General features: G+C 39.0%; 1 protein-coding gene and 2 long non-coding RNA genes across 5 annotated transcripts; 1 reads left to right on the top strand and 2 right to left on the bottom strand.

Annotated features, from left to right (window-relative positions):
• Positions 1-19,892: 19,892 nt before the first annotated feature.
• Positions 19,893-47,181, bottom strand: LOC138061409 (uncharacterized). The gene is made up of 4 exons (XR_011135136.1): positions 46,952-47,181; positions 46,765-46,852; positions 22,719-22,796; positions 19,893-20,024 (listed from the first exon to the last, which is right to left on the bottom strand). It is a non-coding gene; the product is annotated as an uncharacterized lncRNA (long non-coding RNA).
• Positions 35,281-43,260, top strand: LOC138061410 (uncharacterized). The gene is made up of 2 exons (XR_011135137.1): positions 35,281-35,692; positions 40,345-43,260. It is a non-coding gene; the product is annotated as an uncharacterized lncRNA (long non-coding RNA).
• A 3,070-nt stretch (positions 47,182-50,251) lies between the features above and the next one.
• Positions 50,252-60,500, bottom strand: MRPL39 (mitochondrial ribosomal protein L39). 3 transcript variants are annotated; one of them, XM_068911353.1, is made up of 10 exons: positions 60,374-60,500; positions 59,591-59,797; positions 59,116-59,255; positions 58,538-58,637; positions 56,745-56,812; positions 55,331-55,443; positions 54,032-54,097; positions 52,605-52,758; positions 51,647-51,694; positions 50,252-50,387 (listed from the first exon to the last, which is right to left on the bottom strand). In XM_068911353.1, the coding sequence occupies exons 1-10, from the start codon at positions 60,423-60,425 to the stop codon at positions 50,304-50,306; spliced, it is 1,032 nt and encodes a 343-aa protein (XP_068767454.1). In that variant the 5' UTR covers positions 60,426-60,500; the 3' UTR covers positions 50,252-50,303. The 3 variants fall into 3 exon arrangements, with proteins under 3 accessions (XP_068767454.1, XP_009669287.2, XP_068767463.1); XM_009670992.2 differs by lacking the exon at positions 60,374-60,500 and adding an exon at positions 60,068-60,371; XM_068911362.1 differs by lacking the exon at positions 60,374-60,500 and adding an exon at positions 59,909-60,044.
• Positions 60,501-67,629: the final 7,129 nt, after the last annotated feature.

Here is a 67,629-nt window from a genome sequence, read left to right on the forward strand (position 1 = left end):
TGGAAAAACGCAAGTGCTGATGCCTGCAGCAACCACGTTGTGCTATATTGTATAAATAGCTCTGGGAGTTCAACAAAGAGCCAAACGGTGCAACAAGTTTCACAAACAGAACGTTCATTTCATAAAGGTGAAAAGGCCAATCCCCCAGTTTCCAAAATGTTTATGCTTTTGAAAGGCTAGGAGAGGGTTGGGGATAGAGAGGGAGAGAGATGGGAGGAGGTCAATTTTTTCCTTTTCTTTTGCAGTTATCTATGTACTGGCTGTAAAATGTGTTATATTATACAAATTATAGATGACTACATGCAATATGCACAGTAAATAATATGTAATTATAATAGACAGTGGGTATAAAATGAATTTGAACGAAACACCAAATATATCGTTTCAGTAAAGTCCAGTACCATACAGTGAAAAGACTCTGAAATCAAAAATCCTTTGATAGCATGATGTTGTTTGAACAGCTAAAATGGATTATGAGTCCACTGTGTAGGTGTGTACTTTAGCATCCCACGCTGTATTAAAGAAGATAAAAATTCGGGAAGCAACTGCCATCAAGAAAAAACCTTCAAATAGATTTTCTCTGCTGGTAAAATTGCCACTTACATTTTCCACTTTTCAAAGAAACATAAAGCTTTGGGTTTGTATAAGAATAGAATTTATTCATGCCAAGAGATAGCTAGATAGCTAGATAAATAGATAGATCTTAGTATACAAACACACAAATATTCTGTGTGTACGTGTCCCCATGCATTTGAGACATAAGAAAAAAAATGAAAGAAACTTAAAAGATTGTGGCGTGAAGCATCCAAAAGTTCAGAAACGTCAAAGCTAAGGTTTTCTCTTAAACTGGCATCCTTTATTTTTCACCGTGGCAAGCAGTGCTGTCTGGAGGTGTATGCTGATGGACCCAGTGCTTTAAAATCTCTCAGATGCTTGTTTGAGGAAGATCCATCTTCCTCAGATGCTTCAAGCTAAACCAGTCATCCAGTTTGCTTCCTTAGTCTGGAAGGACTGGTCTGAGCTAGTTCGTGGCTTCTCAGAAATATAATCAAACCAAATTTTGCTCAACCTCAAAAAAAAAAAAAAAAGAAACAGGAAGGAGAGTGATAAAGAGACAGACAGAGAGGTGATGGAGAAAAAGAGAAGGAAATAGAAGTTTTAGAGTCAAGACTTACAGATCCTTAAGGAAATTCCTTGAGGAATAGTTGTAGAAAGGAGATGCCCTTCCCAGCCATCAGCAGAAACTACCAACCTATATAATCACTGGACAGAAACAGCTGTAGCCAGGCTTGCTTACCAAGTCTTTCCATGCACATGGGGCCCAGTATGTGTGCAGTGAGATTTTTTTTTTTTCAGTTATGCATAGCTTCATTAATTTGGGGCTTATTTTTACTTGCAAAAGGCAATGCCCTAATTTAAAAACAAGTCTCTCACCAGAGTTTTGCTTCCAGGCATGGAAGTGCTGGTTCCTCTTAGTGAAACATTTATAAGATCTTTTAAAATAGGCAAATGTACTTTCCCCCTATTTACATTCTAGGAAATGAGCTAACCATGTTAGCTGTATGTCTTACAGAAAGAAAAATTGACACCACGCGTGGGCATTTTCACCCAGCACATTTTAAGCTTTGAAATCTTCGAAGAAACCGAAAACAGGATCCTCAACAGGCCTTAAACGCAGACCGTGTCAATGCAGGACATGGTGGGGGGATCACCTGTGGTTCATCTTGCTGCTCAATGCCTGAGCAAAAATTTTGTTCGAGAGGCTACCGCACAGGGGCTACCTGAAGAGCGCCGGCGTCTCGCACACGCTGTACAACGCCACGGTGCAGCAGGGGAGAGATACCAGGTCCCACGGTATGTGTCTTCTGTTCACGGCCTGAATGGGATGTCGTATGTATGTGTCTACACATGTAGGAAAAATCTGTGAAGTGGTTAGGGCATGTTCAGGCAAGAAGACTCTTAAATAACTAAACTGTCAAACTCTAACAGGGTTCTGCTAAGCACTTGTTACTTGATTGTCTTCAAGACTTATCCTATGGTCAAATTTGAGCCCATTTCCTAAGGACAGCAAAAACTGTTAGCCCCAGGAGATCCTTCTTCCCAATTTCATCCTTCCTTCAAAGCCCAGATGTGCTAGATATAGTATCTGCAAATACCTTTTTTGTATTTTTAAATGTGTTCTTTTCTAGACTCATTTTGTTAGCTGAAACATTCCAAAATTATTCACGTTTGCCAAGTTACATGCAGCCTTCTGTAGCTGTACTGCCTCTAAGTGCGAACAAGGTGCACTTGGCATACATTCATTCAGTAGCACATGAATTATGGTGCTCTCTCATTAACTTTGTTAAGGGGCTGTTTAAGTTTTTTATTCAGAATTCTAATGCAAAGAATAGATTGGGAGGGTTTTACCAATCTATTAGTACTTTTTAACATCATGACCTTTATCAAAGAAGAAAAAAATCATTCCCTAAACAGTTGAAAATGCAATGGAAATGTAATTTGTTTTCTAAATATGAAAATGATTATGGAATTGGATGTTAAAAGCGGTTCGTTCTTCCACTAGTACAACACTCTAGTTTTTAATGTTGCTATTGCATTTACTTTGGATTCTGGCATGCATAATAAGGGACCTAAAACCTTTAAAGTGACTTGCTGTTGAACTGAATTGGCTTTTAAAACCAGCAAAACTATTTAAATAGCAATGCAATACAAGGAAAGTAGGAAAACAAGAATGGGAATGCTGTGAAAAGAAACTGGGATGTGGTGCTCCTGCCATCTTGTGGTTCTTTTGCATACAATCACATGAAGATTAACTCACTCATTTATACGCTTAAACTAAGTTCTCACACAAGCATCAATTCTCCTAGTGCCTACCTGTGACATAGCCTTGCGAATAACTGTCACAAACACAGATGAACTGTTCAGACCAAGTCTGTGTTGAAATAAAAGCAGTATGTACCGGGACAAAACATCCGGAAAGAGAAAGACTTCTTCTAGTTTATGAACATCTTTTATTCTCCTGTGAGCTCCAGCCATGTTTTCCCAGAGAAAAAATATATTTCAATACATGTATGTGTAAATATTTGCATAATAAATATATGCCTGTATGAATATGTGAATATATTTAATACATTTTTATCCTAAGAATGCATATATATATGTACACACACACACACACACACACACACACACACACACACACACACACACACACACACACACGAACACACACATAAAAACACAGATACCATTTTAAATATATGCATTTAAATATCTGTCATTCCAAATTAGACCTAAAGGTGTCAGCAGACAAAGTATATGGTCAGCCTTACTTATTTCACTTTCACCTCTTCCCAAGAAAATCGAGTCATAGGATTTCCTCCCTGAAACTGCAGCTTCCAGGAGGTACAGCATCAGCTCAGTCAGTCTGACCTGAATTTAAACCAATTCAACAAACCATCATATTTCTCTTCAGGTAGATTCAATCTGAAATGAAATATTGAGCTACGATTTTCCCAACTGGAAAGCAAAACATTTGCGGCAGAATTTAAACTTAGGCACTGAAAATTTCAGTTCTGCAGACTCTGTTTTGTTATGTTTATTGTGGCCAAAAAATGGTTTGCAGTAGAAAATTCTTAATAAGCTAATCAAAAGCCACTAGCTGATCAGTGACTATGAACAGAAACTGCTGGCTTCTTTCAGTTCACCTTTGGGTCCAGCCACAAATATTAGCAATGTTTCTGTCACGACCCAACTTCAAGCCTGACACCATAAGATCTATGCTTATGATGATCATCTGCCACGAGTTCCATAGTGATAATTCCTCTTCTGAAAATAAAAAGAAATTTTAAAAAAGCAATGTATTATTAGGTTCTCAGGGCCTTGAATTGTCTTCTTGAACGCAGGCTATGGTCTGGTATTTTAACAGACTGTACTCTGCAAGGAAGGCAAATGCAATTCCTACTGCAGAGGAGCAGCAAAATGTTTTCCATTCCATCATGGATGTTGTATGACAATATATTAAATGTGCTTAGTTTTATGGGGAGGGACTTACACATTAGACCATTGTCAGCATCACTCAGCTGTACTCCTTTCTCCGTCTTTCTGATGCATTAGGAAAACTAGGTGTCACATACAACATATTTGGAGAGAAAAGGCTGAATGAGCATCTTCAGGAGAGAATAACTGTTAATACCAGCCAAGAATTTTTACCATGCTAAAGAAATTTCAGCTGTTCTCTGACAGAAAGTTGCTCCCGATTCCTTGAAAATCATTGGGTACAAACTGGCACAAGTTATTAGCAATTGTGGTACATTTTCATACATATCTGGGATGAAAGGCTAAAATGGAAGTCGAGGAACGAGTTTAATTCCTTGAGTGTCCATAGGAGCACTCCACCATCAGTCAAAGCAGTCCCAGCTCTGGGACTGTACTGACTTATATTATTGGAAAACAGGGAACAGAGAATCCCACTCCACCGTCAGTGTCACAAAACAGCTGCCTGGGACTGGAGAACTTTTTTCATTTTTAAAGAGCACTGTAAAGAGAGAACTGTAAATCACAGGTGTGCTAACCCAGGAAGAAAAGTAACTATGCCACACGGTATCAGTAGTCTTTCTTGTACTAGGAAGCATTCAGTGTCTGAATGCTTCTCACTGGTCACCTGATGCTTTGTCACGGACTAACAAACAAGCCTGTTTACATCATTTGTAACTCTCACTACCTGCATATGGTCACCACTGGACATAAGTCAAAAGCCATTGGTAAGCCTTAATGTAAAATCTATGTCTTTCCCAGGAAAAGACGGGGGGGGGGTTTCAGATTTATATAATTATATACCTTGGAAGAGACCTCTGGAGGTCATCCGGCCCAACCTTCTACTCAAAGCCAAGCAAACTTAGAGCAGGTTGTTCAGCTGACTTATCTCCAGGAATGGAGATTTCGCAACCTCTCTGAGCAACCTATTGCAACATTTGAACACCTCTACTGTGAAAAAAATCTTAATATCTAACTGGAATTTCCCGTGTTGCAGTTTGTGTCCTTTATTTCTCATCCTTTCATTGTGCAACTGCAAGAAGAGTCTGACTCCACCCTCTCTATACTTTCCCATTAAGTAGTTGAAGACAGCAGTAGAAATTCACACCCCAGCCTTCCCTTTTCAACATGGAACAAACCCATCTCTGCCAGCCTCACCATGTGCTCCAGGCCTTTCATCATCTCAGTGGCTCTCCCCTGGCCTTCCTCCTGTAGGTCCATGTCTTTCTTGTGCTGAGGAAGCCCAAAATTGGACACAGTACTGCAAATTTGGATCGACAAATGCTGAAGAGCGGGAAGTAGTCACTTCCCTTGACCTACAAGCTATACTCTTGCTAATACAGGCCGGGATGTCATTGATCTTTTTCACCGCAGGTACACACTGCTGGCTCGTGTTCAGCTTGTGTCCATCTGGATTCTCCAGACTCCTTTCTTGGAGAGCTGTTTCCTAGCCATTCATGCCCCAGCCTATTCCCCTGCATAGGGCTGTTCTGTCCCTTGTCTCCACGTTTGTCTTTGTTGAACTTTAGAAGGCCCCAGCCAGGGAGGTTCCCTGGCAGAGAGACCCCTCCAGCCTGCCAGGGTCACTTCTGGAGAGCAGCCCTGCCCTCCGGCATATTGAATGCTTCTCCAAATTTGGTATCGCCCGTGAAATTGCTGTGGGTCCTGTTTGTCCCATCCTCCAGGTGGATCCTGGATCCTGGTGGATCCAGGTAGATCTCCAATAATGACATTAAATAGCATTGGCCTCAGCATCAACTCAATATCAACTCCACCACTACCAGCTGGCCACCAGTTCGACTTACTACTGCCGATCACAACGCTTTGACCCTGGAGGGTCAGCCAGTTTTCCACTCATCTTATAGTATACCTATCCAACCCATACTTTACCAGTTCGGCTATAAGGATACTATGGGTATATATATTAGTATAGGTATATATATCAGATACTATTTGTTGCCTAATGATCCTGAAGTTGGGGAATCTGAGTGCAAACATTTTTTGTTTAGCCCTTTCTGCCTATGGAATATTAGTTCAGATAGAAACTATACTTTGAATCCTGATATTAGTACAATTAAACTGTTCATTGCACATGCTGAAGAAAAACAACTTTGATAATTTTCAGAAGCAGGGTGCAGTTTTAAAGAAGTTAGTCATTGTTCAAAAACATTCATACAGTTAATAGCAGATATCTTCAGGTATCTAAAGAGTAACTCACCTAAAATATTTTATATTGAGTAAGAAGGTCAACTGAAGGTGAGAGTTCGCAGATGCTTTGAGAAACAGAGTGATACTGATTTTCCTACTTTAAAGTCTGTTTTTAGTCAGTCTTTCTGAAAAGTTTTTTTTTCTAACTGAAATCTTCTCTGTCTCTTCTTGGCCTATTCATAAATTGTTGCAGAAAATTTGAACAATTTCTAGTGAGAGATTGGTAAAATTAAATTAACTTCTTCAGTTATAACAAAATAATATTTTTTAACATTTATAAACCAGTCTAGCATTAGAAATACTGGAGAAAAAAAGATTAATCCCTGAGTAAATATATCTGGCAGATGAGCTGGAGTTGGATGAACTATGACCATTGAGAACTGAATGTATAATGCATTTTTAACAGTGCTAGATCTCAGGCTCTAACATCAAATTTAATTGCAACATACTTTATTGATAGAAGGCCAGGCATAATTATCTGAATGAAGTGTGGATATATGTGTTTACCAGTGCTGCAGCAGCATGTGGGAACCCATGTTATAACAGAATACCATGTGGCTACACACACAAGACAGAAAGGTGGTCCCCACCTCAAAGAACTAGCAGCCTAAGAACAAGACAAAAGTAGACAAAAATAAGTTGAAACAAAATTCCTAACACTGGTGAAGTGAAAAATCCAGAGAGAATAATGTGTATTAAAACAGAACAATGATCCCTGTCAGAGAATCAAAATTTCCAGGACTGAGTTTCTCTGGTATTAGGGAATTTGTGTGAAAACCACTGGCCAAATAAAAATGTAATTCCACTTCAGTGGCAGTCCACACAGAGAATGAGTATCTTTCCTTACTACCAGCTCCTTTGAGCTCAAATGCCAGAAGCATGAGTTGTTGATTTAAGGCTAGCAATCCTGCTGATACTTATATGTTGCTACAGGGCCTAATTTCCTTTTTCTTTTCCCTCTTTGAACTGTGCTTTAAGACCTCGGAAATTATGCATAAATGCATATTTTTAAAGTGACTACTGTAAAATTAATCACTCCAAAGTTAAGAAATGTGACAATTAAAGTAGTATCTGTCACCTTAACTCCACATCCCTGCTTAAGTGCATTGCAATAGTCTTCATTATATGACCACATGCTATAGAGATTACTACCTCTGTCTGTATATACTATGAATTGTCTCTGGGAATGAGTCAGTTATTTGCAATGAAAGAGGCAGCTGTCCGTAACACCTTTATTTCCTTTGTCACTCACACTGGGAGGTGCAAACTGAAAGACATAGGAGACAAGATGGTCCTCTGAGTAAGATAGGTGAAATCTGTCCTGCCAAATTACATTTTGTCTCGGCCTCTGTCATAGGGTTTTCTCATCGGCTAAGCAGAAAAAATTCTAAAATATTTTCTCAGGTGGCTACTAATTATGAGTTTCTTGTTAAAGAAACATCTCTTGACTTGAGATGGTGCTCTGGAATCAAAGCTGAACAACTACAGGGAAAACTGAAGTCAGTAAAAGCTATGTCTCCAACATGAAAATTGCAAAAAATACTAAGCTCCAGACATCTTGAAGTAAGCATCCAAGACTGGTATATATTTTTACACCTAAATCAATCTGTACCTCGGTTTCCCCTCTGTAAAAATAAGTCAATATCTCTCTCACCTCTAGAGTTACAGTGTTAAGTAGGTAAATTAATCACTATTGAAGGAATAATGAATATCATAGGAGTTAATATGCTGTCTTCAGCCAAGGACAATTAGAGTAAATATAACATTGAACCACAGACTGAGATTAATAAAATATTTTAAATAGCTTCTCATTGAGCAAGCATCATCTGGGAGCCATGAGAAACAAACAAGATACCTCAAAAAACATGCATATTCAACCTGCTCAGCAGTAAGCTTGCACATATACAGAAAAACTCAATTGTGACATCCCTTAACTTTGGGGGACTGGATTTTGCAGCAGGAATGTCCCCTTTTTTTTTACAACAAGATAGATTAAATTTTTGATATTTAAATTTTAGGTGATCCTACTCAGTGTAGTTACTGAGTGAATCAGGAACACAGAAGAATTTCTACAGCTTTTCAACAGTCAACCTATTTATGCAATCATATTGCCCTCAAACTGGAATCTCTTTTCTTTCTTCAGCTTTAGAATGGGGCAAACTGACAATCATACCTTATCAGTAACATTTGGTAACCATAAAAGTTCCAAATAAATCACTTCATTTCATTTATTATTTTTTGCCTCACAAGATTGCTACTTTTCATATCTCTTATCTGTGAGTTAGATTACAGACTTCAATGAACCAATAATCAAAGTGTATAGTTTTCTTTTCACAGAAGACCTTGCAATTGTATCGTCTATCTGAGCAGACAAAAACAATCCCTATGAGATCCAGAGATAAGTAAGTGCACTAGAAAAGCCCAGAGCACAAATTTGTATTGATACGTCTGCACCTATGTTGAGTAACAAGAAAGCCTGCAGCTTTGTGGTGAAGGGAACTTCTGTGCTTTAATAACAATAGAAATTGATTTTTCAGAGTTTGAATTTACAATAGCTTATGAAAAAGGCAAAAGACTCTCAAGTTCAAAAATAGTCTTTCATATACCTAAAATATTTGTGGTGTGCTTGTCTTTGGCAGATCAGTTGGTTTCAAACCAGTTTGCCAAGCTGCCTTTCAGTGATACTTTACTTATGATTAAACCCTTACTCACTTGTTGTACAGACTGTTTAACATTTAAAATGAAATTTTAATAGAGGTTGCTTCTGTGGTTCAGACACCTTTTTCTTTTTCAAATTACTAATTACTGGAGGGGAAATCCTTCCTACACTGATAACCAAACATTAAAGAGGACAGTTGGAAACTAACCAGAAATAGTCATCTCCAAAATTAATCTAGCCCTATAATCCAAATGAAAACTTTCAGACCTAAGTATCATAGGTTAAGCTGCTATGTATCGTGCTTGAATACAACTGAACCACCCTCACAACCACTTATTACCAAAAACAATAATAAAAAACATATTGAGGAAAATGCCTGACTTGCAAAATTTCAGTACTGATTATAGACTGGCAAAATTATAACAAACTAAAAAAGAATTTCCAGTGAAAACTGTGAGGCTTTTTAAGTAGTAAGTGATGACTTACCCATACTGAACAAAAAAGTAGCAACATATATGGAGGCAGTACATTCAGCTTCCTCGTAATTGTCTTCAAATGAAAAGGGCTTTCTCAGTTGCACTATAATATTGCACAGTACTCTTTTTTAATTTATGCCCGTTATGTTGGTCTCTGTAAGGAATTTTGTACTATTTAAAGTTCCAAGGCCTTCCTCAGTCTACTTGACAGACTTCATGACAGTCAATACAAGTACGTATGCATCCAGGGGTTCACAATTGTGCTTTCTAATGGAAGGTTAAGATCTAAGTATATACAGTGAAGTCTCTTTGGAAATTTATCCGCCAATAATGAAGTCTTCTAAAACTGAACTGTGTTTTGAGGGTAATGAAAGCATACCTTAAGATCTAAGGTCTATGTCACTTTCGGTGGAAAATGCCTTTGACTACATTAAAAACGTTTCTTAGATATGTGTTTCTATCTTCCACATAGGTCTGTTCTTTGCTCAGCCTAGAACCCAGGTACTTTTATGACTACATCCCTGAGAGATGATACCATATATGTGATATAGCAGGGGACACTGAAAGAGACTGAACTAATTAGTATAAATCAAGTAGACTTTAACTAGAATAAAGATGCAAAAAGAACATGATCTGCATGTAGACAAAACTGATCCTAAATTAAATCTTTTCTCTACAAAAAGTGGAAAAAATCCTCTTTTGAAGTTTCAAATAGTAAAAATTATAAACTGAAGAGATTTTCACAGATTTACAGAATGGTTGAGGTTGGAAGGGACCTCTGGAGATCATCTAGTCCAACCTTCCTGCTCAAGCAGGGTCCTCTAGAGCACAATGCCCAGGACCGCATCCAGGTGGGTTTTGAATATCTCCAGGGAAGGAAACTCCACAACCTCTCTGGGCAACCTGTTCCAATGCTCTGTCACCCTCACAGAAAAACATTTTTCCTCATGCTCAGACGGAACTTCCTGTGGTTCAGTTTGTGCCCGTTGCCTCTTGTCCTGTCACTTGGCACCACAGAGAAGAGACTGGCCTCATCCTCCTGACACCTCCCCCTTCAGACACTTGTAGACATTGATGAGATCGCCTCTCAGCCTTCTCTTCTCCAGGCTGAACAGGCGCAGCTCTCTCAGCTTTCATATATTTGTTATTTACAATAAAAAGCAAAACAACCTTTGCATAATTTCCAACTTTACAAAAGTAAGTTCCCTCTCTTTATAATACTTTTTAAATGGCTTCTTTTCGTCCAGAAGGGGAAAATAAATTAAAAGCTAGATAAAGTTATAAAGAGGAAAATAAAACCCAGAAAACAAAAATAGGAAATTAAAACTTTTGGTTTTTTCAAAAAACTAGAACAGCATTTTAAGTCAAGATAAAGTTTTTAACTTTGTCTAACTATTAAAATATCGAAATGATTTTTTTCCCATAATATGTAGCCCTCTGATTCCGATACACCGCATTTCTTAATGGAGTATATTTTTTCCTTTGAAAAAAGTGGAATTAGCTTTTTCTTAGAGTATATTACCCCAAGAATGGGTACCAAAGCCTTTTAATTTTTTTTTTCTTAACCTATTTGAGAAATAAGAATTCCATTTGTCAACGGAAGTATTCGAGGTATGTACAAAAGTCACTGTTGAAACTTATACCTTTGTTTTCCACCATTGCTAATTTTCAACAAGGTAATGATCTTTTAATTTTCAAAAACATTTATTCCAGTTGTCAATACGAAAGCTAGTTTTGCTAAAAGGAAGGTCCATTTTTAAATTGTGAAAAAGCAATATATTTCCACTTAACAAATTGCTTAGCAAGAATATTGATCAAAAATGAACCCCTTTGAAGCTTCTAAGGAAAGGATATACCAGTGACTTTCAGGGGAGAATCAGCTAAGGCAGGGAATTCTATTTTAATAGCCAGATGGTAAAGAAGGAGATTAGGCTTGGAAAGAGAAGGTATTGTTAAAAGTCTCAGAGATGAGAGAAGAAGATGCATGACAATGTGTGGAAAGGAATATCCCAAGAAGGGTTAGAAAATGATCCTTCACAGGAAAAGAATAGGGATTTTTTACTTTTTTTGAAAAATGATGTTCTGTGGACAATCGTCTTGCCAGCCTTTGGTGTGATACCTCAGTAATGGACTTCGTATCTTCCAGTAACTCTTTCCAGAGCCCCCAAAGTTATTCTTCTCCACTGTATGGAGAAGAAGTGCTGACATATGCAGTTCTGCAAGGGATCTTTATGCACAAAATGTTTGTAAAGCAATTTAGCTAATTGAATTTTCACAACTGTCAGTAATGTGTATAGGCAAAAAGCATTAGTTTGAGGACAAGGACAAATCCTTGTTCTTTAGTACTTCGTTTGTAGAGAATACAGGGACTGTGGATGGGGCTGTTAGGGAGGCTGGCCACCAAATTCGTGGAATTACAGATGGATTTACCTGGAATGGCCAGGAAGAAAAAACAGGGTACCTGCTTGTAATGCTAGGGAAAAAGAGGGAGAAAATGTTTGGAAAGTCGGGTAGCTGGGGTGCTGCTCTAGGGAAGGTTGAGAGACATTATGCTGACTCAGGGAAAGAAAACACTGAGGATGAGGGAATATACTGAGTGCCTATGAAATAACTTTAGAGAGGCTTTGCAAAGACGACTAGAAGGTCTTTGGATGAAGTGAGATGGGTATAAAAAGGGTTGGTAGAAGCCAGAATCTTTCACTGCCACTTGTGAACTCTTCCCAATTTTTTCTTCTTTATTTCTAAGATCCAAAATCATGGCAAGGAGTTTATTTTCAGCTGCCCACTTCAGCAACATCACAACAGCACCTGATAGCTTTGGACTAAAATGGAAGGCCATCCGCCCCAGCTAGTTGCATGTGGAACTATCAGAAGGGGGGCTATTGCTCACACCATGTTATGCCAGATGTAAGATACTTGCAAAACGCCCAGCAAACACTTGTGAAAGTTCATTTTGCAAATGCAAGTGTCCTCACCATACCTCCTTCAGTAATTTGTACTGAAGAAGCGTGGTTATCATTTGTGTGATATCCCTGTCCACTGTTACAAGACAAGATACTCAAGCATGGCTTGCTGTCTTACTCAAGTTACCAACTGGAATTCACTGATAAAACCAAATTTCTTTTCTTATTCTCTTAGAAAATAATCAGAAAGAAAAATCGTTCAGTGACGTCAGTCCAAAACCCACACTGAGCATTTGTAGATAGCAAATCTGTAATAGTAGCAGAACAATTCAGAGCACAAACCTAAATTTATCTCCTGCAGAAAGTAATTCAGATCATCTACCTGACCATTGGCGATATCAAGAAAGCCTAGAGGATAGGAATTATTCTAAAAGCAAGGTTTTATAGTCTAAACTAGTCATCTAGGTTCCTCTGCAGTCAATGGAGACAGTCATCATCAGCAAGCAATTTATCCCACCTTAAAATAGGTGGGTAAGAAAGTAAGGTGGACTCAACAACTGACAGGACCTATCTTTCACCATGATTTATAGAAAAACTCCAAATTACCAAATCAAGTAAAACAAGTCTCACTTAGAGCAACCAGCCTTCTCTATTAGGCACCCACACTTGGGAAAAATTAGTACATTTCCTCAGTGGCCAGAACTTTCCATCCCTCTGTCCCTTCTTAAGTGATCATCCTTCTTGAACCTCACTTCTACTTCTGTATTGCATTGTTATAGGACATTTTATAAGCCCATTCTTTGCACAAAATCGAAAAATGTTTGCAAGCCATTATTATAAATAGATTGCAAAGGAACAATTTGATACCAGATGCCAGATTTCTCTGGAGGCAAGGCTCTCGCGAATGCCAGATGCTTTTTCATTCTGCACTATTAGGCATTCCTGGATGATCAAAAACTCAATTTATGAGCACAAATCAGTAGTTTGCCACTGAAATGTACCTAAAAATCCATGTATTTCCAGTTTATTACTTGATTTGAAATATCTTTGTCTGTAAATCTCTTAAGGACATGATATTTCCTTAACTCTTCTGTGTTTCCTTATTCTTTTTGAGGCAGAAACAGTAAAGCTCCAATTTTTTTCTTCAATTCATGTGAGTATTCATAGTTTCTTTTCCACTCAGGAGGGGCTGAAAGTGCAAACCAAAATTATAAAGAGGAGGAAGACAATTTGAGTAATATTTTCCAAGACTGAAGGGGGTAGGGAACATTTGGGTATAGTTAGTTTTTTTAGAATTTCAGTTCTCACTTTCTCTAAGCCTTTTTCAAAAATAAGAATACTTTATAAATGTTACATTTCTACTAGACTTCAGTGTTCATCATTTTACTTTCAGCATAAACAAGATTTAAAGAGAAATAAAAACACTAATCATATAATTCCAGGTTAAAAGAAGAGCTTTGGAAATGGCTATACTAAAATTCACGATACGACTACACTGCTGAATTTGTGGTTTGCAATTATTCCATTTTCCCCTAGGAATTTAATGTGTGTGATTTTAATTTAGAATTTGAGTCTCTTCCTAATATGTAAACTGTTATTTTGCCATGTATTTCAAATGGTTTCATTTTCACTTTGTGTGTACTGTCAAGTGTAGGCATAATAGAAGTGAAAAATCTGATTAATACTACTATCAGGAGTGTGTGCTAATCTCTTATATCCAGAGAAGCTGTAGGTTATTTCCAAGCTGATGTCATTTGTAGAGAAAAGCATTTTTTTAAATGCCTAATATGATAGGGAAATTTATAATCTAAAATACATCCTCCCTATTTAAAATTTTAATATAGATTTTTTGATCTGATCTTATTTGCCCCTTTCATTCTGTGCAATGCTTCAGGACCCTGGTTATGGGTATGGCACAGATAAAAAGGAGATCAAAATTGTATTATCGAAACAAGACATACAAAAATAACACTTATGAGGTTCATACTTTGAATAGGTAGATCAGAGTTATATATGTGCACTGCTTATGACAACAGAAATCATTACTTTCCTGACACAGTCATTCAAAATATTTGTCTGTGCTCTAAATATTACCTTTCCAGTAATTAGTGGATCCCAGGATACTCTTTTGATCCTTCATGTTTGTTTCTAGATGGGAAGTGTGAGTCAGAATGGATCGAGCTGTGCAAGACTACAAGTAGATATTATCGTGACTGTCTCTAAGTAGATCAAGATAGAAACATGGTCATTCCCAACCGAAGAGGAACTTACAGAAGCACAAAATACAGTTCTTGAATAAAAGCCTAATACTTGTAGGCAGTAACTTTTGCTTTCTGTATCAAAAAATTTATCACAGAACCATAGGAACTAAGAGAGGAGAGGTCTTAAAGAAACCACCTAGCCCATTCACCTGCCTCAGAGGCTGTATCATTACACCTATATCTTTCCTAAAAGCTGTTTTTAAAAATCTCTGATTGTGGCTATCCACAAGGCTTATGCCTAATGTTCGTGCCCTGCTGGAAAAGAGCTGTTCTTTTACAGTTTTTTGTTTGTTTGTTTTTGTTTTTTTTACCTGGATAACTTACCTAAATCTCTCTAGTTTTGGGTCCATTACTTCTTTTCCTATCAAGAACAGAGGGAATGGATTATTCCTTTCCTCTTTCTGTCAGTCTCTTAAGTTTTTCAAAACTGCTACCTCTGTCTTGTCTTCTGTAGACTAAATAACCTTGGGTCTTTCAATCTTTTCTCCTAAGTCATGCATTTTAAGATGTGGATCACTTTTGCTGTTCATTTCTGGATTCTCCCCAGTTGGTCTGTATTTTTCATGAAGTGCCCAAGACTGAATGTATTACTCTGACTGAGGACTCCTCCATGCTAAATACACCAGAAAGCTTACTTTTAGAGCACAACCTGTCATTTGTCTTAATTGCATTTCATCCTTCCTTTCCAGATTGTTTCTCAAGTTCACCAGGAGCACTTTGAAGTGCAATCCTATCCTCTAGTCTATCAAGTGAAATTTAGGAGTCATACTCTCTATTCCGTCCTCATGGACACTAATGAAAATCCTGAGTAGTAGCCTACTAAAACCCCACTCAATATATCCTTCTCTTCTGGTGATGAATCTCTGACCAATACTCTTTAAGAACAGTATTCCAACAAGATTTGCACCCACTCTATAGCAGTTTCATCTAGAACATTTTCTCCAGTTTGCTTACGGCAATGTCATGTGAGAAAGTGTCAAAAGCGTTATCAATGTCAAAATGTAAAACCAAGCTTTTTTCCATGTTCCCCTGCCATGAAGGAAACTGCTTGATACCATTTGTTCTTGATGAATCTATATGGGGTATGAATGATCTCCTGTTTTCTTCCAGGTGCTTATAAGTTGTTTGTTTCATTGTTTGTTTCAGAATTTTTGGTAATAAAAGACAAATGAAGAGTCTATAATTCCCTAGATTCTCTTTTTCTTGCTTTGTAAAGGCAGGCAGAGCGCTCATCCTCTTGCAGACTTCTTGAGCCTCACCTGCCTTATACAAGTTTATGGAGATAACTGTTAATGACTTTGAGGCTACATCAGCTTGTTCTCTAAGTGTCCAGTGAGGAATTCCACTGGGCCAATACGATTTGATAAGCAGTCCTTAATCCCACATTCCCTCAGAGGTAACCTATTTGTTGCCGGTATTAAATCTGTTGGCCTACTGCAAGATATCCTTCATCGGTCACCCTCCCTCCTCAAGAGTCCTTGTTCTCATTGCCCAACTTCAAGGGACACTTTAGGGGTGCACCTGGGACCCTCCTTCCCCCTTCTCCCACCAAAATGTGCTGCCAATGGCCCAGGCCTAGGCACAACCCCTGCAGCCACCAGCTATAGAGGAGGGAAGGAGAACTGTCCTCACTTTCCACTGTCATATTTCTCTTCCTGTTTGCAAGCACTGATCCAGTCCTCACAGATGGTCACAGGTTCTCCCAGGTTTTGGGGCAGTGGCAACAAGTAGATTTGGTCCCCCAGCCCCTCTCACCATTGTGAAATGGGAGAACCAGACTGTTCCCAGGGGAATCACAGGCTCTGCTTTCCTGTGAGAAACTGCTGTCACAGGCCGTAACCAACCACAAGCACAGCTATAGACCCCACCTGTAGTCCTCATCGTTCTTCTCTGTTGTCAGCTGCCCTTTCAGGGGAAAGGAGTGAGTGATGACTCCAGCCCGGTTAGTCCATACACCTTCCATCGTAGACCATACGATGATACTTCCTCACACCTTATAGGCCATGGATACTTCTGAAGACAAAAGCAACACCTCATGAAGGTCAGTGCCCAAAAAACAGTGCAAGGGAGTTATACTTATTCCCACAGAAGCTATATGCTAAGCCATTTCTGTGTTGTTACCCGGTTGCTATTTGACTGTTTCCCAACACAGTCAGTTTTGGCAGATCTAGCAGCAACAGTCAGAAATATCTCAGCCACTGTCTTCTAGGACACTTCAAGACTTCAAGTTAAGGGAGGTAAGTCTTCTTCTCTATCATATTCATGAAATTCACTAGATCACTTTCCTTCTGTCTGTGGTGAATGAGAACAGCCTGCATGAGGAAGCATAAACTTGGTCCCATAACCCACTTGTCTTTCCTTTGGCTGAATAGGTTAAACCTATTTGCAAGATGCCATGCTTTTAGATACTCTTTGCTATCCAAAGCGGTTGTTTTGGGGGGGAAAAAAAAAAGGCATCTTTAACATCAGTAACTGTAGCCCAACAATTGCTTCCTATACAAAAGTCCTTTCAAATCCATGAACACCCAATAAATTGTTTTTTCTTGTTCTTTCATTTCCAGCAGAGAAACTACCATGCCTACCTCTGCTCTAGAAGAATGAAAGTTAAAAACTTCTTGAGACAAACTGAGAAACTTGATGCTTTTCTTCAGGACTGCTGTGAACTGAAACATTATTAACAAATGTCCATTTCCAGGTTTGAGTAGTGGCCTTGAAGCAAAGGCGGAGTTGCAACGAGTGTCTGGAATACCTTCCCAGGACAAACATCCTCTTCACCAGCTATGTCTACTCTGACAGCTTCTGGTACAAAGAGTCACTCAAGATATTCCAGCTGCACTTCAGGATGAGACGCAGGGTTTTTTGGAGGAAAAGCAGACATACAGAAAAAGTATAAAACAGGGTGCTTCAGCATGCTTCAGTTTACTCATCATCCAGACCCTCCTTGGTTTATCAGTAGACTAAGACTCCAGCACACACCTTCCGGCTCATCTGCTTCTCAGATACAACCTTCCAATTTGACCTGGTCTGCTTTTAAGAGACACACATTTTCTTCCTCTCCTGGTAGCTTTTAGAGCTAATGTCCTAGCTCCCTTAGCCTTCTTGGAACCAAAAAACAGATCCATCATCTTGGAAGCACTCAGAATAGCAGTTACAAAGGCTGCTTTAAATAACATTATTTTGATTTCCCTTTCTGCTGCTCCCCTCCATGTGTCTTCTGTAGCATTCACACCTGACTGTTGAATCCTGAAGGTAATAATGAACATTCTTCCGAAGCCAAATCTCCAGAGCTTCATAGTCAATGAAATATTGAGGAGAGAAGGGAGGAAATAAGACAAGGAGTCAAGAGAGATGAGATCATAAAGGATTTTATCTATTTTCTTTCTGAAGAAGAGAAGTTTGGAATAGAAAAAATAAAAAAAGAGGATGAGACAACAGGTATGGAGCAGTCAAGGATTACATGTAAGTGTCATCTCTAAGCATAAAATCCAGTAACTGGAAGATGAAAGAGCTGACAGATGAGGGAACAGGCTGCACTGAAGGATTTCCTTCAAAGATGATCAACAGCATAAGAACAAGGATGGAGGAAGTAAGCACAAGGATTGAGACAAGGCTCAGGGTTAATGGGATAACATCTTACACTGAGAGATGAAGGCATGGAAATAAGAAAGGGAGGGGAAAGGAAGAGTAAAAGGAAGTGAATATTTCTTCTACTAGAAGAAAGGATATAAGAACTAGGATGGGGACACTAACAGTGACAGAAAAGTCTTCCACATGCCTAGCTGGAGATTTTGGAAAGTTTGAGAGCTTAAGAAAAAAATAGATATGATAAGACATGAAAGAACATGCAGCTATGGCATGTTGGACAGATACACAGACATTGGGATTATCCGTAATGAGAGTACGAGCTGGAGAAGAGGCAAAAGTTTTCAAAATGTTTCTCAACCTTAAAAAAACCTATATATTTTGAAACCAGAGCTGTAGTGACTGACACAGGAAGATGGACTCCCCCCACCCCCAAAAATAAGATGTGATGTCTGAAAAAGAGTCCATATTAAGAGAACTGCAGCAATAACAATTGAAGGGGAAATTTCCATTTTTTTTTTTTTTTGAGAGAGACAAGAGATGAATGCCACAGAAGACAAGTACTGCTATTCAAGAAAGAGAAGGAAACAAGTTGTGGGCAGAGGTAAAGCAACAATTACAAAAAAGGTCAGATGAATGTGTAGAGCCTGGGGAGCTGGAAGAACAGCTAGAAAAGAACTGAATGGTTATGATGCAGGTAGCAAATGGGATTATGAGCTAAGAGTGACACAATCCAATCCATGAGGTAGCAGTTAAAGTGAAAAGTGAGCATAATATGAGAGAAAACCTGGAGTAAAGGAATGGAGAAAAAGAATCACAGAGGAAAAAATGATATTATGAGGAGAGGAAGCTGGGAAACTGGTACATGCTACTGTAATGAGTAGGGAGTCAGAGAAAATTTTTCTAGAGTTCAGTCTTTGCCTTCTTCTTGCACTAGTATGAAGACAGCCCTCGCACCCCCAATGCATAGTGCAGCAACCCCCATAGATTTGAGGGGAGGAAACATGAGCAAGGAGGAGAGTGAACACGTCAGCAGATGCACATTGAAGACGATAAAGTGATCTTTACAAATGGGCTGAGATCAAAAATATTCTGAGATGTAGATACTTACCTTCACTCTTTTAGAATTACCCTTGCTCAGTGGGAATCCCCAGTTGCTGTACAAAATCAACAGAGAACTGCCAGGATGAACCGCAGCAGTGGTCCAGCCTGCCATGGCCAATACCAGACATGTTAGGTTCCAGACAGCTCGGGTGTAACATCGCTAAAAAGGCCCTAATTTGCAGTTATTTTTGAACGTATTTTAACCAATAGTCCCCTCTGTGTAAACCATCTTATTTCATCATAACTTTAAGACTGCAGTAGAAGCAAGGGGATACATTTATATTTTTAAAACTATCAAATAAATAATTCTCTGAAAATTGTCGCCTGCAGTCTAGTGGTAAATTTGACATTTTTTTTCTTCACTTGGGGAAGTCTAAAGGTTCACAAAAAATTAACATACACAAATATCAAGAGGTGAAAGAGTGAGAAAATATAATGAATCAGTATGACCACGGAACTGTACTCACATAGATTGAACAGTAAAACATCTCTATTCTGGGAAACAAGAAACAGCTGGAATTGTCAGGAAACTTAATGGCATTATCCAGAGGAAATAATGGTTCTCCTGTGACTCTCACCTTCTCTATCCGCCTGTGATTTAGTGGCCCTGACATATCAAAAAGTGACTCACTGCAAATGTACGTCCCAAATAGGAAACAGATAACCAAGCCAAATGTCTTTCAGGTAATGGCATTTATCAAGTGCGTGTTATAAGCGAAGTAAAAAATTATTTCACTGCCTTCTCCAGTGCACCACAATGATCTCCATAAGTCCTGCACAACTTCAGGCTCTGACCCTGCAAACAGATAAGTATATTCCATGTCAAACTTGTGAATGGTCCTGTTAGCTTTATGGCAATTACTCTTTCACTTGAAGTTAAGCAACACTATCTGCATTTCTGTGATTAAGACGACAGTTTCCAAAGTTCACCAAAGCATATCCCAAAGAAAGAGGTAGAATTCTGCCAGCTTACAAGGAATGAAAGCAAGATGCAGGCCATGAACAACTTAATGCCATGATGAGGAGTACTCCACAAACACTGAATGTTGATGAAATGCCTCATATTTTATCTGGACATAAAGGGAATTTGAAGAGTATATGAGGAATTAAAAATGAACAAACTGAAAAAAGTGAGGTTATATAGGCAAGCAAGTATCACTACTTTCACTGTGCTCAGCGCATCATGAAAAGAGAATAAATAAGTTGTACTCTCTTCCGACACATTAAACATGTTAGTTCCAGAGTCCCACTATTCTATGTACACAACCATTCACGCTTCTGTTCTGTCAGGAGACACTGAAGGTTTAGGTCAAGCTTTAAAATTTGCCTACGTACAAAACTGCTCAGTTAGTAGTAAGACATGTGCTTTAAAAATGGCTTTAGTTAAACCACTGTGAATACCCATGGGAATCCGACGGAGGTAGGAGGGGTATTATGCTAGAAAAAAATAAAATCTGCTTTAAGTAAAATATGAGTATAACTATTACTTTATCCAAAAAAACCAATTTCTTAAGTAATAGATTGCTCATGCCACAGTACCACAGCATGAATTTAGATCAGTATTGATTTGGAGGCTGTAAGTCAACATAATGAAATGTCATGGGCCTACAGACCCAGCCAAAATCAGGGGAAGGAATCACTTTATCCTCTGTGAAAGCAAAAGTCATGTGTAGGAGCTTGCTTCTCCCCCATGGTGGGTAAGAACCTTGAGTAACTTCATTTGAGTCAATAAAGTTTCAGAATGGAAGGTGTAAAAGTGAGAAAAGTTTTAGATTTTCCTTGTAACGTTCCCAAGAGACATATTAGACAAACCTACACCAACTCGTTTAATGAGATTTTCAGCTTAAAATGACTGCAGACCACTGCAAAAATCAGATTCATTTCTTGAACAGAAACATGGAGAGGGGGCATTTGTGTAAGTCTCCATATCCTTTTCGACTCAAAATAGAGTAGTGTGTCTCATTCTGGGACCTGATCTTGAATAAAAGATATTACCTGAGTGTCAAGTTTAATAAAAAAAAGTAGATGAGATGTCTACCTCAAGTAGAGAAATCTGTTTCTAAATCACTCGTCTAGCTGTTGAGTCATAGGCCAGCAGCGAATAAGCAATAGTCGCCAGAAAGATAAAATAAGGTTACACAAGAATTTAAATTTAATATTAACTTTTCATAATATATCTGAGAAAGTGCATATAGATCTTGCAAATATGTATATATGTCATATATATATTTATTGCTTTATTCTTAGAAGTAGTAGGAATTTCCTGTATTCAAACATTGGATCCAGCTCCCACTGAAGCAAGTGGGAGTCTTGCCTAAATACGACATTAGGAGATATGGGACCAGCATGCATAAATTCATGAACTATCTCCAGCAAATCTTTGTTGATTTTACATAATATTCAAACAAAATAAATACTTACTATTTCTATTTATCATTGTATTTTTAATTAAATATTACACCTACATTAGGCATTTAGTTGACAGATTAATTTACTTAGTAGACCTAGAAGGAACTGAGCTTCCCAAATATAGCAAAGCCAGGATGTAATGAACTGGAATGAAACGTTTTCCATTTTCATTGAGCTCAGACAGGAAATCCTTTTACCGCACTGAGTCCCGATTGGTCACCCCCTCACCAAATTTTTTTGAAATCCAAGTTAGACCTCTTTTGAAAATAATTAGGATAGGATATAGCAATCTTGTTTCGCATTGCAAATGCTGTGGTCACAACACAGTCCTGTTTTGAAAAATCTGAATAATTTAAGTACTATTTCCTATTTTAAAGAGAGAAGGAACAGAATTTTTCAGAAATGTACAAAGTTAGTGACATTCAAGTGAGGCAACTCCTTTTATGGCACAGCACTCTGGGCCTAGCATGGGCTAGGGGTAACTCTAGTCTACATTTCAGAAATTAAAAAAAAGTATTCTCTTTATTCAGAGCAATATGAATGTGTTTATGCAGATGTTCAAATTAGATATCACTTGGTTCACGAATGAGTTCAGCTGTCCTGCAAGGACCATGACAGAAACACCTGGCCAGCCAAAACCCTCTGTGGTCAAGCAGTCGCAATGTTGCTGCAGCTGACGGTTATGAAGCACTGTCCAGGCAAATCCCTCTTTTATTCAAATCCTAAATTGATACCTTTTGCCATACCTGTTTACCAGGAGGTAGGAATGCAACATTAGACTAGGTCCTTAGATGTATGTCAGAATACAGTTCAATAAGTTGCGCTCCCCCAGAGGTGTTGTGTCTTCATTCCTTCCCTATCACTGCTTTTTACTCTGCGGCTTTCCTAGATTAAGGGAGTGGACTACTAGGGAGTTAAGTCTCATCTACTAAATTGAAACAGAACTGATCATATGAAGATGACAAGCCTTTAAGAATTCAGACATGGTTATCAACATTTGGACTTCTGTGTATAAAGCAAGCTTTGACATTTAGATCAAGACAAATTTTATAACGTTGCACTCCGTAAATAAGAAACTCACCCGTTAGCTCCAGTCTCTGCCTGCCAAGAGTGCCCTCACAGTGCCAGAAGATGTCCAGTCTCTCTCCTTATTTACAGCCTTTGGCAAAGACAGATCATTACAGGTACATTTAGTGAAATGATATATTGAACCAGTCATAAACAAAACTGCAACTTGATAAATTCCATTTAATAGCTTTGATGAATGGATTTCAGATGTTTTCTCTTGAGGAGACTTTTTTTTTAATGTTGTGAAATCTTATGGCTGTATTTGGATCATGTCACAGTAAATTCAAGTGCTCATCTGCAATATTGTGAGTTAAATAATAAACTGCAATTTGTAAAGTCCCCAATCTAAATCTTTTAAAGTACTCCACAAAAGTTTGCAATTGTGTTCATGTTGGTAATATTTTACATAATCAGTACCGAGTCTCAACCAGAAGAGCTGTATCACCCTGCTTGAGGAGGATGCTGAAATTAGTGCACTTCACTGTGCTTTCCTGGTTAAGCTTTGACTTGGCCTAGTCCCTAGGAATAGGATTCACCTGACCAAATGTAATGTCTAGAATAAGCAGACCTCAGCATCTGAGCTAAACGTATAGATTTCCTGTACAGTCACAGAGATAAGTGGGCCTTCTAGGGCACAAATCACCTCTGTCTGAAGTACAAACCTGAAATAGGCCAGACGAAAAAAATCTCTTTCTTCCCACTGACCGTAGAGAGAATCCAGGGCAACTAGCGCAGACACAGATGTCTGTATTGTCAAAGTCTAGCCTACATGAGATGAATCCCATGTCACAGGTCCAAATGTGCTCACATTTGTGCCCTCAAGGACTTTCCTGTTACCCTCCTTCTGTAGAGAGATTAAAACGATGCTTCAGTCCCTGGAAACAAAGGATCCCACTAACACCCTTGTTCACTGCCACGTGCAGCAAGTCTCAAGCATGGCCTGACTTTTCCACTGCATTCAAACCTCCTCAATTTTAGTTTTCATAGTTATACCTTGCACGTACCTGCTATCTATTTTCAGGATTTTCCAAAGTCCATTAGCCTGTGCTGGCAAATATCTGGAAGCCCAGTAGACTGCCACACGCAGCAGCAAGGTAAATAAGTTACTACAAAAAATGATGATCACTGAAATCAGCAAAATTAGGTCAGCGATAAACATAAGATAAAGCCATCCACCTGTGGCATGCCACATAGAAGATAAAGATACATGTATATTGACCAGCTATTTTTTAGAATTCTTGTTTGAATATCTGTTTTTATCTAAGTTAAAGCACCCAAGTGCTTCAGGTGACAAGTGTTTATGCATAAAATTCTGTGCAATATGATAAATAATGCTTCTATAAGTAAATGAACATGCATCCTTATCCAGGAATTAAACCAAATCTAAAACAAGAATGAGCGTGTAAGTTTATGAATAACTGAAAGTACACAAAGTTAGGCATACATAAACTTATCTTGTGCTATATGAATCATTCTTGACATACGATTGTAACGGCAGGCTTCATTAGAAAGGGGAACAGCAAAAACTTCTAAGAAATGAAGTAGGAATGCTTCCTAACGTTCAGTGGTTTGGCATTCTTTGTTAATAAGGTGAAGGAAGTATAAACAGAGCCTGCATTCATTTCATGAGTCACTTCAGAAATTCAAAGTTTTGCATATGAAGCTATGTCCCTAGGAAAAGAGGATATGATATGAATGTGGTGGGCATGAAAGTATGAGATACGTTTCTTGCTGTTAGTTGTGGACTCTGCTTTACACATGCACATCTTTTAAAGGATGAATTTTCAGGGAAGCAAGTAATATTTATACAGGAAGGTTTTTGCTTTATGCTAGGGTGTAGATACTTCTACTACTTCTAGTAGATATTAGAAAGGGAGTAGTTACTGGAGCTTTAGGGACTCAGGAAATGTGTGTGTGCGTGTGCGCGCGCGCGCGCACGTGTGTGTGTGTGTGTGTATGTACGCGCGTGCATGTGTGCAACCATGTATGCCTACTTGGATCAAAGAATAATTTACAAAGCTATTTGTCCTTCAGTCCATATTGTCTTATTATTCCTGAAAATCATTCATCTCCTAAGTTTGCTAGTGTGAGACGTGCCCATATGGCACACTGTCATCTGATGGCCTACTGCAAACCCTTGGCTGAGGGGAAGCCTGGAGTATCCATATGTGCGTCTGCCTCCAAAGGCAGACTGAGCTACTGCTTTATGGAGAAAGTCCTTGAGGAAATTGACTGCTATTTGCAATTGGCTTCCTCCTGCCAAACTAACCTTCTTCCTGTTAAACGGGTTTTCCAGGCCTGTCTCATCTTTTCCAAGTATATCATCAGCACTGCTTTTGTAGCAAACTTCTTAGCCAGAAGATACTGATAAGAACAAGAAAGTATGAACTGTTCTTTCAACCTCTAAGCCAAATTTAATTGCTCAAGACTCCCTAAGACATGAAGGTGTCCTTCCAAAACGGTTGCTTTCCCTGCAAAGCAATTTTTTTAGTTTTTTTCAGTTTGTTGCATTGGAAACATGACTGGTTATTCATAACAGTTTATCTCTTTGTGAGTGTCCAATGCGCAACAGCACGATTGTTTGATGCTTTAAAGGGGCAGAAGGGAATATTCCCCCCCCCGGCCCAAGTCTCCCTTTGTGCTCAGCTGTCAACTACTGCATGGAGCTAAAGTGACAGAGGGAAAAGTTTGTGGCTTGAAACAAATCTTCTTTGCTCCACTCTGTCTCCACTTCTTCATGAAGGACAGAAGTGGGGAAAGCAAGAATAAAGACAGGTTCAGATGAAAGAATGAAGTTGTGCAGAGGTTGCATTTTGTAGGGCAGAGCGCAGGACTGAAGTGTTGGGAAATTAGGTGTGTTCTTAACCAATTCGGACTTGAATTCTACAATAGCATCAGACCTCCAGCTTTCACTCAGAGAAGCTTGCATGCCCTCATAGTTGCACACGCACACTAAACACTTGAACTTAGATTGGAGAACACATGAAGGAACAAGAAAATCCATTTTGCTACTTCTAAATCAGTGTGCTGACATTTTAGTTCTGGCTTCAGGTCTTTGCACCTAGAGACATCATTTAGAGTTGGCAGAGAATTCTGCACCACAGTGCTTTTTTTTGTGATGACTTTAAGCCTCATAGAAATGTTTCTGTTTCAAAAGACTTTCACCAAATAGTGAGTGGCATTCCCCTTCGTTTCCTGCCAGCTCATCTCTCTGCTGGGAGCTTGGATCTCTGAGGCTTGCAACTCCAGAGTACCATATCCTTCCCGTCACGACTGCCTCAGGATGGAACTACCCCATCAGTAACTGGGGGGCAATTGTGGGGTTAAAGTAAGCTAAAGTAAGTTAAAGTTAAGGTAAGACTTTTAGGATGCCTCAGTGAAGACCCTGGGCAGCTCTGGAGGGTCTGTCAGGGTCTGGCTGTTGGTCACAGAGAGCTTCACATTCCCTGTCAGGCAGAAAGCTGCAGAGCTTTTGCTGAAGCCAGAGCTTCTCCGGCTCCCAGGTTTTGCACTTCAGAGCAGAGAAGCCACCTGCAGGGCTTTCCAACACCCCTGTTGGCCAGGGACTCCCTGAGGATCCAGCTCCCTGCCCTCAGTCTGCCTGGCCCTGGCAGCAGCCCTAGGAACCATCTCCCAGTGAGGAACTGGAGGACTACCCAGGCCTCCAACTATGTTGGGCAAGCTGCTCTTCGAATTGCACCTTCAGCTTCACTTTGCATGGGAGCATTCATGTGCCTGCATTAGCCACACTGAGGCCGATGAGTTAGCTTGAAAGTACAACAGATCATTCATGACTCAAGACGATGTTTCTGTATGGATACGGATACGCTCTCCCGCACTGCCACATTGTTAGCCAGTTTATCAGGTATAATGCTGCTTGCCTGTTCATGCTTTTGCTGCGGAATCATGCTCTGGTTTGGGGTATTTTCATTTGCTTTTCTCCAGCTCTGGAAATATTGTGAGAAGAGATGGTCCAGATCCTACAGTTCACCGCCACAAATGTAATAATCCTATTTGGCTTAACGGGCCCAGTCATGTGAGAAAGCACTGCTTACCTGAGCAAAACCACAGGGTATCCCATCCTGAGTGCTACTGTGCCCTTCTTTAAATACAGAACGCCTCGTTCTAACTGCAGTTGTACCTTTTTCTCAGTAGAGGATTGGGTTGCTCCCCTTTGAACGAGATGGGCTGTCCTTCTCCAGTCCTCCTCCAACTGAGGAGAAATCAGTTGGGGCTGTGACTCAAAGTAAAAGTGTTGGCCTCATTCGAGACCGCAGCCGCTCCTTTCAAGGCCATGTTGGATGTGACTTGACAACACGATTTTAGGCACACAATTACTAGCAGGTTTCTCCAGACAACCTGATGCTGGTAATAAGCTCTCAGCTCCTCAAGGTTCGCTTACTCTGGTTCCCCTCTTCACCACTTACAGGATGTTGAGGGTGGGCGCCCTCGAGCTCCTCGTGGCACTGAAACGTTCACATATATATATACATATACATACATATACATATATATATATATATATCCTTCCTCGCAGCTGTTGCATTGGCAACCTGAAAGCTGGTAGCTTTTCATTTGAAAAAAAAAAAAAAAAGAATAGCAGTAGGCAAGGTTATAGAGACATCTTCACTGCCTTAGGGGCTTCTGCTCCCAGGTACACCTGAGTTTCAAGGGTGTCCCTATCCTGCCTGAATTCATTTCTCAGAGGTGTGCCATGTCACTGAAACAAGCCTCTCCGCTTTGGTTGTGTTACTTATGTGTTGCTTTTGTTTTGTTTATCTCTTTCAAGGAGGATAGTGCTTTTAATTAACGAAGATTTTTAATTATTGCTATTCAGTAAATGAGTTACACTGAAATTATTAATGTTATTGTTACTATTGTTCTTGTTGCTATTGCCATTAATAAACCTGACTGATTAACATTTAAAGAGAAAAAGCAGTCTTGAGACCATATTTACAATTATGTTTAGTGGAGTTGCATTTATAAAATTTTTCATTTTTCCTAGGAACCAACCAAGATAAAAGAGCTTAAAAGACACCCCAAAATGCACTTTTTCATTCAACATCTCTTTCTCTATGACATAGATATCTATTACCAGGCAATCTTTTTTTTTTTTTTTTTAAATCCCACATCTCTGTAGTAACAATCAGTGTTGTCATTAAGTGGATTCTGGGAAGGAAATACGCATCACACTGAAAAAAGCACAAAATCCTATGTACTTTACAGAAACAAAGATCATTGATCGGCGACTGACTTCTTCAGAAATTTCTGAAGTTGTGCGTAGCTTGTAAAAATTCCCCACCTACATTATTCTCTTTGAAGCACGCTCTCACAGAGCTTCTCCTTCCATTTCTTGCCATAAAACTGTCAGCTGAACGTTTCATGTTGTGATACATCTCTCTGTGTTACAGGAAATCGACCTAAGTAGTTTTCCTGTGAGTATAAATGAAGCAGATAAAATCCATTAACCCTTTCAACACGTGACATATTTACACACTACTAACCCTGCAGGACTTAGAACAAAGAAAAAGAGTCCGAACGGGAAAAAGCGGTGGCTGCTGGTAGGCTTTTTTCTTTAGGAATTCTTTTTCTAGTTATGAAGGTATGTTTGTGGACGTTTTCATGAGTGGCTCTTCTTTAGGGTATTGCTGTTTCTAACACCTCCAAACCAATTTTTTCATGCTGAGCGTTAGCATACTGTCTCAGCCTAGGGAGTAAACATCTATTTTTCTTCTTGATTGAACAACACAGTAGGTTGCTGAAACAGAGCTGTGCCAGGAGCTCAGATCCAGGTCTAAATTTTCAACAAGTGGTAGAGAGTTCTGATTTAGCTCTTGCTGCAACCTCTTGCTAGATTGTTAGAGTGACATGCAAACTGCAGCAAGTTAGGAGCTTTGAATAAAGTTATACGAATTCGTAATACATATCCAAATTTCCCTAGCCATCCAGACAAAGAGAAAGTCTAGAAATCCAGTAAGGATGTCTTGCACTGTGGCTTTCAAAACACCCACTCACTTCAAAAAATGTCCTCATATTTTATATGAATAATATTTGCTTGGCAGTCCAAAACGAGCACAAAGACCTTCAGCTTAAACCATAGGAAGCGTTGAACAGGAATCTGAAACTCAGATCCTAAACCCCAAATGCATGCCATTAGCTCAATGTAATAAAAATGTTTGTCTGCTACCTCCCAATTTTGAATTCTTCCCAAATAAATCCTCTTATCTGTGCAATATTCTACCATGAGATGCTGAGTGAACTCAGCACTCAGAGCCAAAGAATAGGATCTGGTTGGAAGGGGCTGCAGGCTACAAGACTGCCCTATCTCACTCCATCTGACTATACTGCAAAATGATTAAATAAAATCATTTAACAGGTACACAAATGCAACTCAGAAAGGGAGATCGTGTAAACAGTCTTCAAAAGCAGAACAAGCCATATTCAGGGAAATGATTTATGACCTTCAAATGGCCACTCACAAATAGCTGCAGATAGCCCCTCGTTCAGTACATACTGAAAAAATACTGCCAATTCTTCTCTCGTGAAGAAACATCGCATTAAGCTTGCCTTTCATTTACTCGGTACTCAGTCCTGTATTTTCCTATATCCTGATCTGCAACCTCTTACTGTTCCAATTCCCACTTTCTTGCTTAGGATATGTCCCTGTGCATCTTTGGTATACCATTGTAACTTTTTTACAAGTTCAAACACTTAATCATTATTGTTTAAGTCAGCTCTCCCTTAATCTAGTCTCATAACTGAAATTATTTATCTGAGGAAAGACAGGAATAAGACCTAGGAAAAATATAGAATATGCAGAAAAAATTTTTACCCCTCCCAGAAATAAAATAACATTTCTGAAATAATAAATTTCCCAGTGAGGCAATTTTCTTCAGCCTAAGTGATAAATAATCTGCACAAATGTTCTTCTGATTCCTAAAAATATAATTCTGATTTCTGATATCTGAGGAAATAAGGACTGAAGAATTTGAAATCTGTTGTGTGCCTTGTGGGCACTTCTAGGTGTATAGCTTATACATTTTTTTGCTGTAACTAATACAAAAATCATACAAACGCTGCCATGCTTATCCAGGGTACTTATTATAAGGAATAAAGTAGTTCTTAAATGACATGTAGGCAGGGCCTGGCTTGCCACGTGTACAAACAGAGCGTTTAACCTGCCGGCAGCAGGAGGTTCTGCAACACTGAAAACAACAGCAGAGCTTTCGTCGCTGCTCTGATTGCTTTTCCTCTTCTCTGTGAAAGTGCAAGTGCAACAGTTGGGTTAGGAAGGAAGGAAAATTTCTCTTTTAGATTTAGGTCAAGACTCTTTGCTAACTTATTTCTGGCTCCCCTCTAAAATACTTGAAGGATTTGTGATGTCCAGCAAAGGAATGTGGGAAGATCATTTCTCTGAGCTAGAGTCATGGGAGGCCCTTTAGCTCATTTCCGTCAAGGCTGAAGGGAAAAAAAAAGCAGAAATATAATGCTTTCCTTCATTAGGTTACATGCTGTAACTTCCACAGCCATATTTTCAACAGCAGATACCCTTTGCTCATGCAACTTTGGGCTATATTACATAGCTGAGCAGGAAAGCTCCTAGAAAGCAAAGGGCTTCCTTAGTTAAACAGTACTCGTCTGACAAGGAATTGACCAAATTACTGTCATAAACAAATATTAAAAAGGGTAAAGGGTAAAGGGTAAAGGGCCCGCTTTCAGTTATCTGAAACGTTCGGAGAGCATCACTATCTATTACCGGGGAAAAACATGAGGATGCAGGAGGATAAAAGAAATGATACACAACCAGTAACTAACCACATACAGTAACAGGAGAGCTACAGGTGGTGTGATTCAGAAACAGATTCTATTGGAATTAGTAAAAGTAACGCTTAAACTACCAAGGGTGACAACTGCAGTAACAGATATTTCATCTATTTTAATTTCTTAATTTTAATTTAAAACAATTACTTTGGTTAAAATCAAAAATACTTTGGTTTTATCCATTTTATTTAAACAATCCATTTTTAAACGTTTATTTATTAACATCTTATTTTGGTACAGCAAAAAGAAAAAAATAATTTGCAGTGCTGAAATTAGCAGCAAAAATCAGCCAAAACAATCTAGTAAAGCCAAAACTCAGCTTCTGTGGTCCAAATGACTTTTTTTGTTGGCAAAATGCTTTTTTTTTTTCAGTCCTTAAGAAGCTATGAAGAAATACGTGCATATTCAATTTTTTAACTCTGCCCCAAAAATATCTTTCATTATTTTACTGTTCATTAAGTGCTCCCCTCCCCCACACCTTCACTGCTTTTAGGCATGGACTGGGCCTTGCCTATACGGTCCAAAGCAGAAGGGGGCTTCAGCTGTATCTCAGCACCATCCCAACCTGTCAATATCCCACCATTTATCTCTCTAGACAAATAAGGTCTGGCTAGCGTTGGGCTGGAGCAGTGGAGGGCCCATGCGGGCTCCCTCCTCCTCCAGGATTTTACAAATAGATCCCATTCTGCTATGTGAAGATAATCCCAAAGGAATCAGAAGTTCACAATAACATTCATTCCCTTTCTGAACTGAAGTCCCCCTAATTAGCTCTTATGGTTTTCACTGCTTTCTAGGATCGAGTCGTTTCCTTTTCTTAAAGAAGTGGCAGGAACCATGTACCCCCAGGACAGAGCTTTTTAGGCAGCCTTCTCAGTCCCTGCTGCCTCCTTCCAGAGCCTTTAGTGAGGGAGCCCTGGCGTTCGTGTTCAGCACCTGACCTCTAGCTTTTTCACTGGCACCATCTCCAAGCAGCTCGCCGACATTTGTGCAGCCTGTTTCTCTGGCATCTCCTCCGGGACTCTCACTATCAGGGCTGACACACAAGTTAGGGAGGACCACAAGTAGCTCAGCTCTTTCTCCCATGCCTCCTCACCTCCTTAGGGAACAGTACAAGCCCTAGTTTCCTGGATGGGCCATGAGGCCCTCTGGAAAGCAGGTCTCCCAAAACAGCTTGGTGGTGTGGCAGCTTTAAAAATACCGTGGCCATTGCATGGACAAGAGATATTGCAAAAAACGGGGAGGGCAGTGTTTGGACTCGAGAACTCCTGAGCTTTGGATCAGAAAAGGAAGAAAGATCTGAGCAACTGTGTTCTGGCTCCTCTGTGGCTCACCAGTAGGATTTCTGTATCACAAAAGATGGGACAGACACTTAAAGAATAACTTGGGCAGAATTTTGGTGCTCACAACAAAAGACTGTTTTCCTGAAAATGCGACTCAATTGCCATTAAAACCCAGGCTTGCACAAGCTGCAGTGCCATAGGCTATTGTGAAGAGATGGAGGAGAACTGCAAGAGATAGTCTGGGAAACTTTAAACATCCATCTTAAATTATATTTTAGACATTTTTATGGCAGTATGACAAAATTTGATAAGCCATAGAATAATTTTTGATAATTGAAATGTTACATATTTTTAAAGACCTATTGTTCAAAAATATCTTCTACAATCAATGAACGTCACAGTTTCCATAGAAGTATTGTAAGAGTACTCAGAACAAAAGTTTACAATCGTCTTTTATTACAAAGCCTAATTTTAGCAATTTTGGAATTTTCAGCTCAGAAAGCTCCTTACTTAAAACACAATTTATTTCAAAAAGCAGAAGAAGATGATTCTGGAAAGTTTGAAGAAAATTGCAGGTAATTAAAAGAGAAGTTTGCTATCTCTAGATTGCCATTACGCTTTCCAGTGACCCATAACTTAAATCCCCATAGTTACTTGTGAACAGGCTCTATTTGAAGTTAATACTTCTGTCATTAAAAAGTTATAACTAAATCTGATGTTTCCACCTTTTTCATTTTCTAATAGAGACCAAACTGTGGTCTATTTCTGTCTCTGACAGATGCCATTAGGAGCTGTAACCACTATGTCAGGTGAGATTATCACTGACTATCCAATTGACCAGTGTTATATGGAGCTCAGGGGAAAAACTCTCCTTCATTTCAGGTTTGGACCAGAAACTACTGCTTGTATGAACATATTGCCCTCTGTTGGTCAGCCATATCTCATAAACAGCATCACAGAAGACAGGAAACCTGTCCATCTTTACAGGTGTCAGTTAGGAAATGTCTGTTTCTCTGCATGCCAGATAATCAGAAAGAGGCTAGGACTTTTAAAATCTACGGCATACTTCTTAGAGATTGAAAGCTTTTAAATGGCCTTTTAAAGGGTCTTTTAGACATTCTTGCAAGGCATTACTGCTTTGTGTCTCTCAGTGTAGCCACTTAAATCATATTCAGAAACTTTGAAATATTATGTAAGGTCATGCTTGTCTCAGGCTACAGATCTGTGCCCTGGGACCACAGCGATGCCACCCAGTGTCCCTGAGTATGTGATGCTGATTGGCTGCCTGCTTTCAAATACAGATGCACACAGCCCTAATTAGGTACCTGTAATTAGGCGTCAACAATGTTATCTGACTTTCCTGGTAAATTATGCATATGTTATTGTTCTTAGCTAATTTAGGATTTTATTCACTCTTTACATCAAAATCTTCTATTAGCTGATGCTAATTAGCTAATTAGTGATGCTTTCATTCACTTAATGTAATCCTCTATAAACCAAGTCATTTTGTGAGCAGTACAATGAACAAAATTTGGTTGCCTATAGGATTTGTAATTTAGTTCCCATGTGGCTTCTGCAAGATCTAAGAGGAGCTTAGAACCTCTAAGGAGGAACTCTCACTGCCATCCTTTCCATAATGGGAGCTTTAATAACCTGATCATTTGCTTTCACAAAAACTGTAGGACCTTCACATCCTTGAGATATCCCTCTGTCAATGTGGGTTCAAACTGATTCATGATTTCAAAAGTCATTAGAGAGGAGACTGACAGGAACACACATACAGACATACACATATGCAGTGACATTGCTTAACGCTCACCTCTTTAGAAAGATAAATTTCAGATGTTTACTGAAAACAAATAAAAATGCATATTAAAAAAGAGTTTGGGGTAAAAAAATAAGGTTTTTATGCTGTATTACAATCAACCTGGATGAAGAAAATCCCAGCATCTAAACTCACTGAAATGGAACCTGCCACCTCTTCCCCTTGAAAGTTTTGGCCCTGCATCCACTTGCAAGGGCCAAGTAAGCGAAGACCCCTTTGATGCTGGAGTGGGAGAGCAGAAGTAGCTTGGTTGGTTTTCCTTCTCCTGTGACCTAAGAGAAGTCCAGTCTTCTTCTAACCACAGCCATAGGGAGGAGACCGCCATATTCTTGCTGCCCATCTGGACACATCTGCATGGCCAGGTCTCCGGCCCTCTACTGCAGCAGCACTCAGCTGGTCCAAAGCAGCGGCAGCAGCACCAGCCCCGGAGCGGGGCACCTTGGAGTTCATATTCCACCAAGGGTCCCAGAGTAGTTTGGGTTTCACAGATCTATCGCTGCTGGTGCATGTTAGGGAGACATCACTGCTCCTGCTACAGTTTCAACATTTTCTCTGCAACCCTGGGAGCCAGAATCTCCCATATTTTTAATAAGGCATGAGGGTCTGATGTAATCAAGTGAGTGCAGGATATGAGGACAAGCACCTAAAACTTAACAGCTCAACAGCATTGAAAACAAAGACATTTCTATTTACATACCTAAGCCAAAGAGAAGATCAGTGCGTATAAGATTACATTTGTCAAAACATTTTTATTTTCTTACGCTTCAACAGTTGGCACATTGAACTATTGTCTTTCAGCAATCTTAAAGAGTTGCTGAACACTCAAAATAGGAGGCAGGAGGAATTCTGTTATTAATGGTGAAAAGGTAGTATTGTGAGACCACACAGCACTCACTGTCTGAGCAAAATCAGCACGTAGCAGTACACCTCAGAAATTCAGTTGCTGGCAATTCACACAGACTGGGTATTTCTGGGAATACGTTCAGAACCTACGAACTGAATTAAAGTTATATCTCCTGTGCATTCAGATCAATAGATCTTCAAATCTTCTGCAGTCATCTTTCAAGAACGTTAAAAATGCCATATGCTTTTAACAGCAGGGTAATGCAATCCACTGTTTTACAGTCTTCCATATACACCGAAATTTGGCTAGGACTTGCCTCTAGTTCTAGAGGTTTGCAACCGTTCCAGCTACAGCTGTCAGGTGCCTGTGCACATGTGTTGAGAACAAGAAGAATTTTATCCATCTCCATGATATATTTTTATTTCCGCTGGGACATGCCAGCTTTAATTGTAATAAGACAAATCCGTGTAGGACAGCTCTGGATGCAAGAGTAAAGAAGAATAAGAAACAGCTCGCCACAGCGAACTCCCTCTCCAGTTAGATCTCTGAAGATATGTGCCATGAACGCTCTCTCTCCCACAAGACATACCCCTAACTTGCTTAAATGTACCATCACTACTAAACAATCATTTGCATTTGTTATTATTACTCAATTCAAAAGCAGATGCCAAGCTGTCTGAGGGAAGGAAAGTACATGGTGTTTTTTTTAAAAAAATCCTCAGTTTGATTGGAGTTTTCTGTTTTCCTTGGTTTTTCTCTCTTCTTTTTTTTTCTTTTTTTTTTCAAGTTCTGTTCTAAGAAAAGGAAAGCAGGGGATTTACTAAAAGCAAGGCAAGTCGGTTAGTTATGAGTCACCTTCATGACTTATAAAGGGTCTCAAGTTGTTTGGAGCGGGCTTTCTTCACCTAACTTGTGCTGCAGGGATATCAGGCGATCAGCCAGACCAACAGACCTCTATGGCAACTGTTGCTGCCTCAGTTGCTTTTTTAAAATTTGTGTTTGCTTTATTTCTCTCTCTCTCTTTCTCTCTCTCCCTCTCTCTCTCTTTCTCTCTCTCCCTCTCTCTCTCTCTCTCTCTCTCTCTCTAGAAGAAAAAAAAATACAAACAAACCTCAGTGATCATGGTTAACATGTGAGATGGAACAAAGGAAGTCTGTGGCCTTCTTGCTGCACTGGTTTTGCTTGCATCTCTCTGTAAAGAAACTGCCTCATAGCAGGTAGGTTTTTCAGTTTGGTTCTTTGGCTTTTTTGTTTATTTTTGTGTGTGCTCTTTTTTTAAATGAGAAGATCATATGTTACAAGAGACAGGAGCAGGCCAAGGGAAGGGGCCTCAGGACAGGGTTTAGAAACCTAAAGGGTCGGACAGGTTAAACTTTAAACATTAACACACATGCAGAAATATTCAGACAGGCATCCTTACAGAAATATGCCTCCAGCGATCCAGAATCCCATACAGACAACCAGTCTCAAGCGATTACTAACCAAGTGCCCTTGCCATCTTTGCATTCACTTCTGCAGATGGCTTCACCTCATGTAACTTACAGCACAGCACACCTAGGAGAGGTATCCAGGGGCATCTAAGAGGACACAGGGGGATGCATAATGCTTTCTTATGCCTGCGCTAGTCCATTTTTTAATTTGTTTCGAGATGGATCGTTTAGAAGACTATGTTATAAAGAATATCTGTTCTACAATGTTTCAGCTATGTATTTCAACGAGGTTTATGACTAAGATGCGGATATTCTCTTGCCTACAGCTTGTCAGAGAGATTTTGAAGTGGGGAAACACAGCACTTTGTAGAAAGTTTAACTTATTTAATTTCGGACATACAAATAATTTTGGACATGAGACCAGTTCTCGTCCTCATTTCATAGATAAGCAACCCAGAAATGCTTTCTTTAAAATATACCCATTAGGCTTGTGTCATTTGGATATGGTTTGCTTTTATTCTTTTTAAAATTAAAATGTTTAAATAGCTCATACAATAACTTTTTATAACTTTCTTGAAATGCATATCTGCGCTGACAAAGCAGAGCTCCATGCTCAGCAGTGATACCTATCTGGTGAAAACTCTGAAGTTTAATTTATCCATAAAAATTTGCTCTGGACTAAAATTTGGCATCCAATAGCAAAACTTAATCATTGATTCTATTAGGTTTTTAAAATATGATAATTTTTAATTTACAGAAGAACAAACAAAATAGCTGAAATATGTTCCAAAAAATTTTCCAGCTGCCTGGTCCACAATGTGAAATAGAGATATGGGAATATTTTATTTTAGAAGTAAGACTTCAGCAGAGAAAAGATTTTTCTACCAATATATGCATCTTTGGATCTCATCCAGTATCTTAAGTGAGAGACTTGAACTCAATATTTTTCTAACTGTTTAAAAAAAGAATACTTTTACTTTTTGAGAAATTCTAATTCTTCCTGTGAATATACATAGAGGACTTAGAGTCCTTCTGAAAATGCATATAGAGTCTGAAAATGGATATGTGGTGTTCTATTTACATGTAATGGCCTTCTGTAGATAATTAAAAGAATTAGAGAATGTGTTAATTATATCATTTTGCCAATACTTTTTTTTTTTTCAGTCAAAATGAGATTTCTGCTATTCAAGGGGAAATATCTCTGAAACTACTACATTTAACTTTGGCCTTATTTTTTATGCACACCTGATGACAAAAAAAGATTTTTTCATGACTAGAGGAAGGGAGATTCAAAAGCCACTCTCATATAGTATACCAAATTTTAGTTTTTTGAAAATGAAAGGATATAGGCACATCCAGGGGCAATTAGCCACATTCTAAGAAAGATATAAAATGGGTGAAGTATGTCAGTCTTCAGCCGGTGCCCACCTCTCTCTCTGCTGAACGTAAAGGGAGAATACACAGATAGCACAGGCTGAAGACCTAATTTTTATACAGCTACAGCTGGATGATGTGAGTCCCACCCCAGGTCTCCTACAAAGCTCTTCACACAATCTGCTTTTCAGCACACCCCTGTCAAGAGCTCCAAGCTCATTCAAGTTTTTTTCTCCTGGAATCAGGCCCTTAGTAAATTTTCAGTACCTAATCTAATCTTGTGCTTGTGAGCTATGTCTCGTTTTTATGCAGAGCTAAAAGACCAGGGCTCAGTAGAGCTCTTTCAAAGCCTCTTGAGGTCAATGTGCCTCTCCAGCCTTTGACTTCAAGGCATTATGATCACGGTCTATCTCAGTCTGATTCCTCAGCCATGTCTGTGAGTATGGATACCTGTGTGTGAGTACTGCAGACATCCGGCTTTGGTGGATTGCCTTTTCTCCCTCATACTCTCCAATTGAAAATGGGCTATGTAATGGAAGTGTTTGCACAACCTTTAAAAGGTTTAGGTGTAGCTCCCCAAAAGGAAAAGTTCTATTTTTTTTTTTTGTTCAGAGAATACTTCTGAAGAATATATTTTCTAAATTGTCTACCAAATCTTGCAGAGTTGGAATTACTGTCTTAATCTATGTTTGATTAATTTATGTCTATATTTTATATTGGGAGCGGTGTCAGAGCTGGCATGGCCTTCTGCTACCAATCCAGAGACATAAGGTTTGAATGTTATTCCAGATTCATACCAAAGGATCCCCCAGTTAATAGATTAATAAGGATTTGATCATTTGGACTGTAGAGTCAAAGCTGGCTAACAAACATGTGACTGATCTAACGAGCTGGATGCTTATAGTCCAACAGTGGATCAGAGTAAATCCACTCAAACCCCCTGAGGTGCTGTACAATGATGTACAAATGCAGAGGTGGAGAAATGAGCACTTGTGGTATTTGAATTAGGTAATTTGAACCATACTTGTGCTCCTTCTGAAGGGAGTCTGAATATAGGCTAGAGTAATGGATTAGCTGATTAAGGACATGTACTGCACTGACAGAAGAAACTCCTTCCAGGTTAGAGAGCTGCCTATACTCGAACAGACTTTCAAAGTGCTTCAACAACTCAGAGAATTGGTTTTTTTAATTCATGGAATAAAAAGAAAGCTATGAATTGATGTCCACTCTCACACATTCTGGAAGACAGTTTGCAAAGGGTGTTTTATGCATTATTCTCTGCAAAGTTGTTAGATAATATTTTTTTCAATAATGCCACAAATCTCAGGAAGGTCTCAATCAGTTGGATTAATACTACAACAGACACAGAGATAAACACTGCCCAATACTGAGGAAATTACAAGGACAGAAAAGAAATGAAATACACGTGTATATGAGAGCAGAGAAAATTTTGTAAATGTTTGCTATTTTTATTGCTTACAGTCAAACTAAATCATCCAGCTTCTCAGTTTATCTAAGCTGCCTCACAGGCTCCAGTAAGCACTAGCACATTTCTCGAGACTGTCATAGCAGAATTTGACCTTTAGGAGGTATTTGAAACAGGACAAAGGAACCATCAAGATAAAATGTTTTCTGAAGGAGAGTGACCTGGAAAAATGGTGAGGAGTAGACGCAGTGCAGTAAGGAAGCAACTGAGATGGCCATCACTGCTGGAATAGATTATTTCTGTATATTATTGACAAAAAAGCTGATGGCTAGATTATTTCTGTATATTATTGACAAAAAAGCTGATGGCAAGAATTTGATGCTGTCAGAGAGTGAATGAAGCAGAGACGACACTGGAAATAAAAATAAGTGTTGCTTTATCTGTCTTAAGTCAAATGCTACTATTAAGAAATCCAGATGGACACATCAAGAATTAGCAAAGTCAATGATTAAATGAAGGCTCAGAATTAGAGACAGATCTGTGAGTCTTTGGTATATAGGAAATATATGACATAATAACTCTACAAACTCTCTCAGAGGTGGGAGAGGAGAAAACTGGTGAACTGGCCAGAGAGCTGGGAGGAGAACCAGGAAAGGACACTCACAAAAAGGCAACATGGGACAAAATGTTCACATGTGGCTTAAGGTCAAAGAGGGATAAAATAATCAAGGGGAAGAAATCTAGCCTAAGAGATGAATTCTTTGGTGGAGGCAATAGCGAGGAAAGTGGATCTGAAGGTGAAGTTTGAAAATGAAATTAAAACACACATCTTTCTGAGGTGACTAAAACAGATGAAGGAACAGAAAAGCAGATGAGTGGCAGGGAGCTGATGATCAAAGAGATCAGCAGATGAGATAGGGAGAAGTGTGTTACTCAGTGCTAACTGCAGGAAGAGAGAGTACTGGAAAGAGGAAGAGGGAGAAGGAGATCACACCAGATCTTATGAGCTTTTTCTTTTTTAACGTTGCAAGGGAAGTGATAGGGGATTTTATTTCATTGTATTTCAGCATGAGTGGATGGTCATCATTTCCATTCATGGCAAGGTGACATTTTTAGAGCTATGTGAGAAGGAAGGCAGCAATATATGTATTTGTTCATGTAATGGAAATCAGACAGCTGTACAAAAGGCTGTTACGAAGGTTCAGCAAGAGGAAACACATGTCATTTCTCACCACTTCCTGATAAAGTATGATTCTTTTTTTTTTCTCTTGTAGCACATAGAAGCAAAACAGTTTGCAGCTTTAGAGACCCTGTTTTTAACACAAAATTAAAATGTTTACGTGCCAGCCTAGGCAAAACTATTCCATTACATAAGGCCTAGACAGTGGGAGTAGAAAAGCACCAAAGTGAAAGGCTTCTTGGTGGTTATTGCTACCCACTTACCCGCTCTTGCCCAGAGGACCTGACTCTCTGAAGCAAATCTCTAGTGAGCAATTCCTCCCTGTAGCCTCTTGCTTCCCAACTGTGCATGTGGACTGTACATGTGCAAGTACATTGCCCACTCAGCTCCTTTTATGAAACTGTAAGCAGATCTGTTGAAGCAATCCATTTCAAAGACATCTCTTCTCCAAAACTGAAGGCAGTAGAGAGCAGACTGAAGAGGAAAGTGCCATTGACCCCACAAATGGCTTCTACAAACCACAGATAAAATATTCTTCCTCTTCAACAAAACCTGGCAAATCCTAAAAAGGTAGGTAAGCATTAGTTTTGGGGAAGCATGATGTAAACGACAGCCACCTGGGATACATTTAAGATCATGCAAACTCACAAAAACTATCTACAAATATTCTTAGGGTAACAGACTCCAAAGTCACAGTATCTTCTTGTAGCAAAACTCTTCTCCTACTGCTTAGCATAGTCCTGATCCAATGCTCAATTAAGTCAAAGGTAGAGTTCCCACTAGAGGAACAGGCATTTTTCATCAACCCTTTCAAGAAAATGTATGCCACTGGATGACAGAAGGTGAATAAGAAGTCAGGGACTTAAACAGTGCAATAAATAAATTACAGAATAATTTAGTTTGGAAGGGACTTCTGGACGTCACCAAATCCAAACCCTGCTCAAAGCAGGGCTAGTCCACATAGAATTCAGCTTGGCCATTTATTCACAGTGTTAATTAATTTGGTTACTTTCTTCCAGAAAAATGAAAACCCCAAAGTGAATACTTTACCTTGCATCTCCCATCCTCCTCCCCTGCCCTACATCCCTCACTCCCCCCACACATCTATCATATGCACACACAACATTTTGGAGTATTGAGGTTTAGAAACTGTTCACTTCATTGCCCACGAATGCAAATGTAGCACCACACGCCTCAGTGTCTGACTTCAGTAAGAGTTTAGCTTGAATACTTAACAGACTTCTGAATCATCATTTTAAATTTGAGGTTTGGAAATTTCTAGACCACTTTTTTCTGCCTACCAAAATTTTATATTCGTCCTGGAATTTTTGTTTGCCACTTACATATCACAACCATGTACTTGGCTAGTTTCATTTAGAGTGGTACAAAGCGAAAGGTAATTTCCCTAAAATCTCTAAATTAGATCACAGTCTTACTATGACATTTTAACTTCCTCTTAAAACATGTGTTAGTAAGAGTAAGGAAGCTATAAAAGTTCATAAGTTTCTTTAAATTTACATACAAAAAGATCTCCAAAATTATGTCTTTTATATAATGTCCCATTTCCCATGCTGTTTTTCATGTTACTTTTTAAAAAAATTTACAGCTATTTAAGAAAAAAAAAAAAAACCCAGTTACTGGAAGATCAAACAGAAAGCAGGAAAGATTCAGCCACTTTATCTTAAAAGGATGGGGAAAAAAAAAACATATTTCAATTAAGGTAGATTGAGCAGAGAACTTACTAGAGCATTACTTAGGTTTAAAAAGGCCTGCTTGGAATGACTGCTTCAGCTATTCCATCCCTAATACTGAGGTAAGTAACTGAAAATTAAAAAAAAAAAAAAACAGAAAATTTGATCTGTAATGAGGATTCTCTAACCTTTCTTCTACTGAGTGCATTTTTACCTCACTGTGCAGATATTTGATATACTTTTTATAATTATTGATTTCCAAAACTATATTTTCCTCATTTATTTTCAGGACAGAGCTAATAACACGCTGAAAGAAGACATACAACTGATACATACATTCACTTTTGGCCAAAAAAATTTAGTGCTCCTATTAATTGTATGGTTAAAGCATCAGTTATTGGTTAATTTTAAGAAGTGATTAACAATGCACTGTTCAATACATAGAAAATTATAGTGATTCATCTCATTCCAACCTGCACCTGTAAAGAGTGCATAGGAGCCCCACGTATAGGTCCTACACTGAAAACTGAATCCGTCAAACAGGTTTTCTCTCTGCTAAGTGCTTGCTTATGCCAGAATCCAAAGGAATATTTGTTGTTAATCATAAACACTGCTTATTGATGAAACTATGATTATTTCTCCACTCTGTTTCTTATAACCTGTTAAACATTTAGCTATCATGATAAACATGTTTTTATTTTTTACTAAAATATACAGTGAGTAATTTTTTACTTGATCACATGTTCTTTTCAGAGGTTTATTATTTTGAGCATTTCAGTAGTAGCATTCATTAACTGTTCTCTAAAGGGATCCAAAATCAGGCAAGACTGTGCTTCATGTGACATGTAAAATCTGTTCCCTAGTCCCCCTTCTCCAATATTTCTTCTGCTCAGTGCAAATAAAGAAACAAAAAAGACAAAAGCAATAAACAGAATGATGGAAAGAAAAGGCCTTCAGAGAAGAGGAACAGTGAATGTATTCTAACTCTCTTGCAAAAGTATCTTTAAAAAAAGTCGAATTTGTGCTTATTTTAAATATACAGCAGATGGTTCTCTTGTATTTAACTACAAGCCTTTTTCTCTTTTTTCCTCTGATATGAGTTCTCTCTCTGACACAATTTGTTAGATGCATTTCTCTCTCTTCTTTTTTTTTTTTTTTAAACAGGTAAATCAAGGGGAAAAACCAGTGGTTTCAGTTCTTTATGGCTCATACACCAGGCTCTGGAGCTCTTCTGTAGGCTGTATGATGTTAATGCTAATCGTGATAGGGGTTTTTACATCTGACTGACTCCTACATGTTAGCATTAGCACTGTATGATGCCTGTTACCAGAATTCACATGGAACAAATTGCTGCTGTGGGAGGAGAGCAGAAATTATGAATGAGTCATTACAACGCTGAGAAAAATCTCCATTCTACATTTAAAAGGAAGGGTTGTTCTGCATACAGGCATGCTTGCTAAAATGTTTGCTAGGTTTAAAGTCACAGGAAAAAGAGGGGAAAATAGCACCTCTGTATATCAATGAATCTTCAGTAGAATGTAGGGTCTTTAACATTTCGAGCTCAGCAACCTATTTTTATTTTGCCTTACTGCTTTTCAGGTCTTCTGGTTTTATGTCTCACACAAATATTTCTTCATTTTATTTAGGAAAGAAAAATGATGAATTAAACATTTGGCATGTATAACTGTGCATTCTGTTCATTTCTACAGAATTTTATTATACACAAGAGAAAAAATAACAGAAGATGTTTCTCTAGGATTTTATTAGCAGTTACTTATGGGTCATTGGAAGAACATGAAAACACTCTAGGATCACCTGCGCATTCCAGACTCTTAGTAAAGTCTCACAAAATGTCTGAGACAGGAAAGCATTATTATACCTATTTTGCGGAGGGACAAAATAGAGAGATACTGAATGCTCAGAGTACTGAATGCTCTCCTTACTGAATAGTTTGGTTATGAAACCTTAGTTTGAAGGGGGGATGGGGAAAGAAACAAAACAAAAGAGTGATTACTATTCATTATGAAAATAAGTAAGGTTAATATTTGTACTGTATCAATAAGTATACCCTTTTCTGTTCACAATAGTTTGACTGTGAACTCCCAAAAGCATGGGACAATTACAGAGCAGCCTGAGACCACAAACACTTATGAATCAATGGCCTCACATAAAAAACAGTCTCACATATAAAACAGTCTCACTTAATACACATCTTCCGCTCACACAGAATTGCTGAGAGGCAGAAGTGTTTTCTGTTCAGTGGCTCCCTGGGGATGTATACAGCAAAGGTCCACGCCCACCCAAAAAAGGCCAGCTTCATCCCTTCCAAAGTCAGAGCTGCACCTCTGAAAGGGGATTCTGAATGTTGCAAAGCACAGCTTGTTAAAGAGAAATGTATTCCTATTCATTTAGCTGGAAAATTACCTCTGAAAGTGGAGAGAAAATTGTGGTGGAAGAGTGGAGAAGAATCAATAGAAATTCTAACTCTTTATTTTGAAATGAAGGTGAAACAGGGCAATCAAGTTTGAGTTTACCATGCATTTGGGGCAAAGTTTGGCAGTATCAGCTCTCTCGGTGAAGTCATGGTGGTGCCTGAGCCCCCTGGCAAAGAACAGGGAAGTCCCAGGCTCACAGGTCACTGCTGCTTTTTCTCCTCCTTGGGCAGTTTATCAGAGAACGGGCAGCAAGCCCAGAGCTGCCCTGATGTGGGTGCCGGATTTATGGACTATTACTATACGGCAAAGAGTCCTAGCTGCCTCACATGGAAAGCCAATTTTAAAGCTAAAGATTTCTGTGAAACTCGGAAGTCAGGAGATGCTATTGAGGTCATCTTCACCATTTAAATTACCCCACGGGCTGTATAGATTGAAGTAGTGTATTAATTAAGTGACTACATGTATTGAGTCAATTGATCTTCCTTTTGTGAGCGCAATGTTATTCAGTATTTCCTTAAATTGATTGAAAGAAAAAAAAAAAATCAGTAGCAGAGCTATGTGCCTGGAGTAAAGTACTATCCTCAGTGATGGGAAATTATACGTTATCAAAACAATGACCAGTAGATACTGCAACTTCACTCTTATTCCCCCACACCTTACCACTCCCCAGCCGAGCTTGCTGATTTCTATCCTGTATAGACACATGCCAATAAAAGGTATATTATCAAGGAAGAAAATGGGTCTTGCCACTCACTATTCTGATTTATAGTCATGCTATAAAAATAATCCGTATGTTCCTTCGTTTTCTCTCCTTAAAATGTACGTGAGGAGTGACTTGAAAACTTAACAAATAAATAGCAGACATAAATATTGTGATTATATCATTTATACATATCACTTTTTCTGCATAGCTAATTCCCCAGAAAACAGACATAATACGTTGTAGATATTGCATTAGTAAATACAAAAAACATGTTTTCTTTGTACTCTGAAAAATGTTAATGCTGTTCATGACTGGGGTTAAATCTTATGAAAGACCACAGCGTGATAGCATTACCATTTTCAGATGGTTGGTATTCTTCAAGAAATATCCTATACGCATTCTTCCCATTGAATGCCTTTATGATAATGAGTTCCTGTGTCTGGATTACTTAAAAAGCTTAATAAAATAAATATAGCTGCACTATTAAGTTCACTGGCTTCAAATATAACAAGGTATTGCAATGAGCTAAAGTGGTTTAGCATTAGGTTTGCTACCAAACAGCAATAAGAGATTGCTGCTTGCCAGAGATTAAAATAGAATGGGAAGCTATCTCATTCTGGTTACTGTCATTAAGGAATCAATGCCTATGGATGATTTAGAATTTTCAATACGTGCACGTGTGCAGTTTTCCAGGGAGAAGTTTGACTGCCATGATAAGAAAAAATAATTCTATGAGATTTAATTCCTTCTGCTATGAAGGGATTCAGGCTAGATGATAATTGCCTTCTCTGTCTTCAAAGTCCATGAGAACATGGAGTACAGAATATTTCTTTGGAAAGATGCTCTCACTCCGCAAAAGAATACATATGTAAAGCTAGGACTGACTCAGCTCCACTCTCCTGCTGCTATATGTTATAATCGAGATATCATTTAGTTTTAACCTTGGTATGAAGACTCCTGTTTGGTCCAGCTGCTTCCAAAGGAGAACATTGGGCCAGGACCTGCAGCACACAGGATCGTGCATGCAGATCTATAACCCACATATAGCCAGGGCCTTTTCATACCTAAGCTCATTTTGGTATTTCATGCTACTCCATAGCTTGAAGTTTCATTTACAGCTTACTTTACAGTTCTAGGTATATGTCAGAGCAGGGTCCAAAGCAGCCAGCACACTGTGCTAACATTAATGAACAGGAAATACTGGAATAAGAGCATCTGGAATCCAGATCCTTTCACAAGGCTCAGACACCACACTAAGATCCAAGGTCTAGAACCTTTCCTCATACGTAAGAGCCAACAACCTTCTTTTCAGAGAACTGAGCAGAGCTTCTTAAAAAATAATAATGTAACAGTGACAGCAATGATGATGATGACGTTCTGAATACGCGAGTCTCATGTTTGCTGCACTTGCACAGAAAATGGAAATCCAGGATTTAAACCCACACCATCCAGGATAATGCTTCAGCTCCAAGGCCAGCAGGAGACTGGCTCCCGCCAAACCAAAATTCAGCAAAATTTCAGAAATCCTTAGGCCAAAAAGAAGCATTACTATAGCATAGTCATTATAACACTCCTCTTGTACAGAGAGTTTCAGCATTTTACAATCAACAGTTAGTGGTAAAATACAGAAATGGCCCTGAGCCCAAGTACCCAAAACCCAGATCTCCTTGCTGCTGCGTGGGTGCCATGATCACTAAGTTTCATTTGTTCTCATGCTAGTTCACTGAACCTTCAAGACCTTTAATAGCGGCACCACTTCACACAGACTGGGTAGAGCGTGCTCGGAGTACCTTATGACCCATCCCAAAACAACCCACAGATGTCTCCCTCTCAAAGCATGGCTCTGAATCCCTCTCTGGCAGAATAGGGGCTTGAATCTGTATCTCCCACTTCTTTGAGAAGTACACTCACCACCATACTGGCAGTAAGAAAGAAGTGGACTTCACTGTCTCCTACCTGACTTCTAACTGCTAGAAGCACTGTATTCTGTGAGAAACCTGGCGTGTTCAAATATAACTTCCAGAATAATCTCTTCCAAAGGAACACTCACCTTCCAGATACCCCATAGGCTGAGATGCAAGGTGGTACCACATCCTGCAGAAGTTTGGACAGCCTCCGCCTTTTAACGCACAGAACTCCTAGGGGTAAAAACAAGTTTAATCTCATGTAAACTTTAGGTGCCAGACCTCAACAGCATTTCAGTAACACTGTTCTAGGCTTGCACAAGTGCATCCCACCTAAAGTCCGTCTCCGCAGAGTGGGTCTTTTGCTCTTTTCCTGCTGGGAAGAGACACGCTGCTAAGCCCGCAGTTCTCCTTGCTAAACCACTGCTCCCACCTAGTGGCAGGAGCTCTGCCGGGTCCCCGGCCTCTGCCGGGATTTCCCCCCCCTTGCCAATTCAGCACCTCCCCTTTCACACAAGGGAAAGCGCACTGACTGAACTGCTAATCAGTCAGTAAAAGTTAGAGAAGGGAAATTCTCTCTCTAGAAGCTGTACTGATGTTGTCTTTGAGCTCGAAAATTCACAAGTGAAGGGTAGAGAAACAGCAGAGTTATGCGCGTCAAAAAAAAAAAAAGTCACATTTATACGTGATTCAAAACTTGAAACCAACTTCACCTAGAATTAAATTCATCCCTATAAAATTTTTATTTTAGGCTACATTCATATTTGTAATGATGTTGCTGTTGAAAATTTACAGAAAGAAGCACGCTTGCTTCGTTCTTAACCAAAAAGGCTGAAAGTGATAAGCTGAACTATTTTTTACCGTTTTGTTGCAAGAAATTCATTTTGTCCTTCTTCCCAAAGGAAGATAAATGTTTGACAAACAATTTGTCTGCTTCTGAAGATCTCAGTTTTTAAGAAGGAAAAATTGTAAGAAGTTTTAAATTATATTTTTCAATCTGATAGCTAAAGCGTTACATCTTAATGGGAAAAATTCCACTGTTGCTGTATCTGAACACATACCCGTTCCAAATACTGCAGCTTTAACTAAGGTCCAAGTTCATCATAACAGGATTTCTTCTTAGGTGATTTTAGTAGTAAAGAAGAGGGCAATAATAAGCATATGCTAAATTTGTCATCACCTACCTCTACAAATATATAATGAAACTTATAGTATGCCCCATATCAATTTTTAGATGAGTAATCAAATTTTAGTTGAATAATTTAGTATGTAGTGCCTGAACACTAAACTTAGTGAAGATCAGTTTCTTATTAGTCTATGTTTTGGAATTTGCAGTTGACCACCTAAGGCTTAATCTTGAGTAGCTTTGAAGGATTTATAACACCACTTCCCTGGTGCTTAGTAACACGTGAGCTCATACAGCAACCCTTACGCCTAAGCCCACATGAAACGTTTAAGAATTCACTCATGAAACCTTTTAACACCCTACTCCTCCTTCCAAATTCATTTGAAATGGACCAAAAGGTTCCAAGATTAGTTGACGAGATAGAATGAAGAGAGGAAAACAATCACATGAAATGCAATAACAAACTTCTGAAGTTTCTATAGAAAACTAATTAAAATAGAGACTTCCAGCCCAGCTAAATTCCTTTGAAATCATTTCCTGCACTGAGTGCTATAAGAGCCCTCCTCCCTGCCTAAGAGCTTTGTTACATGAAATTCCAGTTAAGGTGAAAAAACTCCTAAAAGGAAGAGTTTGACCTTCCTCTTCACGTGATAGGATGCAAGAGTGATGCTTCTGAACTTGATTCCCAAAACACAAAACAGACACAAGAAGACTCCGTACTTGGTGATGTAGCAGGCTTAAGATTCAAAAGAGCCCACCCTGATCAGTTCCCACTTGCATAGTTTCACTGTGGTCTTGGGTAAATCAGAGATGGCAGACACCTCAAAAAAATTCAGCAAGTTTTGTATTCCTCAAAGTAATTCGCATCTACTTCTTTAGTAGCAGAAAAGAAACAGGTTCAAAGACAAAGCATTAGGTTAGGTTTAAAATACAAATATTTGAAGTTCAGTACAAAGATCATTTGTAGTCTTAAGAAAATATAAATAATGTACATGCATACTCTTGAAGTGAAAAAGTATCAAGCATCTTATTTAAAAAATAAAGCAACAGATGTTATTATAAAACTTGAGGTAACATCCCTCACCATCTCCACTATTAATAAAGAAAAACCAGTTCTTGAATGTCAAAGTCTCAAAGGATATGGAGTATACTTAAAGATGTGTTGTGTTTAGCAGGAAATTATACCAGAGTACAGTCTGTTACTATACTAACTTAAGACTTCAAACTTCATTTCTTTGGTTTGTGCAATCTTTAGCTATTCAAAATTACTGACATATAATTAACAAGACCAAACATCTTAATGTATATCTTAAGCAGACTTCTGCAATGTCACCAAAAGCTACTTTTGTCATTCGCATTTCTTCTCCTGTGCTCTGACACATTTTGCTTTTATTTACTTACCTGGTTATAAGTGCACCATTTAATTAAGCTAGATAAGATTTCCTTACTTAAATATATCTTACTTGAATTGTTACACTGCTTTTGCAAAACTATGTATCCATTAGGAAACAAGAGATATACTTAATGGTAGAAGTAGTAAGGGGGATAACATTCAAATAAAATATTTGCAGTTCAAAAAGTATTAAGATCTCTTCTGGTCTAATAAGAGAAGTTCTAATGAGCTAGGGAAGAAAATATAGAATGTCAGAACACCATGTAACAGGACCCCCCTAGTGAAATTACCTGCAGTCACTATATTTAAATATCAAAAAGTAAAAACGTCTAATAAATTTTATTATTTTGGGGATGCAAGTTATAGACGATGGTCCCGGTGCTACTCTGGAAAGTTATCTTTAAAAGTGATATTAGCTGTTCTTGTATAGCAGACATACTAATGTCCAAGAACATTTCAACCTTTATCATCCTGCGCAATGTAAGATTTTCGTCCTGGTAAATCAATGGACTTATGCTGTATTCTACTGAAGGAAAAGGAGTCTTCTGAACAGGCAATATGAAAATGTATCTAATTTTAATTCCATCTGGAAATCAAAATTAGGAAATAATCTTTTGTAAATGTGTACAGGTTCTGTAAGGGCTTTTTTGCGTCCTCAGTTTCTATCACAGAAAGCAAACAGGTCAGTGGAACTTTGCTATAAAGCTCCAGCAAGAATTAAGTACATCCATTCAGAAAATGCAAAATAATATTTACTTCATGGAAGACCAAACAAATGGTCTTGAAATTGCATCAGGATAGAGGAGATGGCGCTACTAGTTACCAGTTCAATTACAGTCTGTAGGCCAAACTGGACCAATCACAGAGTGCAATACCTGGACATAAAAAATTGCTGTTAAGATAAGGACACAGGTAACTGCAAGATCAGTTGCCACAAATACAGCATTTATTACTCAAAAAAAAAAAAAAAAAAGAGCTTCTGTAACTGTGGTTGAAAATTCAAGTTAACAAAAACCGAAGCGTGTGATATTGGCTTCGTACCTATCCTTAATTTAACTCCACAGAAATCAGCTGAATTAACCAACACATTTTTACACAATATAACACAAATAACTCATGTAAAAAAAAAAACATTTTATTATGTACATTTAGGGATTAAAGTTAATTTAGATAGATACAGTTTTTCCCTCTTCAGTTCCATCTTTCGTCACACTATCTCCTCCTGCTTCCAAGTATCTTTCTTCAGTGACCTGCAGAAACATATTGACTTTGTTATTTTTTTAAACATGATTTAGTTCTCCTTCACCCTGGAACTCCCCTTATACTGTTATTATAGCAAGAATGGACAGTCTGGACATGTGTAGAATGGACAGTATAGCACTGTCCCCAAAATTAACCTGAATTCGAAGCATCTTCATGCTACTTTTCTGTTAAATTTGTTTGGACTAGCCTCTGAGCACATCCTTGGTTAACTGATTTCAGAAGACAAACAATGTATTTTCTACTTTCTGTTGCCACATGGGTAAAATATTTGATTTGAAGGTTCTGAAACTTTTGTTACGTAATTCTTACCAAGTTCCATTACATTTTGCCATGCCTTGAAAGAGTCTCTGGTTACATGTGGTATATGATATTTTACAGTTCCATTTAGCTTACAAACTTGCTATTTTGCATTTATTCAATCAGTGTAAAGCTTCTCTCAGATGACTCCATTTCAACTATTTGTCTGATGAGAAAGTTTCCTGAGAACATTCACCCATTTCTATGTAGATTTTAAACATGGAAAAAAGATGCACCTGGTTTTTGATACGTTTAGTTTATTGAAAAAGTTTTTCCTTTTACCTCCAGTAACTTCTGCCTAGATTCACCCAGTGGTACTAGCTTTCAACCCTGCATTTACTTACAAAAAACATGGTTGCTTGTGTTCTCTTACACATGTGGCAGAAAACTTCTACTTAAATTTATCCAGATATCTAGATAAGCCTAAATACATTATTCCAGTTTGAGGGTTTTTTTCCTTATTCCACGTTCACAATTAAAATAGAAAAAATAAATTTTACACATACATTATGCCAACATTAATTCTAGTGATGAAACTGAGAAATTCTAATATAAAGTGATAATTACTTAATGACAGCTTAGACTGGCTATTATAAGAAGCGTGTGGAATTCTTACAAGCAGACATCTTCAGTGTCATAGATGGCAAAACACTGATATAATTTGCTCTGGGTTCTTTGGAATAGTACAATTATGTCAATTAAATACCGTATGCTTCTCTTAAACGGTAGAATGCATTTTAATACCCAAAAGACAACAACAACAAAAAAACAGTATGCCCTCTGCTACAAAGTTGCATCCAGCTCTCTTTACCTGTTATCCTCTATCTAGGATTCCTTCCTTAAAGGCATGTTCTTGAAGATATTACCCTTCTCTAATCATTCAAATCCTACACTATGGCATTGTATCTTCATATTTGGTAAGGTATACTTCACCACTGATTAGACTTACCAGTCTCTTAGACCTTTCCAGCAATTTGTGCCACACAGTGTGGTGAGCCTGTATTTAACGACATTGAATGACGTTACTGTAGGCAAAAAAGTTATTGTAGAATAGATTCTGACTGACATATACAAGTGATGGCACACGAACATAACAATCCTTAATTCAGAAATCACTCTTTATGGTTCAAGTGTCCAATTTGCCCATGTCACTTTAGAGGAATAAAGAAAACTTGAATCAATGTTTGCTGATCGCATGTATTTATTGTACATTACGGAATCACTGAGGAGCTAATGAGCAAAAAAGGGAATTAAAATGAGGGAGGGATAAGGAAGGGTGCATGAAGCAGAGGCAAGGAACCCAGCGCCCACTTGTCCCTTAAACCCCCTTGCTGTAGGTTACAGCACATGTTCTAGACCACAGGCCAAAGTCATGCAAGTTAATAGGAGGGGGAAGAAAATATTCTCCTGCCCCCACCTACAGCTCTGCAAAGCTATTGTTCAAGACAGATTACTGCTAGAATTTTATGATATGACAGAATTTATACTCCTGGTAACTGATGAGTTCTACTTTTTCCTGAATCTAAATAAACATCAGCAGGCAAGGTAAACGATTAGCAGGCATGTGCAATTAAAAAGAAAAAAAAAAAAAATCCACACACCAGACAACTAAAACCACACTTTCAATACTGGGCTCTCTGATGCACTTTTGAAGTACTGATTTCACATTCAAAATAGTTCCCAGGAAAATGGACCTCAAATAACTAATGCAGTCATCATCCTAGGCCTTCACCTTCTATTATGGCTCACATCACCTCTAACTTATGTGAACATAGCACAGTGTACAACAAAGTTCTGAAAACAGGCAAGTGCCCTTAACTAAAAACAAACAAAACAACCACCACCAAAAAAAAAACCACACCAAACAACTAACCAGCCACACACACTGTAGAAAATAGATTAGTTACCTTTAAATGGATTGGCAAGGACACACCCTGGAACCTCCTTATCATTTCAGATTGGTTAGTCTGAAGATTATGGGCTGCTGTTATCTCATACTCGTAACAGAAACTTGTCCTTGGAATGTGAGGGCCTTCACTAACATCTACAAAGTCTCCAAACCTGATGGGAGCCAAAAAAAACCAAAATAAAACAAAAAAGCATACCCTATGACAAAAAAATATATATATTCTAGTAGAATTACAAGCTTACCTATTTGTTTTCATTTTTGATTAGCTAATTCTCATCTATAGAACACTGTAAAAATGACAAAAGGAAATGCACACAAATTCCAAACCAATTCTAGACAAGTCCCCAGGTCATCATTTCTAGCTTGCTGCAGCAGAGCTTCTTAAACTAATTTAGAAAATTCATACCTTAAGTCCAGAAAAAGATCCTAGGCTTACCCAAATCTTTGAAGCCACTGTTGGCTTTCTAGTGGTTTAACACTATTATACATCAGAGAAAGATTTGTCTCCAAGATCAAACAGTGTACTGCTGGAAATGTTTATCACCTGCACAGGCCTTTCTTTTTCATGTCTTGGAAAAAATTGCAAAACAATTAAAAAAAGGTGAGACAAAAGGAAGACATAACAAAAGAATCTTTGGAACATACTCTTCTACCAGGAATTAATTGTTAAGCCCATTTTCCTTCCTACTCAAACTAGACAGTGGTAGGATGGGAAGAAGGTGTGAAGAACAGATATAACACTGTTTTAAAATTTAAAAAGCCATCACTGCAAAGACATCTTTTCATCCACAGAGAAGATGATTCCAAAAATCAAATGGAAAGCAATTCAGACACCTAGACAACTGGTATCTTACACGATCCTAAGCTAGGCAAAAATCCCTTTATTATACCCAAGCCAGAACAAGATTCTTGCCTCCAGCCTAAGAATTTTACATCTTACACTGCATCCCAGGAGCCAGTTCCAGTCTCCTCTCCAACACTACAGGGCAGTAGCTTGCCATTTAGTCCATTTAGTTAAAACTTGACAACTTCGGCAAAAAAAAGAAAAAAAAAAAATCTACTAGATAACGCTAGCACTGGTTTGTTAAACAAGTATTTGACATGTATTTCATTTACACCATCAAGCTCTAGGGATTTAGAGTTTAAATAAAAGCATTCAAAGTAGTAAGACTTCCTAGCACTTACCATGTTTATTAATTACAAAAATTTAAAAACTTAGTGAGAGTCATCAAGTGTTAGCTATCGGAAAAATCACGGCTACATAACAAAAACTTAGGACGAAGTACAGACAGTAACAAATATAAACAATTTTTAAATTTAAAAATTTGTCACAAGCAACTTACCGTTCTCACTTGCAGATACTACTTGCAATATAATTAAATCTTTTAGTGAATCATTACAGAATGGAACTTTAGTTTTGCTCACCTATGTAACATTACAATTCCTTCAGTGTTCTGTGAAGCTTTCTCTTTTATCATCTCCATTTTGTATCTGAACAAGACAAAAAAAGGATTTAAAAAAATCCTCATCTTCGACACGTAATTCTTATGAGAATACTTAAGGATCTTTATATAGAGCATTTTTTAAAATCATGTTCACACTTAGGTGAGCTTGGAAGCAGTTTTAAATTCTTAATTTCATATTCCAATACATATTGACATGTTTCATAAAGCACACGTTACAGGAGGACCATGCTCTCTCAATATTTATTCAGAAAAATAAAAGGAAACTATTACTTCTAATAAAAATAAGAACTTTAAGTTGCATGTTAAGACTAGAAAACATCATCAAACCACCTAAACTGGTTCTATGCAATGTGTGGTCCCGAACAACTGGTAATAGGCAAGACAGCACAGAGTGGTCCAGGCTCTTTGTACATGCAGATACACGTACAACGCTTACAGCCTTTTCCATGAATTAGCTCCCAACTGCTGTCGATGCCTGCTACCCAACACAGTGAAGAGATAGTCTGTAGATCACATTAATAGTATGAGGATTATGGATCTAAAAATGCTAGTTACTTAACCACAAATTTATCATCACGAAAAATTCTGTTCTGGGTCACAAAATGATAAAACTATTTATCACTTCATCCCATCTCTCACCAATCACCAAAAAGCTGTGGACTGAGGAATTTTTCCCCAAAACACTGCTTAAGTAGTTTTTCAACTTAGAAGACTGGAGAAACAGTGTTTTGAGCTGACCTGCTTTTATAGCACAGGCCAGAGAACTTCACGCATTACTCCTCTGTAGAGCTCAGTAACTTTTCTCGACAAAGCACCCCTTCCAGCATGGCATCAAGCCTTCATTTGAAAATACCAAGAAATGAAAAATCCACGTTTCTTTGAATGTGAAAGCTTTTCAAAGGCTGACAGTAACTAGCATGCCGAGTTTAAGCACCAGAGTTCCTCTAAAACAGAACTAATGAAATCTTGAAGCTTTAATATTAAACTAACTTTCAATTTCTCACAACACCATATCCAGTAGAGGTGCTTGGTGCTGGTCTTTGAAGAGAAGATTTAAAAAAAAAAAAAAAAAAAGAGAGAGAGAGAGAGATGAGGTAGTATGACTACAATAGAAACATGCTTGGAGTAGTCAGAGAAGTACCTTCTTACTTCATCTGTCGTATCTTTTTTTTTTTTTTTTTTTACTTAAATGAAACAACACAGATTTAATTGAATTTTTACGTGCCTTTCTAAAAGAAAGGCAAACTCAGACACTTACCTGTTATGCTGAAACATTTCACATGCTACTTTTGCTTCAACGTGCAGTGCTTCAAATGGCAGATCTTTATGAATTAGCTTACTGGCATCCCTTGTAAGAGAATGGAAGTTGTCCTAAAAAAAGGAATTTATACATACAAGACTTTTACCCCTGTTTCTCAGCCATACTTAATAGACAAAGCATAGGGAAACATTAACTAGTACTCAAAGCAGTCAGCATGATCTACTATAGATCCTAAATGTAAGAGCATTGCAATAGAGTTAAAACTCTTAATATTTATCAGCTACATGGTGCTAAAGATCATCACTGTTTAAACAGACTGATTCAATGTCCATTGCACTGCATGTCAATGCAGGCCCATTTTTCCATCAGGCCCAACATATATTCATTAAACTTCTCATGTTCTCCCAGCCTGATATGGGCACACATAAATGAATACTTAACACTAGCAAGTTTATATATCTCACTTCCCAAAGAGTCATGATTCCATTTACAAATGACCTCTATTGGAAGATGGAAAAAGAAAAAAAGTACTGAATAAGAAATAAATAGAAAATGATTGCCCTGATCCAGACACCAAAGCTTTATATACTCAGATTCGTCAATAAATAAGAAGGTGTTATTCGGAGAGACTACGCGTAACATCACTTCAAAATTATTCCAAACTAATTCAGTTTACCTACAAGATCATATTGAAGAAAAATTCTGCATTTTATTAACACTGTTTTGTTAGCCATGCATACTTCTCTCGACACGTGGACATGAGAACAAGAATAGGCACCAGGCAAGTAAAATATTCATGATCACACAGACCACTAAACAGTTATGAGACTTAAAAGTTTGTAGATCATGACATTTACTGAAGAGCATAAAATACAAACTATTAAAGAGCTTCAACTGAATGCGTTCACAGGTCTCTTAAACAATAAACTGATTTTGCAGTAAAGCACCAAAAAATGCTCAAAATATACAAGTTATACACATGTTTACTTTCAGAAGGTTCTGCTTATGTAAAGACTATAAGCCTGTGGCTGCATCTACATTACCAAGTAAGCATGACTAAAGAAGGGCAGATCTGTATAGAAACACAGACGGCACTGAGGTTTTTGGAATTTTATTTCCAACTAGAGCTAATCCAGTCCCATAGACCTAAAATCCCTAAGTATTGGGAGCACATCTCTTGATTTAATTTCATCTGAAAGGAATCCAGTTTGCATGCTCTGAGATCACACTGCAATGACAGCCAATATGTGCTAAGTGTGGCGATTAGCTTCCAAAGCATATTCCTGATCTAAAATAAAATACTAGTGTAGATATACCCTCTGATACGAAAAAATTCCAAGTTCTCCTGCCAAAAAAATCAAAAACTTCCGACAAGGAAGTAACTTTTCAAATAAGAAGTCATTGTGCTTACCTTTGTTGGTTTCCAGTCATTGAGTCTACTGTCCAAAACTACATCATAGCAGAAAGCTCCAGAGATAACTGCAATTCCAATTGTAAAGAGAAAAAAGAAAAAAAAAAGTTTGTAATGTATTTCACTGCCACAATACAAATATTTTTCCAAATATATCAAAATGAATGAGAAAAATGGAACGATCCTCCCCTCCCACCAAAAAATCCATCATAAAATGCAAGTTTTCAGTTGTGATTATAGATCCAAATGGTAGATTAAAATTGTATCATTTTCATTTCATTGCATGAAAAATATTTATTCCAAACTAGTTTTAGTTTAATGATGGCATAATATACATCCACATAAAACAAAAATAATAATCTATGCTGCTTCTCAAAACTCTCTCAATCTCTCAAACCTAGGAGGAAGGATAAAATCCCACTTTGAGAGCATTTCACATTTTTCCTTTTGTGTGAAACACAATAAAAGTAAAATTGCACTGTTCAGTTGTAAAGAGAAATTTTTGCTTAGAGACATCAGACAACATTAGGGCCAAAATAAAATATTTATCCATGACATAGGCAGCAGGAACCGAAATTTCTGAAGTAGCGTAAGATTTATTTATTCAGTTACCTATACTTGTATATTTATTTTGTTATCGTCATCTTAAAAATCAAGCTTATGAACCCAATAAACTCACACTATTTCTATATATCAACTAAAACCATATAATTCAGTAAACGTAAGATTACTTCAAACCCTGGTAGAACTGAAATACCCACTCTGTGCTTACCAGACAATCATGACAAATTCTGAAACTGCTAAAAAGGGCATCAGCAGTGATCAAATGACCAGCAACCAACCAGATTCTTATCCATCAGGTGGCCTAAGTAGTCAGGCTTTATTAGTCAAATAACCCCTCTTTTCTCTGTCTTCTCACTTTTGTAAATGTTAGATCAGATCACAGATAAGCAAAACTATTTGTACTTCAGTAATCTTCCAGCTTTGAGGTATATGTGGTAGTTTTTTTTTTTTAGCGACTCGGGTGCTCAGAAGATTGTGTGGAGAGTTATTAGGGCAAATTTCACAGAAATACATCACACCTTCTAAATACCTTATTTATGCTACTTTACAACAAAATGAATAAGTCCCTAAGTTACTAACTTAATCCACAAAGTCGAAAGTGCTCTGAAATCCAGTTACCACTCAGACCAACTTTCCATACCTTGACAAAGAAACTAATTTACAGTAGTCAGGTTGAATTCAAAGAAATCTAATATATCACACTACTCTTTTGATAATTAATCTTTCAATAGAACATCTAGGACTGCAGACTGTCTTGCTCTGCCCTCCCTTCTAATAATGTCAGGCTGAGTAAGAGTGCTGACATCGTCAAAGCACAGTGCAAAACTACTACTTCAGAAAGCTATTTGAATAAGTTGCAAAAGAATCCAGATTTAGTCCTCAGGATGCTGACTGACAGGGAACAACGGTTTAGGAAGACAGACTATTGTGTTTTCTCCAGTCCATCCAGTCTCCTTCAGAACAGGCATGTATCTTAGCTGTTTATTTATAGGTCACTAAGTCAACACAGTTTAAAGCCCAACAAGATAATCCAATACAAATTCTGGGTTATTTGAATACACCCATCACACCTAAAGGCTAGGACAATAGCATTTAAGATACATATGAATGCTAAGTATCTTCAGTCATTGGAGAAGGAGCCTCTGATTTGTTTTGTAACACTACTTCCCAGACATGCACTTAAGCAGCAGCAAGAGACAAGACTGTCAATTATAAAACATTTGTATCACCTGGTACTTCTGGAGCTTTAATCAGATTCACTGAGTACTCATCTTTGAAAGCTCGTTTTAACACACATGCCATGATCATGGCACAGGAACGCCAATAGGCCTGTAAAGAGAATTTCAAAACACAGATTCATTACCTAGAAGCCAACAACGCATACCGGACAGAAATTAGCTATTTATTGCAGAAGAACGTCAACATTTAAACAGAATTAGGCACAGACCTACCATTGACTCAAGCATTGCATACTTTTTAATTATCTCCAAAGAAAGTCTGAATTCTAATAGCAATCGACCAAAATCAAAACTGCACTTAAAATACCAGATGTTTCCCCAGAGATATTTAAACCTGAAATCATAGAATTATACAACAATATAAGTTGAAAGAGGTCTCCGTACACTACCTAGCCCAATACTCTGGTCCAATTAACAACCACCACGATGTACAAACCAACAGTTAAAAATATCTAAACCTTCATGACAACAAAACTCAAGGAAGCAGATGGACATGGAACTGAAAGAGGCGTGCAGGCTCTCGTGATCATAATCAGAGTCACCTGCAACTGTGTACGATATAGACTCACCTTGTTTACTTCGTCTGGATCTTCATCTTTGAAAGTAAGGAACTGAATTTCACATGATTTGGTCAAGGGTCTATACATATCCCAAACTTCGCCATCCACAAGAGCTAGTACTGATTTCTCACAATGCCATTCACTTAAGTCTAAAGAAAGGGACAAAAAAAGTTATACTGTTATTAACATTACTTCTCAAAGTCAGCAGTTTAGGCCCCTGCATTTGTAACAACAAATTTTAAGTTTTACTTTTGCAAAGGACTAGGAGGATAAGCTGTAACAGAAACTAAAAAGATTAGCTCAGCTCCTGCTGAGTTACAGATGCATTTTAAACTTACCAAATATAAATATTCTGACTGCATGACAATTATCTTGGTCACTAAAATAACAACATTAACATTTCAAATATGGATGGTAAATACTTAATTGGCAGCATAACTCTGATCACCAGCAGCGCAACCTTAGTTTGAGTCCGTTCACTTACGCATGGCACAATTGTATGGAGTAGACAAAGCTTTGTTCATTATAAAAACACTGCCGGGGTGAGATTTTCCAGTGTATTTTACTTCAATCTTCTCAATTCGTGGATAAAGAGATAACTGTCTCTCTTTCTCTTTGGTGAAGAGTTCATTACGCATGCGAATAATTTCATCTGAGGTCAGTCGAGGAGCCGACGGTGTGGAGATGAACCCTGGTGAAAGAAACGGTTTAAAAAACAAGCAGTACAGAGTTTCCAAAGCCCCTCGTAAGAAACGAATTAGCTTCTTCCCTCGAAAGGAAAACCCGGCGTTGCGCTAGTAACCTAAACGTCAGCCTGAACACGCGCCGAGGCGAGCGTTTCCGCCGCTCTCGCTGCCAACCCGCTCCCGGTGACTGCAGCGTTTGCGCCAAGCCACAACAAAAAGCTCTAGAAGAACGAAAGCTTAAATACGTCCTCCGGCTTATAGGGGCTTCGGCGCACCTCCCACCTCGGGCACGTCAACTACCAGCACCGACTGTGTCCGTATGCCTGTCTAAAGCGGGGCGGGGGGGAACGGTCGGAAACGCCGCCAGCTGGGCGCGCGCTCCGGCCTAGCGCGAGCCGCGCCAACGGCCGCGGAGCCGGGCGCGGTGGGGGGGGGGGGGGGGAAGGACGCAAGCGGCACAGAGGCGCCCCCAGGCGCGGGCAGAGACGGCTCTGGACCCGCGATAATAGCGACAAGCTGGGCCCGGCCGAGCCGCCGGGCGCCGCGCGGGCCGAGCCCCCCGCTGCCCCGCCAACACTCACGGCGGCCGTCGCGCCCGCCCCGCAGGCAGCGGGCGGCCCAGGGCGCAGCCATCTTCCCGCCGCCGCCTCCCTCCTCGGCTGCGCCGGAAACGGCGGCGCCGCTCCGCCCTCGGCGGCCGGAGCCGCCCCTGTCGCCGTGCGGGCCCGGCGGCGGCGGCGGCGGCGGTGGTGGTGGGGGAGGCGAGGTGCGGCGCCGCCGAGGCGTGCCGCTGCGCCCCCTCGCAGGCAGCAAGCCGAGGGAGCTGGGCTTGCTCTTCTCTGCCTTTGATCTCTCTTCGTGCGCGGGCCCACGTATGCTTTACTTCTGCTGTGCTGTACGGGGGGGGGGGGGGGGGAGCCTGCGCCCCTCTCTGCCCGCCCTCTTCTCCGGGGGGTCTCGGTATGCCATCGTCCTTCACTGGCAGTTCTTCGCATCCCAGCTTCGTTTCAAGAAGTCTTGAAACACGTCGCAGGACAGAGCTGGAGGAGGCAGAAGCCACTGGTATTTCTGGTCATGGGGTCACGGCCCTCCGGCTGCTGTGCCCTGTCCCTTTCCTTGCACCGGCTCCAGGAGAGAAGAGCAGAGAGAGGCGATGCTCCCGCAATCACGCCCGGCAAAGGGTGGCTTCGGTCGCATTGCTGGGAAGGGGCAATGGGGACTTCTTAAGCATGGTCTCATAACTTTGAATTGCAGCGTTTGCTGAAGTCCCTGGAGAGTGTGTCAGTGAGACGGGTTCAGCTCTGGTCAGGCAGCCCATTCGTGCCTTGCTGGCATGCTCCCTGGCTTTCCCAGTAGCTGCGTGAGGCTACCACTGAACAGAGGTAGCTCGGCGCTAGTTGCAATGTAAGCTGCAGCTGAATGGGAGAAAATTTGCTCCAGTTACAGGCCTGTCCCTAGACAAACTACTGCTGGAGGAATGGGAAACAATGAGTTGGGCAATCGGTTGTGTATCTCTGTGAGAGAAAATAAGAGTCCAGGCAGAGGAAGGAGTACCTCTTCTGGGCTAAGGAGCAACTGGCACAAGAACACTAGCCTCAAGCTGGAAGATCTCATTCACATCACTCGGGAATCTATAGGTCAAACACAAAACCTTAATGCTCGCCTAGAAAAAAACGTTACTGATGAGATTGTGGAATACATTCTGGTAATACAAAGCCCTTGCTGACTGCAGTTTTTGAATGGCTTTAAGATGTATGTTCTACTGTCGTGTAGAACTGATTGCAAATTTTTAGTCTTGAGTTGACAATATTTGTGACTACAGCAAGGTCCCTGGTTGAAATGATCTTTAGTCAATTGTTCTTTGCTCTGGCTGAGCAACAGGGAGAGAGCAACATTTTGCAAAAACAGACAAGTTTCCTTTATTACTCCAACTCCATACTGCTAATTCCAATTTGCAGTGACAAACTTCTCTACCACTTTTCCTCCCAAAAAGATGTAGGCCAAGCATGACCTACACACATAAGAAAATTATTGCTTGAGCAAAGTTAAAATGTGTTTAATCAGAATTTATATTTTACAGTGTTGATGATGGTAGTCCTCAGCTGGATCCCCAAATGACAGAGATATAACTGCCATCAAGGATGCAAATGTCAAACAGTTACATTCAATTAGTGCCTTTAGGAGCTAAAGGATGTAGGAAATTTTGTTTATTAAACTCAGCATCAAAAAACAATTTTTTTTTGTTAATGCTGGCAAGAGGCAATTACAGAGAATTTTCCACCACGGAAACAACTTCTGTTGAAGCCAGATGGAGAACCAGAAGAACTGATTTCTCTTGGTTCGACATCTGACACTGGCTTCGTTATTCACCTGGGCTCTGATCCAGAAAACCAGATATATGAGTACTGCAGCTATTCATGTCCTTCAATAAGTTCTTTGGTAGATCAAGAATTTCAGCAAGTCAATCCTCCTCCTTCTTTCTTAATTTTTAAAACAAGTTAAATGCAAATACTGCTACTTTTTAGCACAGCAGGCATATTGTAGACTACATACTTGTATGTGTAAAACACTTTATAGCCTTGAGATAAAGGTGCTCAGAAAGCACAAAAATGCTGTTGTTATTTATATCGTTATAGCTCAACTATACTAATTCTTCTATTAACTTTTTATTTTATGGCTTAAGGAATCATATGCTGTCAGTGATCACCCCATTACATAATCATTTTATTTTAAATAGTTGAAAAAAACCCAAAGTTCACAATGTAGAGTATCGAGAAGAATAGCATTTTAATCTATTGGAAGGTAAGCTCAAAGAGCTTGGAGAAGGAAAGACAGAAACAAATCCTAGTCTCTCATTCAGAGGAGGTCTTGAATAACAAGAGCGAAATCTTACCTGACACTGCATTTTTATTATTACAGTCACTCCGTTCTAAATTACTACTTCTAAACTCTGAATCTTTCTTTATACAAGTATACACATCTTTGTATTCAGCTTACTCTTTAAAAAATGGTGATAGTGTATCTGGTCCCTCCTTCAACCTACTTGGTGTCACTGTGGAACCACAAAGCAGATGAAAAGCCATCTGAGACTTGTGATGCACAGCACACTAAGGGAGCATGGTCATAGCCCTCTGTGTTCTGGCAATCCCTGGTTGACAGAGTGACGCACGGTGAAGCTTTACCCCCCACTGGAAATCAAAAGACATCTAAAGCTGCCGGGGCATCTCTACAGCCTCTGGAGAAAAGAAGAAAAGAGAGGAATAACAGTGGCATAATTTTGGAGTTAATTTAAAGATTCAATCTTTATGTATATTTTAAATGTGTGATGCCACAGCTGGCTCACAACTGCAATATCATTTTTCTATTTGCTGCAATATATTTACTTGAGGCTTGTGTGTGATAGACAAAAAATCTGGATCTGTTGGAACTGTGTAGACTGAGCCAAGGACCAGCTGGGGGGATTATTTTCAGCTGCCAAACATGCCCCTGTCAGCAGCCTGTGGGGGGCTTACACTTCTGCTTTAATCCCCAAGCTATTGATCTGGATCAAAAATGAAGCTGTGTCAAAAAACAAAGGGCTTCTGACTGAAAAGTACTCTGGGAAGGATTTGGCTGAGCTCCAAAGGCCTTTAGTGTGTCACAACACAGCATGTCTGTAGCTACGTTACGGGGAAAGAAAAGAGACAGGTAACAGAAGTGGAGAAAAACAGTCCAAAAATAATTACGAGGCATCCGTCTTCACGCAGCCACTTGACTTTCAGGAAAACCATGGGTGATATTTTATAATGTGCGGAGAATGGGAGACTGCCCAGTGCAGCACAGGAACCCCGTAAGTGCTCTTACACCACAGTGTATGACCCCAGCTTCATTTATAAGTGACAAACCATGACTGTGTATGGCCCTTCGTGGTTCCAAAGCCAACTCTTGAGGTTGTTGATTGTCTTCAAAAGCAAAACTGGTTTAAAAGTTCCTGCTCTTCCTTTTGCCATTTGCGGTCATTTCTCACTAATACACTCTAGATACACAGTTGTTGCAGAGCTGTACTGAAGTGCTACACGTTACAATATATCCACGCTATTTTAGTGCTCTGGCTTAAAATACAGCTTCACATACTGATTCATGTGTACAAGTGAAGCGATAGCAGTAATCCATGGCCAGAGGCACCAATTTCCGTAGTTATAAAGCAGGAGTAAGACAACACAGTGTATAACTACATGTTAAGAGGCGTATTCTTCATGCCAGGATGGAGCAGCAAAGTATTTTAAACATTACGGTGAAATGATTCTGGATCTACCGTTATCATCGTCTTGGCTGACATACTGTCCACTCTTGCTTAGGCTGAATCAGGAAACGTTCTACAGAGCCAGCTGCCTCTGTGGATTTTTTTTAGAAATGCACCTTTGATTGCTACTGACTGTCTGCTCAGTGCAGAAATCTTGTAAATCTAGTTGAAAAAAAATGGCATTAATATGCTGCAAGTCAAAGATAAAATTCTATGACAGATTCCAGATCTCAGGGCAGTTTTTTTTTATTTATAGAAGAAAGCTACAGAAGTAATTTGCATTACTGTTATCTTGTTTTATCCTCACATTTTCTGGCTTTCCAGGTTCTAGTTTGGCTGCCACATTAAATATGCAATATTTTGACAGTCTGATAGAGACATAATGTTCTATCACAGGGCTCTAATCCATTTTATTACGCAGCTAGTCTATGGCATACTGCCTCTGTCTTTAAACAGCCATCAACACCAGTTTTGTGGAAGAAAAAAGATGTTTGAAATCCTATTTTTTAATCTTTTCTCAAAACCACACTTGCTCACAGTTTTCAGTTTAGAAGTGCGAAGCAAGCGGATCGTTTGCCAATTAAATCATACGTTTTCCCAGCCAGAAGTTAAAGCAATTGGCACGGGACGTGGCACAGCAAAACAAAATAACAAAATGCCACAGAAGTAGAAAAGGAGACAAGGCTTACTGTAACTGGAGGAATGTACAGCTGTTAAATTAATAGCCCGGGACATTATTAAAAAGCGTGGTGTAGTGACAATTAAAACTGTAAAAGAAAAAAAATTATCCCATGAATGTTTAGATATTGAGGGAAAACAGTATATCCCTACCTCTCCCCGTACTTGCACGGGGCTGCTAATAACTCTCCAGGCGCTGCAGGGGCCAGGGGATCCCAGCCGCCAGGGCCCGTCCCCCGACCCCAAGGGCGCAGGGTCCCAAGTCCAGGCAGGGGCTGGAGCCGGCACTGCTGCGGCGGCGTGGGGCAGCGACTGATGGCCCTGGGCTGGGGCTGGGGCTGGGGGAGACCTGGAGGAGGACCCCGGGGGCCACACAAATCCTTCATCCTGAAGAGTGGGGTTTTCGAATGGATAGGTTCAACGCACTGTAGGCTAGTAGGCTGGGCACAGACAAAAATACGTACGTAGCATGTTGATTGGTGAGTTACAGAAGCAAGATTTGGGGAATAGGAAGTAGTTGTTTTGGTGATTAATCTGGTTAATTAAACAGAATCTGTTTTAGCAATTTCACAAATAAATTGCCATCACCTTCTCGCATCCCAGTCCCCAGGATCACACCAGGACAACGGCGCTGCAGCAACTATCTCCGCCGCTTCCTAGAACAGATGTGACAGCAATTTGGTATGCTTGGAAAAGGTGTAACACATTTAACCCACAGGCTACAGCACCAAATCTCAAATGGCATCTCTCATCACCTCAGGCATAACATTTCTTTTTTAGAAATATGAAAAAATCTGTTTCTTCTTCTCTAAACATGGAAAAATCATTTCCAAACATGTCTTCTTGATCAAAACTTAAACAAGAATCCCAGTAGCAATCAGCCCTACTATTCTGCATGTACGTAAGGACACAGATACGCTTATGCTCAAGACAGCTTTTTTGTGCATCTTTTCTTTTCTTCTCAGTGGCTCCAGATCCTAAATCTTCCCCACTAATCCTCTCACTGTCACTAGGCACAGGTTTCAGCAACCTCACTGGGCTACCTGTTGTTACAGATCAGCTAAGGGACAGCTAAAAAGAATCTAGACGATGCATTTAGTTACAGGAATTGGTTTACTTAAATTCAATGAACAAACTTTACCGTTTAGACATTACCGCTCCATTAAAAGCATAACGATAGCAATCTTGTACTCTTCTAGCAAAGTATTTACAGTATCTTTAAGCATACGATTGTTCAGCAGAGTACATATAGAAAATGTATACAGATTAAATGAACTATATGCATTACAAGCACTTTTCCAATATTTCTGTAATTGCATTCAAAGTAGTCATATTTAATTCCTGCTGTTTCCTGCAATTGTATACAGCAGGCAGAGAAGCTGGGATCTAGTCTTTGCTGAAACAGAAAAGGGGAAAGGAAAGAAACTGTGAAAGTGCTGTGAAACTGGTAATGGAAAGCGGGAGAGACAACCTTGTACACGAGATCGGTCCTTGCTTTACACCACCCAGAGAAAACAAAACAGCGAACAAGGCATTTTACTCTGACCTCATGCTTACATAAATCCAAAGTGTTTAAATAGATTTACTGTGGTACAAGAGTCATGTAAATGAACTCCCAGTAAAACCCTATATAGCAGTCTTAAGTATGTGGGCAATTGGCGCTCAGTATCTAGTGACAGTGGAAAGACCAATATAGCCAAACTTCATCCCATTGTCTAATGGGATATCTTCCCCTCATGATTAATCTCTTAATTCTCCTTGACCATGCATTGTCAGCTTTGGTAGTCATCTTATGAGTTATGCCTCAATTTAATTCCATTCTGCCATTTCTTACCATCCCCGCCGCTATATCCTTTCCACCAGGCTCCTCTCATATATTTAAATTTTATAGCAGCACAGTGTTTATACAACAGTGTGGCTTTAAACATGCAAGTAGTCCTACTGAAATCACTGAATCTTTGTATATGCTTAAAGTTATGATGTGCTGGGCCACACAAAATAAAAAACTGTTACGTTGCCTCTGGAATAGTTCTGATTTTATTACGTATGTGTTACTTTAGCACATTTTTATTTGTTGCAGAAATACTTCTTGTATTCTCTATAAACTTTGGCATGTGGAAAAATAAAACCTAAAAAGATTTTGATATGAAGAGTTTCATGGCATTCTGCTTCTTTGTTCTCCATTAGATTTTATTTACAAATAAACTCTCCTCATTTTGCGATACACTAAAAACATAGCCAACCTTGCTTTTCTGATTATCAAGGAAATGCTTATAATACTTTTCTTCTTATGAAGGCATATTACAGCAATTGTAATACACTTTAAGATGTCATTAGAAACTACTAATGTGTTCTGTTAACCTTCACAATGCGTGCTCTTCCTTGATTCATAAATGGCCATCAGACCTTCTGTATATTTAATCCAGAATTTCCTCAGCTAGTATAAACTAATAATGAAAAAGCCATTGAAGGTCACTGTGTACTCTACCTTCTACTGGTGCAAGGATGTATTTTGTTAAATATAGTGTTACATATATAGTATTTTGTCCCAAACTAGCTGTACACCTCCAAGGACTCCCTACGACTTTGAAGCCTGTAATTTGAAAGAGCTACCTTGTGATTGCACCCTGCTATTCCTACTTCCCTTTATACCAATTTCTCTTGGCCCCGGGTGCGTTTGACTTTGGTACAAATAGCGATTGCGATCTCCTCCTTTAAGAAGTTTAAGCTTTTTGTAATCAAAGCTAAAGCTTATTCTTGTGCAAAAAAAAAAAAAAAAAAAAATCTCCTCGAGCTTATGTAGATGTCCCATTAAAAAAAAAAATCAGAATGAAGAACGGCATACAATAAAAACTTGGGAGCGTTTCAGGGCGTTTT

Source organism: Struthio camelus, chromosome 1, assembly GCF_040807025.1.
Source record: "Struthio camelus isolate bStrCam1 chromosome 1, bStrCam1.hap1, whole genome shotgun sequence".
Classification (NCBI taxonomy): domain Eukaryota; kingdom Metazoa; phylum Chordata; class Aves; order Struthioniformes; family Struthionidae; genus Struthio; species Struthio camelus.

Bases quoted from the DNA above. Each gene is read 5' to 3' on its own strand.
- MRPL39 (XM_068911353.1), bottom strand. From the start codon at position 60,425: ATGGCTGCGCCCTGGGCCGCCCGCTGCCTGCGGGGCGGGCGCGACGGC. The intron at 56,813-58,537 runs GTGATACAAATG...TTGGAATTGCAG, and splicing joins TAAAGCTCCAGAAGTACCAG to TTATCTCTGGAGCTTTCTGC. The intron at 54,098-55,330 runs GTAAGTGTCTGA...TGTCTTGTTCAG, and splicing joins GAAATGTTTCAGCATAACAG to ATACAAAATGGAGATGATAA.